This window comes from Haemaphysalis longicornis, unplaced genomic scaffold, assembly GCF_048455015.1.
Source record: "Haemaphysalis longicornis isolate Haplotype H1 unplaced genomic scaffold, Haemaphysalis longicornis Haplotype H1 scaffold_10, whole genome shotgun sequence".
Taxonomy (NCBI): domain Eukaryota; kingdom Metazoa; phylum Arthropoda; class Arachnida; order Ixodida; family Ixodidae; genus Haemaphysalis; species Haemaphysalis longicornis.
The window spans coordinates 45,369,477-45,441,565 of record NW_027526204.1 but is presented as its reverse complement, the minus strand read 5'-3'; the positions used below and the strand labels follow the sequence as shown (position 1 = coordinate 45,441,565).

Below are 72,089 nucleotides of genomic sequence, written 5' to 3'. Positions count from 1 at the left end.
TCCACCGCTGGCGGGGATGCGGAGCTCCGAAACTGAGCTTATTCTAGTAACGTTCGTTGGGCCCCAGGGCCTTAATAAACGCTTCTATTAAACGCACCCAGCCCCTTGAAACTATGCTTACTGCCAAGAGCCATACTCATTGTAGAAAAAATATTTTGGCTTTTAAAGCTCTGGGGGCTTGAAATAGTACTTCCATAACTCTAATGTATCGCCGCTGAACGGAGTAGGGAGTACCTTTTATATCGGCTTTATTACTTATTAAAATACATTGCTGGGGAACATTTTCACGCAAATATTACATATATCTAATGAGAATATAAAGGCCATAGTGTCTTTTGCTTATCGGGCAAAGGTGTGACGCTAGGAACAATAAAGACGGACGCGCGGGCCTCTTTGTTGAGTCCACATTGAAAGGTTGAAGCACTTGATTTGAGAGTGGTGTTCAGAGAACGGGCCCTTCTGGTTACGGCAAACGGAGCGTTAAATTTGGGCCTTAATAAGTACATTAGAAATTTCTAAATCCTTACTTGTTATTGAAAGAAGAATGCTACGCATAACTACTTTTGATAACCATGAAAAACAGGAAGTAAGACACGCGCCGAAATTAAAAAAAAAACATTCCACGGACACCTGAGCACTTGGTTTGAGTTCTGAATGCGAAAGCAGTAGGGTTTAATTTAACACCACAGCACTACAGATAAGAACATTACAGTGCGCACTTGGTGACTGCTGCGCCGCGAGGCAAAAGGTGAACTACGCTACGTGCATCATCTGACGTCGAGGAGCGTTAGCAGCGCCAAGAGGGTAATAATGACAGGATTATGACAGTTGCGACGCGGAACCAGAGGAGCGCCTGCAGGGCGAAGCTCGGCGCATGAAGACCGGATCACATGGCACCGGCGTCACCGCCCTCAGCGCCTTTCGCAGGGCTCTTGGCAAGCGTTGCCTAGCGAAGCCCTCTCCACTTAAGGCCAGATCACAGAATGGCCCATTGATGGTAAAAAAACGGCGTCCTGTTTCTGTAACAGAAAAAGAGCGCTTTCAGAGGGGTTCCTTCCCAAGAGGCGGTCAATATCTCGAGACGTTCTACAGCGAGAGATAAACTCGGCAGCAGCGAGATGTGGTCGTCCCGTCCAGGATACCGTTGATGAACAGACAGGGAAAACAAGATGCGAAATTCGCCATCACGGTCAACTCTGTCAGTACACGGCAACATAAGCGACCGGTGGCCCAGTGCGTAGGAGACAGCTCGGTGCCTTTAGAAAGCTGCAACGTAATCGCAAAGCAAGGCCTCCCCAGTGGTAAGATTTCAAAACCCTTCGACAACGCCAGTGAAACAAGACGTCTCAGCCGTTCTGGCGGACACTCGTGCTTCTGCCTTTACAGAGGTAACAAGTGCCTAGGTGTCCTGGAATTTCTCTTTGAGTTTAATTTGCGAGGCACTAGGTATGCAACGGGTCTCGGCCAATGGGGCTACAAGTGCGCGTTTCCGCCCCACAAACGACGAATAGCTTAGTGTCATGACAATGAAATCGGTACTGATGACTTTCCTCCGCAGTCGCAGTGTTCGACTGCCGCACCCGCGCCGTCTGTGACGAAATACACCCTGCTCCAGTCTGGCATTCCACTCAGAACTAGGTGAGCATGGGAAATTTAGAACCCTGTATAATTACCTGCGTCGCAATTGTGCAGAAACATTTTTGCCGCTCTATTTCATTAGGGTCTCAGTACGGATATAACGTTGTCGGCTATGTCACTCGTATCTTTTCTTCGCTTTAATTTTTTTATACAAGTCCTTAGGCTATTCGAACAAATTACTGAGAAGCTGCGAAACCGTCGTGGGGTCAATTCGTGATACTAAAGTGACACCCCACATGATGCAGCGGTGATGTTCCGCATAAGAAGAACTAACATTTTTGCGCTCAAATGATGTTAGCAGACGAAACAGTCCTTCGAAACCCGTGGTTTGTGTGTCGTATAGTGGTGAAGGTACTTGCCTGTCGCATGCGTCCCCTCGTAAGATTGGCGTTACTCCCACAGTTGTTCGTCCGCTCACAAAGCCGTACTTTTTCCCCTAATGCGTTCATTATGATACATTACAAGTACACAACATGGGTATATTACTCAAAATTTTAAAATGGGAAAAATATCGCCGTCAGACTTACGAATTTCCCTTTTTAAGGAAAGGGCTGCGATTACAAGCAGCCTGCGCTAGCGAAGAACAAGAATAACAGAATTCAGTATTTTCGAATACAAAAGCTTCCACTTTTTTCCCAACTAATTTGGACGCACTCTTTCAGTCTCACAGTATATTATTGGAAGGTTATGCTTCTTGTGGCATTAGTACGATATTTTTCTGGAAGGAATGTCTCCATTGGATAATAATACCCAGGGGAAATTATTTCCGCGTCGATAATTTGCGCTCAAAAGCATCATCGCAATAGGAATCGGTGAATAGGCTACCAGGCTCTTAAATCCTCTATCATCATCACTGCTCAATGCTTTGAAAAAAAAAATAGTGGGCATAGATTTCGATATCACAGTTAACTATATATGTTTGAACTGACAGTGAGCCTCTGGCAGGCGCTGTTATCGCGATTAGCCAATCCTCTTCAGTGGGTATATATCATGTCCTAACACACCATCCGGAAATCGGTGCTAAATCGTTGAATCTGTATTAAGGTAGATTTCACTGCAGCTTGATTGAAAAGCCATGTAGCAGTGTTTCGAGGGAAATCCGAGGTGCTTCCACATGAAAAGCCCACAGGAAAACAAATGCTCACTTTTTATATGCTATTTATATTGAGGCACAAGTTCAGAGTTTTATTGAGGTCGCTAGGGCGTCGCCATGCATCACTGGATTCAAATGTTCTCCCTCCCGCGGTTGTCCTAAAGGGACACTGAATGGATTTGTAAGCAGTGTAGTATTACTTGCGCAAATTGTAGTCTGTAGCCCCTAGTCCCTAATTCAACCACTCTTCGTGCGTTTACGCCACTTTATTTACTATGAAAATCAATTGAAAAGTGCTGTCTTCCTCTATGCATCATCCTTGCCGATTTCATATGACGTTCCGCATGACGCTCACGGGAGATGGCTTAGCTTGACTGCGCTACTGCGTGACTCGCCGCCCCTCTGATAGAGTCAGTGGGCCGTCGCTCGGCGGTTCTTCGCAATCAGTCCGCTCACTTTAAACTGAACCTCGACACGATTTGTGCCGGGAAGAGTATGCCCTTACTTTTCTAGTTTGTCGACTGCATCAAGCTTAGTGAAGTATATAAAGTGAAAGTAGCTCCACACACGAGCACATGCGACGCTTCTCTGTCTGTTACGCTAGAAGAACATTTATGGTCAATAAAATTCGGGAGCAGAGTCAGGGAAGTTAATATAGGTACTAAGTAATTGAAAAAAGTTGAAACGTTTATTGTAAAGAGTGAAAACAAGGTACGGGAAGCACATTTCGTGCTGGGCGAACTAGCGCAGCGGTCAGCAGCCCGACCACACAGTGGCGATCACTTTTCCGTCTAAGGAATGCAGTCGGTAGACATGATATATTGTGAGAACTTGAGGACGCTTGAGGGCGCTATTCGCTGGAATGACACACCTTTCCGTCTAACCACGGCGATGGTTGAACGCGAAGTTTTCTTGTGAGGGACTCATCTGTTTCTTCGAAAACCTAAAGCAGGCTCCACCTCTGAAACGGTGTATATGAGGAAGAGTACGCTTTACAAGTGGAAGACGTCTTTCCGGCAGTGGGTTTGGAGGTGTACATACTGCAGATGCCATCAGTGACACATAGAAAGCTTTACTTTACGATTCGACCGTGTCGAAATGGCGCATCGGATAAACGTCGGATCCATAAAGCGAGGGACCCAGGTTCGATTCCGACCACAGGAGTCGTTTTTTCTTCTTTAACTTCACCCACCATCATCATCATATTCTGAGAAAGTTGGCTTTCCTGCAATGGGTTTTGACGTCGACGCAGACGCCGTCAGTGAAACATAGCGTCGCTTTGATAGCCATCAGAGGTGATGCCAATGCGGCAACTAAAAAAATAAAAAGGCTATACGATACATACTTCTTTATTTCCGTTTCCGACAGCGTTGTGGGTATGGCCGATTAGTATGAATCACAGGGCGCATTGTTGGGAAATTAGTAAATTCAAATCCACGAGAGGCATTTTTGGAGTTGATTTTTGGATTGAGGTAATGTTATCTATTCTAAATTCAGCATTGCGTTTTTCAACCTTCATTGCTCCACGAGCCAGTTGGCAGTACGCGTGTAGTCCTACACTGACGTGCTGGCAAGTTCTCGTTGGCGTAGGGTTGACATAAGGAGCGATTGCTTGCGGGCAGCGACTGCTTTCAAACAGCTTTTATAGACCGAAAAAAGGGCACCGGGCCATCAGGAGAACAAGCGAGGGTGGAATAATTGTTTTGTGCAATCATATGCACAGTCGAATAAAGAGGCAGGCGCGCACGGCCCAAAAACTCACAGTACTCCTCCGAGACCGTTCCTAATATCTGTTCGGCGTACTTTTCTAGCAGTTGATAAACACAAAGCCTCGTAGGAGTTTCCCGGAGGGTAAGGGAAGGGGGGGGGGGTGGGATATGAAATGCACGACGCACTGTAAAAAAGTCCCTGTGCCGTACCGTGCAACCATTCGGCTGCTTTTTGTTACCATTATAATTGTTTAGAACTGATCGGAATAGCGTAATAGAACACTACAACTGCCTGTATACGCGCGCGCATGGCGTCACGACAACACGACGAAGCTCGACAATGGAGCTAACGAGCGGCGAATTAAACAATATACATTTTAAGCCTTCGTCAGTTCGGTACACAAGTACGTGCTCACTTCGAGGCGAATCTTTGAGGCGATATTTTGAGGCAATTCTTTAGTCATCCACTCACATATTTTACACTCCCATTAGAACGAAGACATGTCGCCGCGAAAGCGCGGTGACAGAGTCGTTCTCTTTTCGTGTGATCATTGGGCGCGAGGTGAAATTGTAACAACACCTTCCGTCAGCTTTTCCGGCCGTGAGCGGGGTGCAGGATTCATAACAATAATGATGAAAAAGCTGTACAAACGGCAGCAGAAAGTCATAGGGCCGGGCATCAAACCTGCGGCGCAGACTATCGTAGTAGCAGACGAAATCAACCGGATGTGTTAGCAGTCGTCAACGAGAACTGAGGCATCATGGGCAGTCACGCTCGCGCGGTTCGAGGAGGTGGCCGACAAGGGGGGGATTCGCGGCGCCGGCGAAAGGACGGTGTTTTGATTTGCAATATCTGCGGTAATACTCATCGCTTTATTAAAATTCCCGATGGAGATGATTAGTTGGACCTTGATTTACCTGAAAATGTGAACCACCGATGTGTCGGGAAAACCTCTTTCAGGGGCCCTTAAGTTGGCCGATCACCTTGAGTAAATGTGTGCCTATGAGGAAATCCACTAAATGTTTGTCCTGAGAATCGACGACACTGTATATTCAAGCAATTTTAATATGACCCGTGCCTGCTTCGGCTAGTTTGAAACCATCCACTGCTCGCCGCTCCGGGTTTTCCCTTGTGTGGAGCATATAATGTTCGTCCCCACTATAATTTAAAACACCTACCTTGGCGTTGGCTTCAGAACAGTGATTTTCCTAGAGAGTAACAAACGAACCAGCAAACTCTGCTCCCGCATAATGGAGACAGACGGTTAAGAAGGGGCTTCACAACAGGTGTTTACCTAAAAACGTTGCTCTTAACCAGTCGTGACTTCGGTGTAATACCGCAACGATCATTTTTTTTCAATTTTTTCGGCACAAGCGCACCTACAATCCAGTGAAAATATAGTGAGAATATTGCCGTCGGAAATATTGGTGTTCACGTGATACTAAATCTATGTTGGGAAAGTACACTACAAATTTTATCGCTGTAACTATTTCCTTCCATTATTCTGTGCCGGTAGCCCCTTAATTTTTGTATACCAGTTCTCATTTTTTATGAACGCTTGAACTGAGCTGCCAATGTATCTTGCACACTGTTAAAGTTCCCAATAAATTAACCGCGTGAGTCAGCGATGATAACCATTTGGAAAAGGAAAGTTTGACATCCACCTGAATGCAGCCGTACGGCTACAAAGGAAAGCTATACAGCTTCCTCAGAAACTTCGCATTTGAAGAAAAATTCGTCCTCGTCCAGGATTCGAACCCGTGACCACCGCGTAACCGGAGCAGTCGCTCTACCAGCTGAGCTAACCAGGAGGCTAGTCGTTTGTAGCGCGAGAGCCAATTGATCAACAACTCTAAGCGAAGGACAGGTGTTATTCGACCAGATTTAGGGGAAATCACCAAGGTGGAGGAAGTTTCGGCAAAGGAAAGTTTGACATCCACCTGAATGCAGCCGTATGGCTACAAAGGAACTTACTCCACCTTGGGGATTTCCCCTAAATCTGGTCGAATAAACAATTGGCATCTCACATGTCTCTTGGCGCAAATTACAATGAGTGCTGCTTAACAATTTTATGTTCAACACCTTTGAGCATATCAAACAGGAGTTTCTGTGGTTATTTTCGTTTCAATCACTTCCAGGATGACCAAGTCTGTGTCGACAATGCCGGAATTCGCTGCAGCCTTTGGGTGCTCTGCTGCGGACCCCATGGGCGAAGCTACTAAGTTTAAGTGCATCATATATGAGGACAAACAGAAGGCATCACCTATAGGAATACTCTTTCGATAAATGCTCTTTTTACCTTGAATAAATCGATTTCGGTGCTGTTATGATACCCACTGAATCTTGCCAGAACTATATTGCTTCGCCTTGTCCTGTGTTCAGTTTTCATAGCGGCATGGTCATTTTGCGCAATTAACCAGTTTTTATAGAAAACACGGAGCTAGCATGGTTTCTTTTGTCTGCTTCGTGTTTGTGGAACCGAAGCTTTCCAACCGTAAACGAGAAACTGAGTGCGAAGTTGAAATTTTAAAATAAAGATTTTTGAAAAGCGAAGTGGAACCGAAGCTTTCCAACCGTAAAGGAGAAAGTGAGTGCGAAGTTGAAACTCTAAAATAAAGATTTTTGAAAAGCGAAGTGACAACAATTAAAAACTGACGCCGACCATGAATGTTTATAACTACCAAGAAAGACGTTTCGGCCCACTTACGGGAGCTTTGTTCAGAATGAAAAGAGGGGGCGAGAGTGATACGGTTATGTTGCCTTTCAGATGTGACGTAGGCAACGTGTGTACACATGTGCTGGGTTTTTGTCACTGCTATTATTTGTACGCTCCGTGGTCTGGATGGTCAGGGATTTAAAGTAAATCCCTGAGGGTCAATTCTTCTCCTTGTGGAACATTTTTTCACTGGCCCAGTCTATTTCATGGCGAGTTGCTTCTGCGTGTTCGGCGAGAGCGCGAAGAGGGACGTTTCTTTTTTTATGTTGTACATGTGCTGTTTGAGTCTGTGCTGATAATGGCCGGTCTCGCCGAGATTGCTTCGATCGCGGAATGCGCCGGGGTTGCTGTAGATAATGCTTGGAAATTTTTCTTTATTTACCTTGTCCTTTACGTTCGCCAGGGAGTGCCATAACTTATGTGTTGGCTCATGCGCTTTTTGAACGCATTAGGGGTTCAGAACACGCACGAAGTGCTCGCTAATTCCAGGTACATACGGTATTGGAGCAGGATGCTTGGGACGCGTGTTGCCGGACAGTGCTTGACGTTCTAGCTGACGTTCCAAAGAGCGCACAAATGAGTCAGGGTCGCAATTTGCAGAGAGGTGTGGAGGCACGTGCTATATGTCGGCAGCGACATGTTCCGTCTTTTGCAAACTTTCTTCGTATGGAGTAAAGCATTGACTCTGGTATGGCTGACAAGCAAGGCGACTACAGATCGTTTATGGGAGGCAGGGTTGGCAGACCTAAAGTTAAAGGGATAAACAACCGATTTTTGTCGAGTCTATTCCCTTTCTGCCAAATGAAAGGGCATCACTTCGAACACCCTAGTCCGAAACGGGTTTGCTGATAGCGCCTTAGAACTTTCAAAATCGTAATTTTCACGTCTACCAGCCATACGTTTCGCGTCGGAAAGAATTCTGGTGATCTATTGCACCTAGCCATGCGGCAACATTCTTTTTACTGCGCGTGAAGTTAAAAGAGGAGTTTAAAAAACTTTTTCCCGGCTAAAACAATAGTTATGTGCAACCTTTCATATCCTTCATGCGCTTTTTGAATCACGCGTTGAAATCAACGTTTACACGCCACATGACGCCACCTTTTATACCAGAAATGTTAGTGCAAAATTACAATGACTTATGCCTGTTTTACCTGTAGTTACCCAAGTATATAAAATGCTCACTTTCATACGAGCTAGGCGACAAGCGCTCTACAAGAAACGATTGTATGCTGCATTAAAAGTTATCCGTACTGGGAGTCTAGACAATTCTAAAAAAAATTTCGCGCTGGGAGTGCGGATAAGGACAGCCCACCAAAACAACAAGCGGAGGCAGCGCCGCTTTAAAAATTTCAAAAGAATGTTAAAAAATACATACACAGTTATAACTCTCGTGCTAAACGGTTTACAATAAGTGAATAAGGTTTCACCAGTTTTAGTAGATGCAAGGTTTGCAGGTCACGTGACCGCGACACATTGTACTGTCAAGTTTGTACACGAAGAAACGCCACCCTTGAGATTTTAAAAAGTTAACTGCCAAATTTAATTATTTCGGCCGATTCGTTTATAAATTGCTTGTGGTTATCCCACTAAATAAAACGCAGTCTTTTGTGTGAGCTATAGAAGATACACTGGAGGAAAATCGGTTGTCTGTCCCTTTAAGCTTTCGACACGTATAGGTGCTCTTTCATATTGTACACGCCTCTGAAGCCTTAACTCTGATTGCACTTAATAGTACAGTTAGTTTGCGTGCAGTACTGGGTAGCAAATAAAAACGTAGCAAATATGAACAACTGTTTAGAACACCACTATAACGCAGAGCGCACGAACGTGGCCGATTTACGCTGTCGGTCTAAAAAACTCTTTACACAAAAAACTGCGACATGTTTTGTACACGAGCTCTTCGAATAAATTGTCTTGCCCGTACGAGGGTGTTGCTGAAGTGTTCGCAGAATAAAGTTGAGGGCTTGCGGGGTGGCGTAGATGCTAGTTAAACCAAACTCTTTGATAAAAGAGTTCTCTTTTGGGAGGAAAAAAGATAAAAGTTACCTCTCCAACCAAAAGGAAAGCTACATAATTCATTCAGGGCAATCAGAATCTCGAAGACGGATGATAGTCACATCAACAGGGTTGCACTCGGAATTAGAAGATAAAAAAGCGAGGAGGAGGCAATAATCGCTTGGAAAATTGGTGAATAGGGCTTTATTCTTCTCAGACAATTTATACTGCTGCCCATTGTGCCGCGAAAGCCCGTATCAGGTAAAAATTAATTAATGCGATATTTGGGCACAGCATCACTGCGTTGAGGCAGCACGCACTCGTGGGTTCTCTCGACGGCAGGTATGATGAAGCGACCACGAACTGCGCCTGAGGAAGCGAACGCACGTCATCGTCACGCGCAGCCCCCATCACGCATTCCCCGAGCGTCGCGCCGTCGAGCGCCTCGTGCGGGCACAGCATACTGCCCCCTTCTTTTCCCTACCGCATACTGTTCGGAGAGCGCAGGCTCGCGCCGTTGCGGCGAACCGCCCTCCCCTCCCATTATCAAGACACTCTCCTCTTTGGTTCCTTCGTGGTTTCCTTTTTCTTTCACTCGTCGGTCTCGCCATCGTTTACTCGGTAACGACGACGGCAACGCGGCTCAGCCCAGATACGGGCGACAAAGAGCTGAGTCCTAAAATCGAGATCGCACTCAGGCTGTTCCTTCAGGTTTTGCGTTGCACGTAACGATACCGTGACTTTCGCTATCTATCATTCAGCTGTTTAGCAACTCGGTATAGGTTCGAAGGGAAAGATTGAAAGTGTGTCCTTTTAGCGCCTTGAAATGTTTGCGGAGCGTTGCGGTCCCCAAAAGCTACCGTACACCCGTCGACTCGTTTGTAGTAATACGGCTAACGCGTTCCTGTAGATACAGCGGCGAATCATTTATTACGGACTTTTTTGATACCCATGTCAATGTCGAAATCGCACCAAACAAAACATTTCAGCAGAAGTCTTTATACACGCAGCTTCTGCTTGCTGCGATTGGTCATATTTTAATGGTTCAGAAGATAAGAAATGCACAGAAGATAACTGAGTGATCAACTGTTGCCAGAATTGCCTTAACCAGGTTTATGAATGCGTTATTAAACTTAAGAGGGTGAATTCGACCATGCAGTAACTTGACTTTTAAGCGCAACTGTAAAATATTACTTAAACAGATAATTTTTAACGTTCCTTACAGCAACGATTTTAACCGGGAGTCATCATTTAAGAATACACAAAACCAGCAGCCCGGCAAGCTCGGTCCTCCTCTTTTCCAGAATATTCAAACATTGGCACGGACTAGAGGTCCTAAATTTCCACCGCCCCCAGCCGTTCGCACAAGAGTGACTGGATGTATATGTACTATGCACTGTTTGATGTTTGTGTTTTGTATTGGAAGGAGTAAAATTTTAAAATAATAGATGCGACACTTTCGTGCATAAGCGCGTGCTTCATCCGGAACTGCGAAATTGTGGGTAATGCGGTAAAGTAAGGCCAAGATTGGTTTATTGTTTTATGTGGGCCTACGAAAGGACAACATTGCTGGTGACAAATGCGGGCCCCCGTGAAAAACTACCACCTCCCCTCGCGGGAACCCCTGTGTAGATGCGACGCATAGGGAGCGGCGCAGGCACCGCGTTTTATAGCGCACCTAACGGTGAGGGGACGTGCCGGCGCCAGTGCGTCTGCCACGGCTATCACGCAACACAATCCAACACAATCCACTTTAATCCAATTCAATCCAAATCCAATCCAATCCAATCCAAGCCAAGCCAATCCAAGCCAAGCCAATCCAATCGAATCCAATCCAATGCACCTCGCGAGAGAGTGTTCGCTATCGGAGAGGAGAGGGGGTCAGCGGCGGAGAGCGCAGCTGGCACGGCGAGGAGAATGGGGGAGGGGCGGACGCCGACGACGCCGGATGCAGAGACAAGGCGTGTGAATGAGATGCGGTCACATCTAATAGGAATCTTTGCGCAAACATTACACAGTACATTGATAAACTGGCCAATGTAAACGCTCGCGTGTTACCGAATAAGTTGTCCTCAGTGCGGACATGTAATATAATTTTCTAGTATTTGCTGAAGCTTCAAAAACATACCGTTAATTTACTAGTAATAGTATTGAGTTTCCTTTATTTTTAATTGGCAGAATTCTAAAGGTAGGGGTAATAGTGTTTCTTCGGTCATACCAGAGCGGGGAGTCAGTTTCAGGCGAATCCTTTCAACATGCTGAACACAGGAACCGTTACGGGGTGTGCTTGTCTGCGTGTGCGTGTGTGCGTCTGTGTGCGTGCATGTGTGCGTGCGTGTGTGTGTGTGTGTGTGTGTGTGCGTATGTGTGTGCGTGTTAGGGCTACCCATGAAACCCCACCACCCGGCTGTCCCACCGTTCCCTCCATAATTTGCGAAACTGTCGCGTTCCAAACGTTGTTACGGGCCCGATGTCGGGTGCCGCAGGATCTTCCGGCCGCTGAACGGCACTATTATTATTAACTCTTACGACAGATTTGACCGATGTTTTCGTTGGACTATTATGCACGGTATAAGAAGAGTTCTTGCATGCCGAAGGCACACTCTCACCTTTGATTGCATATATCTGCACAACAAGTAGGATGGGTATGGTAACGGTGATGTGTCAGGTAATTTCAGCACCTTTGACATTCCGATACCTTAATATTGATGGCTCATGGTTGTAAACAAAACCTGTTTACCCCTAAACACATGCATTTAAAACTATTTTAAACGCAATTTAGCCTTCTTAGAAAGGAACACTAAAGGCAACGAGCAAGTCGGTTCCAAACTAACGTATGACGTTCCCTTAGCCATTTGAGCGGTAATTCGGCGGCTAAGGATTCCTTAATTGCCGAGACATCGCTAATCAAACGGTGTTCAAATGTGACGCAAACAGCGATTGCAGTACCCGTTTTCTTCACTATAAACCGGAAGCAAGCCAGGCAGCGGTATGTATACCAGTATAGAAGCAACCAAATACAGCGCTACTACGTACGGAGCGCTTTGGTCAGTTTGGTCAAATCAGTCCGGCTTTCTCTAACTCCCACTTCCTCTGCAGCTGCGGACCACTAAGAAAAACGTCCCTTCATGGGAGCCGTGTTGATAGGCCTACTGATGCTTTGTTGAAGGTAAACATGTGGTTGTATTCAGGCCGCGCAAACGTTGGCATCGAAAGAACCACTCGTGCGTAGCTCGCACGCTTCCTCGAAAAGCGATACCGCCGCCCCAAGCATGGAGAAGTGGCCCCATTCAGAGGCAGCCAGGAAGGACATTGCTCACGCCAGGCGATTTAACATCTTCCAGCGCAGGTTGCGCGGTATAGCCAGTGGCAGCGGCACCTGTATTAAAGTTTCTGCTATTTTACACCTTATTAAAAAACAACGCGTAAGAGTGGTATACTCGTGATATCCGTGAGGCAATCTATTGAAACAATCCGTATTTTAGATCAGTGTTCAGAAATGTAAGGAATAAAGGCTCTGCCGTACCTATAGTACCATGCTTGTCATATAAAAACTTCTTGCTACTACCGCGCAAACATCTACAGCTAGTTATTTAAAAGGACCTGTCAAGCGTTTATTTTCCATACCCTTCAATACAGGATGGGACGATCTACGGGAGGATCTCAGCTTTTGGTGAATGGGACACTCCGAAAATTTTGGCGAAGTTGTGAGGGGTCACGTTTTAAATCTTTCCCATCCAGAGGCTACACTGGTTCAAGTGGCTTTGTGTACACATTAGAAAGGCTACAAGTATAATTAACATCCGCTGGGCGGATGTTGTTTATAAAGGCAGGACGGAGCCTACACTAATAGAACGCGCTATATCGACCCATTGGCCCCGTTAGTGCTGGCCGTGAAGCCCCACTACCCGGTTATCCCACCGCGCTGTGTGTGTGTGCGTGCGTGTATGTATGTATGTATGTATGTATGTATGTATGTATGTATGTATGTATGTATGTATGTATGTATGTATGTATGTATGTATGTATGTATGTATGTATGTATGTATGTATGTATGTATGTATGTATGTATGTATGTATGTATGTATGTATGTATGTATGTATGTATGTATGTATGCATGTATGTATGTGTGTTTGTATGTGTGTTTGTGTGTGTGTTTGTGTGTGTATGTGCGTGTGTGCGTGCGTGTGGGAGTGGTGTGTGTGCCTGCGTGCGAGTCCATGGAAATTCGCTCCTGCATCATGTGGTCTGGGTGGCTGGCTAGCAGACGCACCAGCGTACGGGCCACAGCCTTTGTCTAGCCTGGCGTGCCATCCAGAGCCAACTCTTTCGCGAATATTGAGTATTATATTATTACAAATTATTGTTTTACAAATCCCAAACGTACCGTAATTGCCTCAACATGAGCTCTATTGTACAAGCGTACTGGGGTTTTCCTGTCCCGTTTTTAGAGAAATGGGATACTTGTTTCAGGAAGATGAAACGATGTTTTCAACGCGTAGGGTTTCAACCACTCATAACTTCTATTTGGGTTTCGGTCTCATAATCCGCAAAAGAAGCCCGAAAATCTATCCTTCTCGGTCAAAATTCTTAACTGCATTAGGAAATGTGTGGCTGGGTTCCCATTTCAAAAGGACGTTTTTATGGCAGGCTTAATATGGCTAGGCGAAAGGAAAATACGGCGGTCTCATGGAAGCAAAAAATGTCCCCGGTGCAACGCCATGTGAATGCGCACAAAAGCCAGGTTGGAAAGGAGTTGGAAAGAACTAAGGGGAGAGAGATTGGCAGGGTTTAACTCAGCAGAGAACGCGCACAGCCAGCTACTGCTTGATGTACAGCAACAGCGGGCAGGGGTGGTGGCGGTGCGGGCGAAGGAGCGCCAACGTGGCAATGGCACACACCAGACGCACGTAACCTTGAAATGGGTGGGCCAAGCTTCATAGATAAAACACTGGCCCCAAGTTATAGCTTCGCTGTTTAGCCATCTGTAGGGAGTGCATAGGCTCACTAGTTTGAGTATCATCAGAAGAACACGTGGATGAATGGCTTACCATTCTGACGCTGCTGCGTGACTCGGGAAAGTAGGGTTCTACTTGATCGAGACAATGTTGATGTGGTTTGAAAGCAACTAGGAAACGCTGACCAATTGGAACCGGGAATCGATGCGTTGAGGAAATCGGGAAGTGCTTTGGCGATTCCGTATGGGAGAGCCGAGCAGACTCTACTTTAGAGAGCGCAAGTGCCCGGCATAACTTGCACAACCTACACAGAGGAGATACTAAAGTAGTGCCGTGTTGTCGACGTCAGAATGCCAGAATACGGCAAAGCTGGGCGTTCATTTAGGGACATTACAGAAGGCGGTTACAATTTCCTCATCAGTAAGGACAACGTGGACATCATTTCAGACGTAATCTAGCACTGTAGCACGTTTGAAGCACTGAATATGCGTCGGATAACGCCCAAGTTCGGTCCACTAGCCAATGTCACAACGGTGGGCACCGTGTAAGTCAGCCCGTCCGTCGACCTCGCATCGATCGTATGACAAGGCGTACGCAAGGAGCTGCTTCGAATCAGTGACATTACTCGTCCCTGGCAGCCACCACGCGGTAGCTACCGTACTTACCCCATTTTAACGCGTCCCCGATTCTAACGCGCACCCGATTTTCCTGGCAAAAAAACCGAAAAAACTTGCACCTCCGATTGTAACGCGCACGGAACTTTGTGACCCAGAGAAACGAATGCGAGAGAAATAGGCGATTTATTTCCCGAAGTAATCTCACTCATTTCACTCCTCGTCGCTTTCCGCTGACCACAACATCAGGTCCTCGGGGCCGTCAAGAGTGTTCGCGATGCCACACTTCTGAACGAACCAACTTCTTAACGATCATGGCCCACGCCTCGCACGCCCATCCCGCGAGCTTCTTCAGAGGCGCACGCTTCAGCCGACCGCTCGTTTTGAACGCGTGAGGGCCGCTGCTGCCATTGCTGTTATCAAGCGCGCAAGTGGAACGATTTGACGATTTGTGTGAACGCCGATAGAAAAGCCTAGGCGCCTATGCTTCCTGTGTTCAAAAAATTGCTGCTAAAGGCTTTGGCGCCATCTTGAGATGGCGATAGCGATGGGTGGGACGAAATTTCTGCTGTTTCGGCAGTTTCGTTTTCGTATCCGATTCTAACGCGCATGTGATTTTTCGGCCTATTTTTCCGGGAAAAAGGTGCTCGGTAGAATCGGGTAATTACCGTACTCACTGCAAAATGCACCTCCGAATTGCTATTACTGCGAAGCAGTATATGTCTAACCCGCCCTCCCCCCCTAACCCCGCCAGTTTTAGTTTCGTGAAGCCGATTTACTCTGCGCTGCTCCGGGGCCCCTCCTCGCCACCGCCGAGCCCTCCTTCACAACTTTTAACCCACTCGCCCCCACCCATACCTCTCATGATTTCCGCAATCGGCTGCCAACGCCAGTAGCGCCGTTATCGGATAATTGCGGAAAATCGAACGAAGTGCGAATGGCCGTAAAAACCACGGAAAGCCGCCGCGGCTGTCGCCGCCGATGCAACCTCAAATTTCACCTCGCCGAATACAATCAAACCTGGATGTAACGAACCCTTATGTAACGAATTCCTGGACGTGACGATGTTTTTGACTTCCCCATTGCCACCTTCATTGAAGTCCTTGTATTCGCAACCTCTACGTAATGAAACGTTGCGGCGATTAAGCTTGATGTAACGAAGTCAGTAAGTGAAATAGTCATTGTTTTGGCACTTTTGCTGAAAAATCGGCCGGGGAAATGGGAAATGTAGCGAATACTATCACTACTGTAAGCAGCCAGCTGCAACAAAATGTCTAGAATCGCCTAAAAGCTAAGTTTGTCATAATGAGGACGATGAATGGAGCAGCTAGCGCTATCCCGGTGTTAACGTACCATTCACTTCTGGGTTTGCTTGTGTAGCGTGACACCCCACCACGTAGCAAGAGTAAACACATTTTTTTTTTCGCCCGCATGGCAGATAACCGCGCGTTTCTGTTCCGCGTACGAGTGCGGTTTCAGTTTAAAATTTCAGTTTTTGGTGCTAGGCCGTCCTGCCGCCGGGTAGTCGCGCCTCTCCACTGCTCGTAGGCGATGAGTTTTGCGGCGAGAAAACGAAAAATTTTGTGTTTTCACGACAAGCTCACAATTTTAAATCACACCTCTGCCGGCGAGAATGAAGAATGTTACCTCCGTGTACAATATCCCATCTCAGCTAGCACCCTCTGAAGAATTATGAGTGCGGTAGAGAGCATCAAGTTCCTAAAAACGCACCCTTTCAGCCCATGTTTGATTCTTAAACGCGCTACCGCACCGCAAAGTGTAAAAAGGCAAAAGTGATACTTCAGTTAGGTTTGTTAATACGGGGGTAAGCGATTGCTTTTTTGGAGCGCCGTGCAGTGCAAAGTTTGAGCAAAAGCAGCAGGCGCAACTCACGCAATTTTTCACCGTGAAATAAATCCATGAAGGGTGAGTTCACCTTCATTGATTTTGGCTTTGTTTCTGGTTCCTTCAGACGAGCCTTAATTTGAAACCTGCTTGTAACGACAACCTGCATGTAACAAAAAATCTCGAGCTGTTGTCAACTTATCTAGGTATAACTGCTGCGCATCCTACCCAGTGAAAGAGCAACTTTCCCAGTTGGAACGCCAGCGTGAGCCCATAATTATCTTCAGCTTCGAATGTCTTCCCAAAGATATTTTCACTGGTGCATTTCACGCCTAAGCATGCGCCCATGGCCGGTTGCCAGTTTATGCGTGCACGGGTTGGGGGTGGAAGGAGGGGGCGTGCACTCACAGATGGGCTTCATGCCGCTACCGATGATATGCCCCTTGTTTCCAGTGGGAGATTTAAACGTGGAAGTCTCATGGCTCAATGTGCCCTGTTGACGAAGAAGTGTTGACCAATCGAAATCGATGCGTTGAGGAAATCAGGAAGTGCTTCGACGATTCCGTAGCGAAAAAAGGGAGAGCCGAGCAGACTCTACTTCAGAGACCGCAAGTGCCCGGGATAACTTGCGTGATTACGGAGGACATCTTTGCTCCGTAATCAAGTGGTTTGGCCCTGGGTTGGTGTGTTACACAGACGGTAATATGTTTACGACGAGGGAGGTAAGCGGAAAGCCATATTTTGATCCGCTAGAACAAAGGTCGAGGCCTTCCAAATGATAACTCTCTATTGGACGGAATCGTGTCGTTCGCTCGGAGGAAAAATAGCTAGAATTGAAGTATTCTGGGGCCGAACAAAAGCGCGAGCCGTCGCGAAAACAATGAAAAGCCTCTGCCACCGCTGCTACCGCGTGAAGTGCCAGGCCGTCGAGTAGCTGTGAATCCCTCTCAGATGAAGTGCACCTTGCCCGTTTGGAACACCGATGTGAGCCAATGTAATTTCTTCAGCTTTTTTCAGAGCGACATTAAAGATGGTGTCTTTCACTTCTGAGCACGCGCCCATAACCGCTTGCCGGTGGTTGGGAGTGTAGGTGAGAGGGCTTGCATGCTCACTTATAGGAGCCGTGCCCAAATCGATGACATGGTCGTTGTGCTGGCAGGAGGTTTAAACGTGGACATCAAACCGCCCTATGTGACATTTCCGGTGTCCTCAGTGGTCTAGATGATTTGGTTGGTGTGTTACACATTGAAGATTGTAAAACGCATATGGCCCAGAGTGAAACAGAGAGCTCCATGTTTGTCCGATAGAATAAAGCTCGGGTCCTTCGAAGTATCAGTCAGCTAATTCGCTAGGAAGCAGGCTTAATCGCAATTTAGAAACACACTGAATGGGAGCCTTAGCGCAAAAGAGACGAGGACGGTGGCAGACGATACAGCCGCTACTAACAACTGTTGTTAGTAGGGCTTGTCTCGTCTGCCACCAACCTAGGCTTTTTTTGCGCGAAGCCTCCCACTGAGTATGTACCCACTAGCCCAACAGCACGTTTTAGAAACACACGTGCTTGGTTTCGTGCCCTCTGTAGACGGCTTCTATAGCTTCGCAAACCATCCTTCTCCGCAGAGTGGAAGGGCGCTCTTGTTTTGGCGCTCTTTGCCCTAGTTGGCCAACCATCATCATCCAACCATCATCATCATCAGAGTGGAAGGGCACTAATTTTTTTCTACGACCCATATCGAACCATTCCGGCCATCCCTCAACGTTGATGACTTCGTTAAGAACCCGCGAGGTCACGTGTACACTAGCCAGTCACGAGATCGGTACTACCCATCACGAGGTCGTTTGAGCCGTCCGCAGGACGCATACTACCAGGACAGTGGGGGGAACTTTTATGGGTTCTCAACTGCTCAGCGGCTAGTACTGCTTTGCCACGTGGAATGAAACTAGGGGTGTTTGAAAAAGATGTGGGAGTGTTCCTGGACGCAGCGATTTAGGAGGATTGTGATTCTAGCGCCAGCGGTGCTGCGCACTACGGAAAATTCTTAAAATGATAAGCAAGGGTATTTCTTCAAGCGATCTTGCGGCTTTGGTCATGTCCTCGCTAAACATGCATCGGAGTTTGGCTTCGCAAAGCGACAGAAATATTGTAACTCCGGCTTGCGGCGCGCGTCACACCATCAATACTATAACCGCCAGCGCTAGAAACCGTGTCGGGTCTCTCCTAGCGAGAGACGCGTTATAGCGGACCAGGTCAGCGAAATGCTGCAAAAGGGTGTTGTGTCGAAATCATCCACTTTGCGCGTAGCATCGGTAATTGTGTATTGATTACAGGTTCCTGAATGCAATCACCAAGAAAGACGTTTAATCGCTTCCGCGAATAGACAGCGTCATCGACTGCCTGCACTCTGCTTCATACTTTTTGTCAGTTGACCTGAGATCTGGTTACTGGCAAATTCCGACGGATCCATCCCACAAAGACAAGAAGGCTTTAATTACGCGCGACGGACTCTTCGAATTCAACGTCATGTGGATCGGCCTCTGTAATGGTCCAGCTACACTGAGAAGTTCATAGACACGATCTTGCGCAGCCTTAAAGGGAAGATTTGCCCATCAAGTAGACCACTCCATCAACAGCGCCACAACAATGCTGAAGTCGTCCGGCCGCTTAACAGTATTATTCCCTGAGCACGAGGTCGCGGGTTTGATTCCCGGCCGCGGCGGCCGCTTTTCTGATGGAGGCGAAAAGCAAAAACGCCCGTGTGTACGAGATTTCGGCGCACGATAAAGATCCCCAGGTGGTCAAAATTAATCCGGAGCCCTCCACTACGGCGCGCCTCATCGCCTGCGTTGCGTCGGCGCGTTAAACCCTACAATCAATCAATCAACAGTATTATTCCCTTCAAAAAGTAGCCATTTATTAGAGAAGTCGCGCTTTCAATTTAGTCTTTGCGGCTGCGTAAAGGCGCTAATTATTTTGCGCACAGTCAGTGAATACTGGCTTACACGACGAAGAGGAATTGTCCAAAGGGCATCGTTTCAAAACCACTGGCAGATGACGTTTGCGTACAGCGCATTCCAGATGTGCAGCTGGCTTCTATTGGCAACCTACGTGCATTCTAACTTGTGTACTGGTGTTCGCCCAAAAGACAGCCAGTCGTTTTAAAGCTATTTATTTGAAAAGTGTAAACTACTCCGCGAAAACGTGCGAAGCTTGTGAGTCTGTTCACTTTTATTCTTTCCCGGTAGGGGTACGCAAGATTCTGCTAGAACGTACCGTAATTATTAAAATATTCGAACGTGTAAATCCCTATTTGCGTCTGAAACGCACTTTTTAGAACGTATAAGACTGAGCGATGTAGTCGTACACTGGCTACGGATACTTCAAGGTGACGAGGTTTGCCTCCTTCATGTTGGGTTGCACAGTGAAAAACACAAAACAGTAAGGTCGATGTGCCCTACAATGTCATTGCTACGTCGGTTCAGAAGTGGAAGCGAATTATTTGGACCACGGCGGAAGGGTCCTCCAATTACAGACGCAATCGTACCACAAGAGCAGTTTGAAGTTAATTCTGGTCGTTCAGTTTTTTTTTTGTCATAGGCTAAAAGCCTAGTTGTATTTCAACAATACACGCCACATCGTTGTGTTGAAATACATAAAACCTTTCTCTAAAAGAATTTGTCGTTGTTCTGGCATTTCCAATTAACCTGTTTCGCCTGCAACGTAATTGAAAACCGGTGTGGCACACCTATTTCAAAGTAGAACTAAAAAGGAAGGAAACAAATTGCCTTGTTGCAAGCCTTGTTGCGATATGTCGCTATGTCAAGTTGAGGATAAAACAACATGAGCTCATCTTTGTTACTAGCTATAGCAGTATAAAAGTACGTCATTGCTCTAGGCTTTTTACCAACAACTGTCTTGATACGCTTTGAGGCTTCTTGAAGGTTTTTTTGGTAAGTGACAACTTCTTTACTGGATAACGTGTATAGATATTTATTCCAAGAAATACGAAAAGGAAATGCCCATCACAAGGATAGTCCCCAGCAGTTGCGTTAGTCTGACCAATTAAAACAGTGATTCCGGAAATTTAGGGTAACTATGAGAAGTGGTGTGTTATCAAGGTATATACTTGCTCGCTCATATATAACGTCGTGCTCGCTGTTAAAATGCCCCAACAAGCATGTGAGAGCATATTAAACAATCACATCCTTCTAGCAACACACAACCCTTTCAACACGTCAAAAAGACGAAGGGATTAACTGTGTGCCATATCATACCCTGCTGCAGGGTACATAAGGGCCGACCAGCTTGCCTGTGAAACTGCGTTCTGTGCTCCATGCAACCGTAGCCATCCCTAGGAACACAAATCCCCGAAATCCAGATCTATCGAAACCCGAAGAAGTACTAAAAGACAGCGCTAAATGAATACTTTCTTAACCCCTGCCAAGGTGGCCCGCTACAACGGGGTGCCAGACCACCCCCTCCTCCCTAAAATGCTCCAAGGCCTATAGCCGGGACCAGATCTTCAATGTAAGCAACCCGTTTCCCGAAGGAAGAGCAGCACTCCAGTCACCGTTACTAAATTTCTGGCGCCGGCTATCACATTTTTTCGTAAAAATTGTTAGGGATGCCGTGGAACTCAGAGTAATTGAGTTATTGATTCTGGGGTTTAACGCGCCGACGCTACTCAGCCGATGATGCGCCCCGTTGTGGTAGGCTGCAGAATAATTTTTACCACCTGGGGTCTTTAACGGGTGCTGAAATCTCATACACACGGGCGTTTTTGCTTTTCGCCCTTACCAGCAAAGCGGCCGATAAACGAAGGCGCGTCCTTCGGCTCAGCACAACCCTTTAGCCACTAAGCCACCGCGGCGGCTGTGAACTAGAGTACCTAACCCGGGTAGTAGTTTCTTCAATGCAGATTGATTCATACATTCATGTATACCTTGCGAATGCTTGATTAATACTCACATCTATTCATAACCATCAACGCAATCTCGACTTTGCTAACTTACCCGTTGTTTTTTGTCACGTCTATGCAGAAAAATGAAATTTCTTTTTTGCAAGAGAACTTCCTATGACTTAAGAGTTATCAGATATAAAACGTTATAACTGTTTCGCGCAGAAATGCGAGAATAGACCACGACTGGACTCCATATTCACCACTGTAAATGTGGGCATTGAATTAAAACCAGGTCTTCGCTTAATGCGTAAAACAAGCCTTATGACGTATCATTCCATAATGGGAATTTGAGCGTTATTTATGACATAAGTGGTTGCGTTCCCGTTTCCAGATGGCATTTTTATTTTTATTCCCCTCAAGATGCGGGCGTTTTATGAAATGTTATGAATGTATGAATTGCAGGGTTTCACTTAAAGGCGCCAAATTGTTTTGCGCGAAGCGACTGCATGCGTCCCTACGCCTAAAAATTCCCGTAGCCAAAATGCTTGAGTGGAATAACTGCGCCAATTGCAAACATTCCCGGGAAAGCACGGAGCGCCAAACCAACAAAAATGAAAACAAAATGCACATGACGACACGAATGCGCACATAACTTTTTGACTCGAATTTATTGAGAGTTTTGTTTCTTGCATTTCATTGCGTGCCATTCTTTTTCTCGACTTATTCATCTATAATTGTTGTCTTCGCAATCTCTCACATCCACTTCTCTATATTGTAATCATCCCCATCTGGTGTAGCAAGCACTGCCGCTTGCAGAGCTGACCTTTCCAGCTCCATCTTTCTCTCCGCAGATTGAGTTGCCGTGCAGTGAATTCCACATTTAGTGCTTCCATGGACAACGTACGCGTATTCGGCCTAGCGGTGGTGGTTTCCTGGACAGGCGCTCGTCTGAACGCGAGTTTTGTTTTAAAGAAATGTGGGTTTTAGCTACTGCTTTGGTATTCGCGGGCGGCCAGCACATGCAGCGTAGATAATTCAGGCTAATGCATAAGAGTATGCAGGTGCTTGCAAAAAGTAGTTCTCTGAAAAAGAATTTTTCAGCTCCCGTGCACTGTCTCTATCAGACATGCAAATTTAACAGCGCATACTGTTTGATAGTTCAGCGGTCCCCCTATGTACATCTTGTTGTTGGCGGGATATTTTTACTTAATGTTCCGACTGCACAGGGCAAAACACAAAGTGATAAGTTTGATATGACGGGCGATATAACTTCTGTGGGTTCACAACTGAGGCAGAGATATTAGGAAAGAAGCAGAAGGATCATTCAATTATAGAACCAAACATCATACCAAGCGGGTTTGAAGCAATTCGGCATAGATGAAAACATGGTTGTATTTCTACTCAACAACAGACATCACATGTCGGCGTAAAATGTTCCTGAAATCAATTTTATAAAGTGCTGGCATTTTCAATTAAACTAGTTCGCTTCCAATGTAATTGAAAACAGCCGTGGCATTCCATTTTCTGTAGAATGAAATGGGAAAGTCTAATTGCCTTGTTGCAAGCCTCTCAGTAGATTGGTCTCATTGAAAAAAAAAACAAGAACAAAATACCGACATTTGTTCAAGTCATATAAACGCAGCGCATTGCGCTAGGCTTACTGGCAACCAACGTCTAGATAAACTCCGAGCCCTCTTTTTGAAGTTCTTTGGGTAAGAGATGACTAACTGGCTACCATATTTTCTACAAACATAATTCCTCCTTCCTTCTAATTCACATCTATCAATTGTAGCTTGCGTAATCTAATACCTTTTTATATTGGGATTAGGCAACTTCAATTGTACGCCGTTAGGATAGCCTGTAAAAGTTGCGTTTTATACCGAACCTTTTTTTCTCTCTTGTTTTGAAAATTGATGGTTACTTCGAGGCGTTGTTTGATATAAAGTTGTATGCTTGCTAGTGCACACAAAGAGCCGTGCTATATAATTAAATAGCCCACTTTACTCTGTAAAGTTTGGAAATATAATTAAAAATTGCACTCCTGTCTATGAACGTGGCGGCTGAAACGTTAGCCCGCGGTCAATCCGAATCCGTATCAAAAGAGTGTTTCATTCGTTCATTAATGTTATTCACATAGTTGACAATACAGTAGGAGGCCCGAGACCCAAGTGCTGAAAGGGGGTCTCGTGACAGAAATAGCCTTTCGGGAATCTCAAATGTGTCCGACAGTTACAACAAGTGCCAACTTTTTCTTGCAGGTGCGCTCCATAGATTATTACTTTGTTTATTACTTTGTTTAAGGCTTCATGATTTCTTCAGACTCTGAATTTTTACAAGTAGTATTGGCGCATGCAAATTATTTAAATCACGAAGATTTCGTCATATACAATTAATGAAAACCATGTTTTTATTTCAGCCAAAAATTTTGCAATGTTCCCAATTTCTGGGCTCCAGCTTCTTATTGTGGCTGCGGTCATCCTAGGTAATTATCCAGTTTTTTTACTTAGTCTTGTATCGCTGTTCATCACAGAGCCTTTTCGGGTTTGGCAGCATTCGTCTGGTTTTTGTTGATAAAATATATCAGAGAGCAAAGGAGGATTTAATTTTGTGATTTGTGAAATTATTATTAGACGCAGAAACATTAGCTATGCATGAGGAGGGAGAGAAATGTCCATTGTTTTTAGGTCAACACTCGGCTCAAAAAAAAAAAAAATACAGGCCAAAGTGCGTCGCTGGGTACTGTAGGTCGATGCATTTTTACCAGTTTATGGAGGTGTAGCCAGTAATCTCAGCGATACATGATCAGTATCACTATAGACAAGTAGAGCCTCCCTTTCTTGAGCTACCCACTATTCGGGGTAGTTCTTAATGAAACAACTACCAGAAGAACTAGGATTATCTACCACCAAAAACAGAGACATGGCTCAATGAACATTCGCTTAAAAATCGAAGCATTAGGCATTGGGTACTTGCAAAAGGGAAATTGGGGTAGGATTATTTTAACACGTCCTTTTAAAGTCACTCAGGGGTCAGCAAAGGTTTTTATTCGTTGCAAGGCAGGACTAAGCAAGTTAAACAGCCACTGCGCTTCGCACCTACTGGCCTGGTCAATGAAGCAATCACTTCGCGCTACACTAAGGAACTCGTCGTCTTTCTGAGACATACGAATACACTAAGGTATCTCAGAGGACGATCTTAAGCTGTCCAAACCCGTGCTCAAATTCTGACATGAAGTTTTTTAAGTAAAGGAATATCAGTAGGCCAAAGTCGGCTGCAGTGTAAGGCGTCCTGCATTTAAGAAATGTCGCGTGGATCTCGACACCAATTTGGGGAGGAGGAAACTGGAGTGGAGCAAATGGGGTGTGTTCTCAACCTTAGAAACTGACTAGTAGTTACACAGGAATTCATTGGATATACACCCCACTGCATCTCCACTGTTACTTGTAGCGTGCCAGTGTGTTCAATTTGAAATGACAGTGCGAACTAGCTGATATTTTAAACCAGAGAAGGCGCTGGTGCTTGTGCGATGGACTACAAGGCGGCTACCTCAATACCGGCAGTGAAACAACTGGGATCGTACAGGGAAGCCCAAACAGATGGGGCGCAAGCAGACGCACATACATGGCTAATAAAGCAGCGTGCCACGACGTCAAACACTATACAGCTAGGCGGGGCACGCAAAACCCACGTATCCGGTTGACAATGAACGCTAAATGCTTTCGCAGTCACCAAATCGTGAGGAATACTTTGGTGCCATAGAATATTTGATATTATTCAAGGGAAGACCTTTATGCCTGAATGATGACGTTCGATGTTGCCACAAAATGTACGGGGGAAAGCCAACTTTACACAATAAGTTTCACGCTATGTTGATGGTGACAAGCGACGGCACATCAAGCGCCTCCAGAAAAAAAGGGCGCCATTCCGCCCTGTGAAAGTGGACGTCCAGCGCAGCTACTGTAAACCGCTACACATGCTGACGGGGAGGGTATTAAATGTTTCTCGTTGTCTTGGCGGGCTTGGCGCTTGCACTCGGAGAACTGCTGGGTCTTGCCTGACGCATGCGCTAGCCCTCGAATAACGTACGTCAACCCCCCTCCGCTTTCGAGAGCAGCTGCAAACCTTATTTTTACAAGAAAAGATAATAATAATAATAATATAATAATAATAATTATATTCAATCAATTCATCAATCAATAAATAAATAAATAAATAAATAAATAAATAAATAAATAAATAAATAAATAAATAAATAAATCAACCTTTACTTTCGGTGCCCAGGACCTAAGGTCTTGGTGCTGCCACACCATATACAACACATTATTAAAAGAAACGTAAGACAGCACGGCACAACACTCAAAATCACCGATATGACAGAAAAGCAAAAAGAAAAAAAAAACAGCGTTGCAAGCTATGGCACTCGGCCAGCGAAACTTTCAAGGCACTTGAGAAAAGGAAATATACAACAAAATACACAGTGCACATGATAGAGACCGAGTGTACATATAAAACGAGAGTTTTGATTTTTGAAAAGTTACACTGCAACAAAGTATTACCGTAAAACGAGCGATGCCTTTGCGATGTCCCATCTTGTCGGGACACACAACGAACATAGCAACAAGTTTGACAGAACAATAGCGAAAAAACAATGGCAGGAGTATAGGCATAAATGATCACACCAACAAATCGCAGAAATAATAATGATGAATGAAACACCCAATTAATTGTTTATTAGTGTGTCCAGGAACGATGTGCTGGTGCGGAAAGAACAGTGCATATCTCAGAAAAATATAGAATAAGCGTTGTATAGTCTGAACGCGAATGAGACACTTTGAGATGCACACACGTCGACACACGCACATGACCCGAGCACATATGCCAAAAAGGCATTGCAATCACTGCATAGTAATAAGACACTGCTGACTGCTATGGAGACTACAAGTGGAATACAACAAGGCATGATTAAAACTCTGTACACTGAAACATGTAAACCGGAAAAAGATATTAGCTTAAGATCACGCCACAATCACGGCATAAAACGTAGATAAACAAGGGAATATCGAAACAATTAGCATACATACATAGTTAACCAAACCCGGCAGCATACGTGTGTGAGTTGAAGTTACATACTAGGGCAAGCAAACTACTCCTGGTTTGTCAAGCCACGCAGTTTCTTACAAAAAGCTGGAAAGGGACGATGGAATACGTCCAAACTTTCTGCGTGCATATTGTATAGGTGCCGAATGCGTCCCACGGGACTCTTGACACGGGCGGAGACATGAAACGGTCTAGGTGCCCTGTAGTTGCCTGTCGGGGTTGGTCAGCGTGCAGTACTTGTGGGGAGCTTGTATTTTACCTAATACGACATACTGTCGGCGGTTACAAATGTAATTTTCTAATAGCAACAGGAAAGGCACATGGAAACCATATTGGTGCAGTTTGTCAAGCATTACATCGTGGTTTACAGAATAAAATGCTTTTGATACATCAAAAAACACTGAACACGCAAATTCATTGTGATCAATGGCATTGTTGAGTCATCCAATGCTTTTGTGTACCCCAGCAGCGGTGAAATCAATTGGTTGGACGAAAGTATGTCGTGTTTTTCGATAAAGGAAGTCATTGTACAAACCAAAGTTTTTCTAGTACGAGGTCAGTTGTTGGTAAAATTGATATACCTCGGTAGCTATTGACACAATCTTTTACGCCTTTCTTGTAAAGACGTCTAACGAGAGGTCTTTTTAAACCTTGTGGCACGATTTGCGTTGCAATAATTTTGTCGATGATGGCAAGAATTACACATTTAAATTCATCAAAGTCTTACAAAGTAATTCAACGGATACACGATCCAAACCTTACGTTTTCCGCTCGTGAAATCCAGATAAAATACACCTTAAACCTTCCTCGGTACATAGGGAAAGAAACGCAGGATCTTTGACGGAACTAATAGTTCGAATCTTCGGATTACTACTAATGGCTTGACCAGCAGAGGAAAAGAAACAGTTGAACTCATTAGCGAGGGTAAGTGATACCGCGCCAAAGTTTTGGGCAATTATATCAGAGGCATCTTTAGCTGTTTTGCTCCGTAACCGATTAGTGGTAGACCATGTTTGGCCGGTCTATTTCGGGAATCGCTGAATACGCTGTGAAAATATTTTCTTTTTTCAGAGCGAAGCACAGCATTTGCTTTGTTACAGGCTGATTTAAATTGGGCTACAACGGGCCCAGGCCCATTCTCTTTCTGCTATTGCTGCAAGCACCGAAGAATTGATCCAAGGACAATCAATTATCTTCTGCTTTAATTAAAATCGCTGTTCTTTTTGTAGCCTCCAAGATAGTAGTTAACTGGGATACAAAGCAGTCATAAAGGTAGCTCGGAGGAGTAGAAGCAAGCAAAAGGTTCCAGTCAAAATTTGCTACTGTCAAGTCTACTTGCCGTTTATCGGTAATTACTACGGAGTGGGATTTCTGCGCATTCGATACGGCATTGTTAGAATCCCTGAATACCCAACACCCGACGAAAAAGTGATCGGACGTTTTCTGTTCAATAATGAAAGAAACCAATTTCTTATGTTCGAAGCGGACATTCACATCATCAATGCATGATGACATTATCTTGTCACCTCGAAGCTCGACGCCGGTTGGACTATTTATCGCGGCTTCAATTCCTTTATCTGCAAGAGTGTTTAAATAATCAACAACCAATGATTGCTTCTTTTTTATTGTGTTGATGTTTACGTCCCACCATGCTAAAGTAACCGGAGGGAATGCGTATGTCATTTATTTCTTCGATAAAGCCTCGAGGGTTTACGTTAGGGGGCCGATAGATTGTAAGCAACCTGATATCTGATGGGGAGGAGTTTCCATTGTTCACTGACGCCTTATCATTCATCATGTGGTTTCTATGCTTGTTTTGTGTTTTCTTTATTTTAGACGAGCTTTAAGCCTTATCAGCCTGACGCATGCGCTTGGCGTCTTGGGCGAGAACTGCTGAGTCCTGCCTGGGTTTTTGTTTACAATCCGATCTACGAGAGGCTAAAAGCTTCGCTGTAATATGCTTCACGCTGTCGGAGTTGAACCTAAGTACCTCGCGTAATGCCTGTGCTACACGGCGACTATCAATTGAGAATTGAACGCTCGCCTACAGGTGCACCCTATGCATTTACAATGAAACATTCCATAGACAATTGGTTCAACGGCCTTCGGAAGGCCTTTGAAACAGCCGTGTAGCACAGGTATAAGAAACCGACGTCTGTCCGATTGCATCATTCTTACACGGTCGGCGCAGCTCCACGTTTTAACCATTTTTCACTTATTAATGGGGCTTTGATTTTGTTTTCAACGAAGCGGAGCTAGTAAAATATAGGCATCTAAATAACACACCAAAAAATATATTTACATACAGACACGTTATTTTTACAGTGGTAACACAACATATATGTGATATCCCTTATCTAAACTGGAAACAGCAAATGTGTTTCTCACAATTCATATAACAATGCACCTCATTCCTAAAAAACATGTTTCAATTCCACCGGAAATTTGCCACTCGAATTCCTACATTTGAGGATGGTGTGCAGACACAGCTACCCGACAACATATTGTAACAATCGTGAAGACTGCGGACTGATTAGGGATTAGCTACAAGGTGTCGCGACGTCGTCATCCCACCGCTGAAAACCCGTTGCTACATACGGGAAGGCATACCCGAGTCGAGCTCCGTCGCCTCCGACATGCGTGTGGGAGCATGGGTGAAGCGGGCGGCAAGCCAATGTTGCTGCCTCGAAAAAGACCAGAAGCCGAAGGCAAACGTTATTTGTTTACTGCATGGCGAGAGATGAGCCGAAGCCAAAGAACAATGCCCCGACGGGCGAGCTTACAGTACAGGACTCGAGCAGAGTGACAGCATTGATTCACTGCTCAAACAGGAATGAGCAATCTTCTCCCTCGTCACCTTGGTTGGTTGGTTGGAGCCATAACAAGAATGGCACGTACCCACTCTGGGGGATTGGCCATGTCTGATTGTGGTTTCACTGTTGAAGAAGTGGGGGGTCTTATTTATATTCAAAGCGCTAATAGTCAAACAAACGTTCCCTCTAGATTTTGCACACGACACGGACGGCACAGACACACACAACACTCTTTCCAGAGTTCGCGAGCGGTCGGTAGTAGCGGCGCACGCTGAGTCCGAAAGAGGGGAGAGAGGAGGTCTCCGCACCGGCTTCAATGCCCTTCGGACAAGTTGAAGCACGCCTCGTCTGCCGCCACCGAAGTTTGAATCACGCTGATAGTGAGGCGCCAGCAATCCAGACATGTAGCGACGTGTTTAGCCCTGTCGGCTGACGTGTTTAGCCCCGTCACCGACAGGGAGGCCTGCTTGAAAGGCGCACTTGAGGAGGCTTCGCCACAGAGCCGAGGAGTGTTGCACAAAGCACAAGGGCGGGCTGATTCCTATCAAAGGCAAACGTGTGCCACAGAGAGGATGTGCTACTTGCGGATAATCTGCAATCTCTGCGCCGGACCCAAGTCTTCTCCCTCGTCACCTTGGTTGGTTGGTTGGAGCCATAACAAGAATGGCACGTACCCATTCTGGGGGATTGCCCATGTCTGATTGTGGTTTCACTGTTGAAGAAGCTTATGAATCAGTTTCAAATAAGCGAAAATCGATTACAGTGACGCTAACTATTTTGGAACCGCACAAAAAATTTAATGCTGCTGTAACAACAGGTATTTCAATACATGATTAAAAATAGCTGGATGTGATTGATTAACAAGGCAAGCTACCGGATTCGGCCATAAAAAAGTGAAGAGCGCGACAAACATCCCTGTTGCACCAATCAAGCCCGACTGCCCCAAATGACAATAAATTAGGCACCGAAAACGCGAGAACCAGGCGCCAGAGGGGAACCATCGAGGTAACGATTTCGGAGAAAGGAGAACCGCCGGCAAGACAACACGAAGTGGTCAATTGTTTCCTCCTCTTGACAGAAGACGCACATGCCCGATGGCGCTATGCATGTGTGGTGTAGATAAAAAATCAAATTAGGTGTTCGGCAGCGAAAGCAAGTCAGTGTGACCTAGACAGTCGAGACTTCGCAAAGTTACACTTCCAAGAGTACCGGAGATGCTCAATGTCAGCGCAGCCAGTGATACTGTCTGGTGGGAAGCTGTCCAGCAAACTGTACCTTCGAAACCTAGTTGCAACAACGTAGGCTATCGGGGGCACAGTATCAACCAGGGGACGATTCAGTGCTACTTCGGCTAGACAGTCAGCGGTGTCGTTAAGTTCAACACCTCTGTATTCTGGGACCCAGGCCAGACGGATTTTCTGTACCGCTTCTGCAGCGTCTTCTTCCTTGCCTATCGGCCTTCCTTGCATTTGATGCCTTATCAGCCGTCCTAGGCTTAATTACATTCCCGCAATCCGTTGTTGTGTTATGAGCTTTGGGAGGGAGCTCTGGCCAGCAGCGACTTCCATGATCAGCGCCTGCTGGTGCTGAGTGCTGTTGAGGCTGGTAAAAAGGTTAAGGGGTCTTAGACTGAGGAGTCCTGCCAGTTGAGTTTCGGAATAAAGAATGTTTACAATCTCCCTCTCTCCATCTCGGTCTGTCTCTCTCTCTCTCTCTCTCTCTCTCTGTCTATCTCTCTGCTTTGATTGTTTTTGGTTCAACGCAACAGTATGATATGGGCATATCCACAGGAACCTCACCCACCTAATGGATCATTAGGCATCAGCAGTCAAGAGCAATGAGAGGCCGCCTCGCTCAGCTCTCGCCCCTACTCACAGCAACGACTGGTACAAGTGGCGGAAGACGCCGCTAGGGCCCAAGGGTTATTTGGCCGCCATCTAACGGAAATGTCAGCTGACTTCCTCACCCCGCCCCCTTCAGTCTACAATATGGGCTTCAATAAAGTTTCTTCTCTCTTTGTCTTTCTTTCACAAAAAAAAACATATTTAATAAGTGTAGTTTGAGTAAGACTTTCCGTGACACTTGTTTTCGCAAACTGTGCGTTATTAACACATATTTACTCGTCCTTTCACCGTTTTTCTTCGAAGGCTTGCTTGCGACGCCTGGAGCAGCCATTGGACGTGGGATTGGAGGCAGCGCAATAATTCGCTTCAACAACGATAACGGCACGACAACCACCGTAATCTCGTCAGGCCGTATCTAGAAGACGATTTGTATCAGTAGCATGTCACCAACACCGGTGAATTAAGGAAACAGAAACATGGCAGAGAGAATGTGAACGTCAATAAATTCTGCTCGGGGTTTATAACCAGCCCGTTTTTGTCTATTTATTTCTAGGTTGTTTAGTACACACTGAAGAGCAGTCTTGTGTTCTCGGCGGAACAGTCATTTGATTATTACGCAGCCGATAAAACCAGGAAAGGGGGCAAAACGTGAACACCGGGAAGTGCATTTAAATCAACAATGGCAAGCCACAAATAAGAAAATACACAGGGTTATACAAAATGTAATGTGCATGGCTCAGGAAGGGAATCCCACTCCGACACGGTACGAAGAATAAATGAAAACTTGCACGTGTCAGTCTATGGAGGTTAAGGTGTTAGCGAACTTGGGTGGTGATGCCGCGCGTGTCTTGGTGACAGAGGGGAAAAAACAGCAAGTGATTGATGACAAATTCATGGTTAAAAAGTGAGCAGAGAAAATCAAGCTGAAGTTTCTCTAGCTGAAACTTGGGAATGGTATTGGAGAGACAGAGAGAGAGAGAGAGAGAGAGAGAGAAAGCCTTAATGGATACTGAAGAGGTTATCCCGAGAAACGGCGCGGCTTGCTACTGCAGATGGAATGAACATAGTGAGGCAAAAAAAAAGGAAAAATGGGAGGACGTACGCAGAAACAACGAATAAGATGGAGGGGAAAATGAAATCATTTCGGAGCGAAGAAAAATATACAGAACTTGGAGAAAAATCTGAGGTACTCATGATTAAAGAACCTCGGTTGTTTAAAGACGCTTTGTCCCTCGTGCCGCGTCATCGTGATTTAGCCTCGGAACAAGAAAGTGACGCAGTTCTAAACATTTTACGTGTAACAGTCGCACAAGAGTTCTTTTCGCTGTTTCTCGATGAGTTGTATGCTGCCGGCAGTAACACAAGACACGCCGTATATCTTCTCTCACAAAGCACACAGAGCAGAATGGCGAGTCCGCCCAGCCTATTTAAAAAAAAAAACTACCAGTGAAGGCAAAGTTCAGGATTAGTCGGTGAAGGACACCTTCTGCTTGCTTTCGTAGGCCTCGAGGAAATTCTAAATTGCACTGACGGTCAATGGCATGCAGAGGCAAGGGTATCCTAAGAGGGTCCTGCCAAGCTGACAGCTGCAGTTTTCATCCCAGTGCAGAGACGGCCGTACTTCCGTGTTTTTGACGGGAATTCGGGATTCCAATAGATACCAGCAGACTGTGCGCCTATTTCGCTGCTGTATGAGAGACGACGTTCCCCTGAATGCCGAAATGACCTGGCAGCCATTGAAAAGAGATGCGGTGGCTGTCTCGTAGCCCATGTGTCGGCAATGCGTTTAGCTGACACACAAGTTGCTGCAGCGGTATGATGGCTTCATCACTGCTTGCAAGGCACTGCCGCTTCCAAATGTGCGAATAAAAATTGTGATACACCCGATCAAATGCTTCCGCAAGGTCTGTTTGGATATGGGCCTCCTGTTCAGCCGTATCGTACACGCGTTCAAATATAGAACGGGCAATGTGCTCATAAATGTAGCCGTCTAAACCTGAACCAAGCGAAAGGGGTGTGGCCTTCCTCCGACTTTGAGACGTGGTTGAGACAAGTAATCAGCCATCATCATCATCGTCATCATCATTATTATCATCAACAACCGCTTCTTCTTCTTCTGAACAACCACCACCACCCTGGGTGTGTCCACTGCAGACCGATGGCCTCTCCGGAAGATCTCCAGCCGCGTCTATCGGTTGTAGCTGAGTCCACCCTTTCCTTCCCCATTTTCGTAGCTCCTCCCTCCATCCCGTCCTTAGCCGGCCTCTATTGCGTTTACGTCCTATTGGCAGCCGCTCCGTTGAACGGATGATCCCCATGTCCTTCAAGCGGATGACGTGACCAGCCCGAATCCATTTTCTTCGCTTAATTTGGCCCAGAATGTCTTCCACAGAAGTATCTTCTCGAATTCACGCAGCTGTTTTCTTATCCCTAATCGTGACCCCTAGCATTCTTCTTTCCATAGCCCTTTGCTGGCCCAATCTAAGCCTAGTTTCAAGTCATTTAGTGAGACCCCAATTTCCTGCCCGTACGCCATTACGCGAAGAATGCATTGGTTATAAATTAGCTTTCTGAGTGACAGCGGATGCCTACCATTCAGGATATCAGAATGACTACCAAAAGCAGCCCACCCTACGCTTATTGTGCGGGTAATTTTCTTTAAATTATTCAGATAAACGCTTAGGACTTTCTCTAGATGGACCTGATCGCGTACCGTTTACAAGATTTCGTTGCCTACCTTGAAATAACTTTTCTTGTCATGCTTATTGAGCAGAACCTTTCATTTTTGTTTGTTTACTTTTAATCCTGCAACCGAACTGTCCGAGAAATATTGACAAAGCGTGGTCTAAACTTTTCTACTTCTTTGACAGAACAAGAAGATATCTACTGCAAACATAAAGTTGCTCAGATATTCCAAATTTATTGGCACCCCGGCCAATGCTACCTTCCGGCGCCGTGGATACTGCTGAATAACGGGAAGAGGCGAACGAATGACAACAATGAAAACCACTATTTATAGTGCTCCCACCCCGCGATGTGAGATGCGATGTACTCTGTACGACAAATGAATTGAGCATAGAGAATCACGCAAGTAGCGATTAGGGGAGTAGCACAATGCGCTCTCAGCTATAGCGTGTATGTAGGGCTTAAAGGGTGGTTGGCCGAGCCTATGAGTCGCCATAACCAAAAAGCGAAGAGAACGAGAGTGACGGTCGTAATGAGAGGACAACTGCGAACGACTCGACACGACTGGACGAGCGTGGTTCGTCATTACCTCCTGCGGAAGGAAAACGAATAGACCAACGTTTGCCACACACAAGAAAACTGTAGTCCTTCCAAATATCATTAATCTAATTAACTAGGAGGTATGCTGAACCTCAAATTACGAACTAACGTGTTTGGTTCGTGCATTGATGCGTTGATTAAGGTGGAACCAACCAAAGCATTGCTGCTCATCCTCCATCACACCGTGGAAGCGATGAAGATTTTTTTAGCGGAGGAGCTGTTTGAAGTGGAGTTTTGTCGCCTGTCCGCCGGTGCCACGTAGGGAAGGTTTTGAAAAGCACCGCCAGAGGTTGGGCCAGTCTCACGGGGATGGAAGTGGACCGATTAGAGCGTGTGAACGAGAGTGTGAAGCTGGACTAGTCGGTAGGAATCCATTAATAAAAACAGCGCAAGGGACGCGAGTCGAGTGAAAACAGACAGGGACGTCAGACAAGACAGGGACAGGGCCGTCTTGCGTCAACATGCCATCAATCGCTGTACATGCTAAAGAGATTAACTATTTAGATGGTGTGAGTGCCGTGGGTGATACCACGGAACAGGAACCTTAGTTTTTCATGATGTTGTCATTCTTGTTTTCCACATGATTTGTATTTTCTTTTCTATGTCTCTGTTTCTTTCATTAAACTTCAGTCGTCAGTCAGCGCCCGTCCCTGACTGTGTTCACTCGTGTCCCGTTCTTCCCGCTGTGTTTATTAATAGAGCGTGTGCGAGGGGAAGAGAGGGTATTTCGTCGATGCGTGTCCTTTTTCCCCATGCACCCGGCACTGCGCGAGCCGCAGCGGGAGTTCCTACTACGTGTTTTTTTTGCGTTCTTCTTTGTCTTAGTACAGCGCTGTTGTTTATTCTTCATCACCTAATATAGGGGCACTGAGTTTTTTATTTGTGTTCAAACTGGCTCTGCTAAAGAGTATTTATCTAATTGTCCTTCTGCGCTTAGCAGCATATTTTGGCGATGGAAGAGAGTCAAGTCACATTTTCTCTACGGTTCCACTTTGGCGCCACAGGCAATGGACACGCGTGCTTACAATCAGCCACGTCCAGCTTCTCTACTCCTTGTCTCGACTGGCGGAAAGAGAAGCACATAATAATGTGCTCGCCCGTCTCGGTCTATGTTTTGCCCGTGTGTATCTATTCCCGCCCGCGGCCCTCTATATCGTTCAACGCGATGACCTCGCGTAAGCGGACTCTTACACAGCGCAAACGCGCTCTCAGGGGACGTGGGCTTGTCTGCCAAGCAGAGAGGGTGCCGCAGCCGGCGTATCTGCCGCTTCAAAGGTTCGCAGCGATGTCTCGGGAACACTGGTGGCTGGCGTTATTTAAGCCGGGTGAGTTGCTAATTTTTGCTCTGCATTTTTCACGCGGCCGGAATCATGTACGCCGGTCAGTGCTACGACGATACCGTAGCGCGAGAAAAGTGCAAGCACCTTTCACAGCGAGTCGAAGGTGTTGATGTCGGTGAGAAAAACCTACCGCTACTGACCGTTCCTACAACGCCATTTTTCACTATACTCATTCTGTTTTAATATTACAACGAAGCTATTTATGGCTATGATTCAGTGCATTTTTTTTCAACCGGCAACAAAACTGCCTCAACGAAAACACTTGCCTCTGTTTTTCAACGTTGTCATAATGAAAATGAATCATTTCTTCCCATTACCCTGATGTTGCGTATTCGTCCACGCTGCCGCACAATACCGAGGCTAACGTGTATTTGAGCCGCGAGGCGTTCGTATGCGCACGTTTGTTTGCGTGGTTGTTTTTTCCTGGTTGTTCTTGCGGAAGAAGAAGCCCGCCGGAGCAGAGGCTCTGCCGCCCGAACACGCGACGATGCTGGCGCGCCTTTGGCGTTGTCGTTCTGCTATAAATAACCTAATTGCACTGAAGTCACTGCAGTGATGTCCCGTACGGGTAGTTTCTTCTTTTTCTGGAAATTTTCGGATGTAGTTTTCGTCAAAAGGGAAGAAGGGAATCTGTAACAAATGTACGAAATTTTATTAGTCGTGGAGAAAAAGAAAAGTAATGTCAGCAATCCGAACCTGGCATATTTTAATTTTTTTTTTTTTTTGAAAAATTGCGTCAACACTTCGTCGGATTTATGTTCGAATATCCCTAGTCGCGTTAACGCAAGCCACAAGCACCAAAGACCGCTTCCAATCTAATTCATAAGCAAGAAGGAGCATAGACGAAAGAATACTTCCTGATAAAGAGGTAGTGAAGAGCGAAGCGTCGGTGGCTGAACGGGCTGAGCCTGTTTGCATGTATTCCTGTGCAGTATACAAAACAGTATTTAGCATGCGCGTTGTCTGTGTGGTGTCAAAAAAAGATGGCGCTGAGCTAAAATTACTTCAAATAACCAAGAATGTCTCGTTCGTTTTTATACGGGAAGTTTTAACTTCAAGCTTTAGCATGCAACGTAAGCATGCTGTGTGGTAGAAAACGTGAATTGCAAAGACTAATTCTGCTGGGAGGCAGATGTAATGGAATTTATTTCCCATTTAAACTATGATTCTCTGAATGGCCTCAGCGTCCAGGAGGCTATGTAAAGTACACTTAGGTGGGGCTGGCTAACAGGCATCCATGTAAATCGTCATCACCTGAAAAAGGGAATGCTGGAAAATTTTAGAGAATTCTTAAGAAACCTGAGGGGGAAAATTCTAAAAGATATTGAATTCCTGAACCTAGAAATGAAAATTTTTCTCTCAAGTACGGTACATCACTGAGTCACTCTGACTTCCAAGTTGGTGCGCTCTTGTGAGATGGAAGGCTCTGAACACGGAGCAAAATGGCTCTGAACCTATCCGCCCCTCTTGCCTCGAACAGTACCGAGAAATCGATGAGCTGTGCACCCAAAAGGACGATGTGGACCTCATGCCGACGCCACCTATTGTTCATAGCAGTACGGCCCCGGGCTACGGCAAGGCCCGGGGTCATTCCACGATTGCGGCTCCAGTAGCACAAAAAAAAGGCCGCGTATCTGCGTGGTCCGCTGTATATTTTAAAACGAAGGTTTCTAGGCCTCACTGATGGCGTCTATGTTGCAACGAAAAGGCACTGCAGGAAAGTCAACTTTCTTTGACGATGGTTATGATCGTCAGCGACGTGAAGAAAAACATTCACGCCATATCCACGGAATGAATGATGATAAGTGGGGCGAAGCTCGAGAGGGGGAGATCATCGGTAACCGTAACTCTCCCGTGAAAGTTCGCCAATTACATCATTAAGAAAGACGTAAGACTGTGTGCGTACATTGTACAAATGAACTTTTATTTTCGGAGTCAATGCTCCCATGCCCAGACCTGGTGAAAGACCCCGCGCCATCGAGGACTACCCCGCACCTCCACCACAATTGGTCACGTAGGATGGGACACAACGGTAAAGAAAGAACTTTTATTTAGGGCGAACTTGTGCCCGAACAACACGAGAGGAAACGAGCAAAGGTCCTTGCGTCTCGTTGGATCTCCGAGAACGACTGCCTGCGTTCGTGGCGTGATCACTTGCGTGATCTCCCCTTCGCAGTGCACGTGCGCTCGCGCCTCCGTTGGCGAACACAGACAAGCTCGCGCTCCCGGTGCCGAGTTTGCGCTGCCGGTTGCAGCCGGTTCTTGCGCGTGCAACGCGGCCCACTTGGCGACATCTCCGAAAGCATCCGGCGGTCACGTACCACGAGACACAAGGGGTGGACAGACCCATGGCTTTAGGAGCTTCGCCCCTAAAATTAAAACGTTTCCCTTGGCCGGAATCGTACCTGGTCCCTCGCGTTCAGCATCCGACATTTATTCGATTGTGCCGTTTAAATACTTTTTTTCCTTTACTGCATGGAAAACTGCAATTATTACAGACTACAAGCGTTATCAGTCATCCAAAAGATGCACATCACTGCAGTTAAAGTAAGTCGTCCGTCAAATCTCCGGCAAGCAGACACAGGCGTTCAGCAGATACAGCATACAGCAATTACAGTGGGCCACTTTGCGCCGCATAAATACTCCGCACCAACGCAGCCAGCTCCCGAAAAATGGACTTCGTTGTACCAGGGGGTTCCGCATGCCGGTGAGTGATGCGGCACTTCCACGTGTGTGTCTACTTCTCCACCTTTGTATTCGTGTGCAATCTGCGCTGTAGTCCCCTATCATGTTCAACCATCAAGCCCAAATAGCCACTTTAGATCATTTCATTTCTATACAATCCAATCACAACAAATATATCACAGGGCACTCCAGTAGCATCTCGAAAAGGCACGAGCCTCATTGTACAAGGGGTTATGTTTGTGTCCTTTTTAACAGTTCGTTGATAAACATTCTAGAAAAACACCGCATCCCGGCACAAAACAAAGCAATTCTGTCTTCATGATCCCTTCAACCAAGCCTTATGCGGACTCGGCCATGTGTGTGCTTCTTTTAGCCAGTGACAGCGAGAACGAGGGTATGAGGGCTGTATATGATTACTCGAGATGTGTGATCGAAATTCTCCTGAGCGAGCAGGATTAGTTGAAAATGGTTTATTCTTGACACTTCGTGCCACAGAAACGGGGACAGAAAAATTAACTCTTTTAACAGCGGATATGTTTTAGCTTGAGCTTGCTCAGGTGGGGCGAGAACGAAAAATACAAAGAAAAAAACCCTGCGCTGCCTGTAAACGATGCACCACCCCAGATAAGATATTTAACAGTAAAGCCACCTTTTCGCCTCCTCGAGTATCGGCATAAGGGGCATATGCGTATGCCAACCTTTTACCATACCACTTTCAAGGTGCACTCCTTCGTCGGCTAAAAAACGCAAAAATGCCGGAGCTTGCGCTAGGGGTGCTAGGCTGGGGAAACAGTGAAGCTGCTGGTCGACCTTACTTCTTCCCCCGTGTTATCCGCTCCGAGTGCGGGAAACCGACCGGAACGGCCTTAAACTTGGTCTCACCCCTCACCACTTAGCCTTGCATAGTGAGAACATCGCAAAATTTCACAAAAGTTAGCAAAGCCTTACAAAGCCCAGCCAAACTTCGCGAAGTCGAAAGAAGGTAGGCTGACCCCCAGCTCTGCTGTTTCGCGAGCCTTGCACCCCTACTGCAAGCCGACCCAATTTTTTTCTTTCTTGTCCCCATTTGTGTGCGCTAAGTGTCAAACACGATATTCTGGTTTATCCAATGTTGACTTTTGTTCTGCGCAGATACAAAGAGAGTGGTGGTGCCGGAACTGCTTTTGCTGTTTGGTGTAACGGCCGCCATTGCGGCCTCTGCCCCAACCATTGTACGGGACCTACCTGACGACCTTTTCTTCCACGTGCCCTCTACACGAGACGGCGTCAACAGGCGTGTTGTACTCGGGTGTGAAGCAGAGGGTGACCCCGAGCCCAAGTACAAGTGGACTAAGAACAAAGATGAGTTCGACTACGCCTCGGTGGACGGCCGGATCTTGCGCCAGCCAGGACATGGCACTCTTGTCATCACCGCACCAGACGACGCAGATGAGGGACTGTACCAGTGCCACGCCACCAACAAGCACGGTTTATTTGTCACGAGGGCTGTCAACATGCGCAAGGCTGAGTTGAAGAGTTTCCCTCTTGAAGACAGCAAAGATTTTTTCGTGAAGCACGGTGAGCCGATGTCTAGTCACTTTCATAGATTTCATAAAATACTAGAATGTAGAGAGTATATGGCCGTGCCAACCACGGAACGTAGTGAGAAAGCAGCAGACGTGTGTGCTTGAGAAGCGGTGTCGAGCACGTCACCACAACCATGTGCACTCTGCTGGTATGTAAAACTGTGGTAGGCTTTACACTGCTCTCTTTGTTTTTTTAATCATGAATGATGCTAACCATAAATGGAAGAGGTTGTAGCACAGTGGTTTTTACGTTGTGTACATGTGTACCAATTACGACCAGTAACTCGAGAGTATATATTATCTGAAGATTGGAACAACAGTGCAGTTTTTAGGCAACACAAGTACAATGAATAAAAACGAATCATTTCAATGTTTGAGAAATGTATGTGCGTGTAATCATCGATACAAGCAATGAGGCGAGCAATGGCTGTGGTTTAACAGGACCCTGAAGTGGTTTGCAAACGTTGCGGGATTACTAACGCACATTCTACTCTGGAGTCTCTATGCCATGTTTCGACCATTCTCGCTATGTTTACACGACTTTATTCAGCAGAAAAATCAATTCGAAATACTGTCCTCTTCTCTCTATCCTCCTTGTCGATTTCCTATGACGTTTTGTATGACGTCATAACGAGATGGCTTGGCTTGACTGCACTACTGCACGGCTAGCCGAGCCTCGGATAGAATCAGTCGGCCCAGCGGATAGTCGGCCGGTGACTCGCTCGTCGTCACACTTCATCCGCTCAGTTGAAACTAAGCCACGGCACGTTTGTGCCAGGGAGAATGTGCCTTTAGTTTGTTAGTTTGTACACTGTATCAGAATTCAGGATCGCGCTGCAGAACCGATATTCCGCCCTTAACGAGGAAGCCGAGCTTACGACACAGGAAGCCAGCGACAACCTTACACGCATTATCACGGAGTGTGCAGTAGAAGTCGGGGGCACTATGGCTAGACAGGATACTGGTAAACTTTCACAGGAGACGAAAGATCTACTCAGAAAACGGCAAACCATGAGAATCTCTACCGCAGCTGACAGAATAGAACCAGCCGAGCTCTCGAAGTTAATCAATAAGCATAAGACAGCAGACATACGGAAGTATAATATGGAGAGGATCGAATTCGCTGTGAAGAACGGAGGTAGCCTGAAAGCAGTGAAGAGACGTCTTGGCGTGGGGAAAAATCAGATGTATGCACTTAAGGATAAACAAGGAAATGTCATCACAAATAGGGATAAAAAAGTCACAGTGGCCGAGGAGTTCTATAGGGATCTGTACAGTAGCCGGGACATACAGGATAATGCCGAACGAGACAGTAGTTCAGAGGAGATAGACATCCCACCAGTAACGACCGAAGAAGTAAGGAAGGCTTTGAAAGAAATGAACGGGGGCAAAGCACCTGGTGAGGATCAGATAACAGCAGACCTCTTGAAGGATGGCCGTGAAATTGTACTTGAAAAACTGGCAAACCTGTATACGCAATGCCTAATGACCGCAAGGGTACCGGAATCCTGGAAGAACGCGAACATCATCCTAATCCATAAGAAAGGCGACATGAAGGACTTGAAAAATTACAGGCCGATCAGCTTACTGTCAGTCGTCTACAAGGTATTTACCAAGGTAATCGCTAACCGAATTTCTGCACCCTTAGATTTCAGTCAACCTAAAGAACAAGCAGGGTTTCGTAAAGGTTATTCAACAATGAACCATATTCACACGATCAATCAGGTGATAGAGAAGTGCGGTGAGTATACTGAACCCCTATGTATAGCCTTCATAGATTATGAGAAAGCATTTGACTCAGTCGAAACCCTAGCAGTCATTCAGGCATTACGGAACCAGGGGGTAGATGAGCATTATGTAAGAATACTAGAGGATATCTACAATGGGTCTACAGCTACCATCATCCTCCATAGGGAGAGCAGTAAAATACCTATAAGGAAGGGTGTCAGACAAGGAGACACAATCTCTCCAATGTTATTCACAGCATGCTTACAAGAAGTATTCAGAAGGTTGGATTGGGAACATGTGGGAGTAAGGGTTAATGGAGAATACCTCAGTAACCTCAGATTCGCTGATGACGTTGCCTTGCTAAGTAACTCGGGGGACGAATTGCAAAGCATGCTTTCCGCACTGGGCAAACAGAGTAGAACCGTGGGCCTGAAAATTAATATGCAGAAAACAAAAGTAATGATCACTAACCTCGGGACAGCACAGCAGTTTGAGATAGGTGGCGAGGCAGTGGAAGTGGTAAGCGAATATATCTACTTAGGCCAAGTTGTGACCCCAGATCCCAACCATGAGGCAGAGACAATTAGAAGGATCAGAATGGGGTGGGGTGCATATGGCAGACATTCTCATATAATGAATAGCATCCTACCATTGTCGCTGAAGAAGAAAGTGTATGACAGCTGCATCTTACCGGTACTCATCTACGGGGCAGAAACTTGGAAGCTCACTAAGACGGTTCAACTTAAATTGAGAACGACTCAGGGGGCAATGGAGCGGAAAATGATAGGTGTAACATTAAGGGACAAGAAGAGAGCGGAGTGGGTCAGGGAGCAAACTGGTGTTAAAGACATATTAGTAGACATTAAGAAAAAGAAATGGACGTGGGCAGGGCATGTAATGCGAAGGCAAGATAACCGCTGGTCATTAAGGGTAACAGAGTGGATCCCTAGAGAAGGCAAGCGTTGCAGGTGGTGGCAGAAAGTTAGATGGGCAGATGAGATCAAGAAGTTTGCGGGGATAAATTGGTCACAGTTGGCGCAGGACCGAGGTAATTGGAGAATAATGGGAGAGGCCTTTGCCCTGCAGTGGGCGTAGATAGGCTGGTGATGATGATGATGATGATGATGATGATGACACTGTATCAAGTTCGAAGTTCAAGTCGCTCCACACAAGAGAACATGCTACGCTTCGCTGACTGGTACGTTAGTAGAAACCTCTAAGGCAAAATGAAGGCGGGAGAAGAGACAGCGAAGTTATTATAGGTACTAAGAAATTGAAATCATCCGAAACATTTATAGTACAGCGTACACCCGATGTTGCAGTAGGATGACGTAAAGCCTAATCCCAGTAAAGCGCTCACATTCATTGGGGTAGATACCGTAGAGGCAGACGACGAAGCTAAAGAAGGGGGCCACATGCGGAGATTTTAGGGGCCCAGCTTGCCGTCGTAGCTCGTCCGTGGTAGAACCGCAGTCACTCTGCGTCAAGCACCTGAACAGAGACTTCGAAAAGATACCCGCTTGTCCATCGGTTGAGCCTTCCGAACCAGAGTTAAGAGAATACTTGAACAAGACAACTCCTGGAACGGCTGGCACTGGGTCCCCTTGTTTACCACAAAAAAAACTGCACATACAATCAGGGCAAAAGAATTGTACCTAACCGGCACTGCCAGCGTCCTTTTAGTTGAGAATGCTCTTTGGGTTGGTTTGTGCTATAATAAGCAATAGAAAGTTGAAGGCTTTACCATGTCGCAGAAGGTCTCTGGCGCGTGTGGTATGAAAGCAAGCTCAAGAACAGAACTCAAGCTCGTGCGTTCGAGGCAGAACAACAAACAAAATTTAAAGCAAAGGGTGCGACCTCTCTTAGGAGAAGGCCCCCGAGCACTGCGAAGGCGGGAAACTGGAATTGCATTGATGAAATCTCTGTGCAGTTCATCAGCAGAGGAGACGGACAGGGAGGCGATGAGCGTGAGGGGTGGTGGGAAAGAGTGGATAATGGCGCCAAAGCCCCTCTTGCGAATTAGTGCTCCTGACTTGACAGCTTTCACGCTGGGTGTAACTGCTTTAACGTTTTTAAAGACTGCCCGACTAAGTTATTACTCTTTGCGCCTTTGATACAATGGGTCAATAGGCGGAGAAAACACCGCCAGTTCTATCATACCCAGCTTTCTCGCTCAAAATTCCGACCTCTCAGGAACCTAGGAAAACCACTTCAGGAAAGTGATATTTGGCCTAATGCAAGAACTCAACCTGAAGATGAAAACACATGTTTCCAGGATTCTGAATACTTTTTGTGTAGCTCGCTGTCAAATCTTACTCCCCATGCATTTCTATGGGATAGTTTCCATGGCTCGGGAACTTAGTCGCGCAACGTGCGAGGCTTGGAACTGTGCACAAAGGAAGTTTTCACGCCCAGTATTAGCTGCGCATACAAATTTTACATTTCGCTATATAACTGCAGAGTAATCACTGTTGAAACGACTGCCATGATCGGGAAAGCTGCACATGTGCAAGGCGAAATCGGCAGCAACAAAAAACTCATGCGGGCTTGCATACATACATACATACATATAGACATACATAAATACATACATACAAACATACATACATACATGCATGCATACAAACAAAGAGTATGCTGAGCAATCTATTGACTTAGGCTGGTAAAACTACTCTTTCCGGACACATTTATTGTACGTGTTGCTTCAGGTTGCCTGCGCTTGCTATGCGTACGTTAGCGTGTGCTTAACTGCAGGTTATGCGCCAACCATCACCGAGGGACCCCATAACGTGACAGCGGCTGTGGTGAGGTCCAACGTCACGCTTCGCTGCCGTGCACTCGGGGTGCCACGGCCTGACGTTCTGTGGGACAAAGACGGCCAGTCTCTGAGGGAAGCCCGCTACCACGTCATGGACTCGGGAGACCTGCGGATTTCCGACGCACAGTTCGCAGACGAAGGCGAGTACGTATGCCGCGCCACCAACCTGTTCGGTCTGGCTTCGGCGTCCAGCTCTCTTCAGGTGCAGCGAAGAACGCGGATCACCCATCGGCCATCACCGGATTACGAGGTGACTGGGAATCTTTATTTAACGCCGCACACCTCTCTTCCGTGCTGCCTTTACCCTAAGATTTAATGCTTTTATTTAACGTGTTTTTATGTTTTTAACAAAGATCAATATTTATACTGCTTTTTATAATGCATGGTAATCCTGGTCCTATACATCAGCCATGTTCACTTCCGTTTGTTTCGTTTCGCTTTTTTTACTTGGGTAGGTTAATATTTACATTTACATCAACTGTCATCAAATAATGTTTTCTTTGGTGCCATTTGCCCTAGCTGGCATTGTGCCATAAAACACCAACAATCATAACCATTTCGTCACCTATATCGAGCCTTCATATTGCCCGTTTGTGCCTCCTTCATGGGGCGTGCTATCGTCCGAAATCAAGGCACGAACTATTAAAACCATCCTACCGCACGTCAGCGCGCCTAAATCACGCCCACCACATACCACACATACCCACCAAATAGCATTCTCAAGTTCACTCTTTTCAAATGCATTAAGCCTTTGGAATTCTCTACCCGACAATATAGTATTATGCTCTCACCGCGCATCTTTTCGAAAAAAAATTGGACGACCGTTATCACAAATACGGATATATATGCTGATTCGTACGCCTTATTTGCTTGAACCTGTGCAATCGCTCTTGCTTGTCTTTTCTTTTTTGTGTTTTTTTATTCTTGTAACTGAGCCTGTGTATTCGGTATTATCTTTCTCTTACGTGCATTTTTTTGTTAGTTGTGCTGACTGATGCATGTCAGTCACTGTTATTTTGTTGATGCCCAGTTATATTTATCTTATACTTATTCATTGTCTTCCCTATATGTATTTGCGCCCCCCCCTCATTTAATGTAGTCGGGCTCTTAAACGAATAATAGATGAAATGAAATGGAGCACACATCATGTGTGACTTCCCGACTGGTACAGTAGCTCCGCTAGTGTTTTAGCCAGTGAATGAAGCGCACAGCCAAATTACAGTGGAGATTTTCATTGTTATGAATACTGAACATGGGCCAGTTGCGTTGCTGGTGGACGAAGAGCTCACACAATAAAAACCTAAATATCAAAAGGAAAAGGCACATGTGACATAGCTTGTAAGCATAGAAAGCGGATCTGAGGGTTCACACTGAATATACACCTGTGGCATGCTCAAAGGCAACTCCAGTGCTATTTCGGCCCTTTCAAAATCCCAATTTTGTACTGACACTTCTGAAAATGGTCTAGAGGCGTGAATAACCAGGACAAAAGAGAACTCAAAGACGAAAAACGACGATGTGCAGGGATGAGCAAAGGCAGCCTCTTGGAAGGAATGCTTGCCGGGCACCACGCGCATGACATCAAGGCATGGCGCGAGGCGCGGGGCGGGAGAGCTTTATCCTCTTTGCAGTGCAGTACACGTGCGAGTGCAGGAGAGTGTCCCACATACTCCTGCAGCCGCAGGAGTGTGTGGGACAGCCGGCGGCGGCATTGGCTAAGGTCGCCGCTGCGTTCACATGGTCAGTCTGCTTGGGAGAAGTCTGTTTTAGGTCACCAAGTGTAATCTTCGGAAACGTTCATCGCGATTTTGACTTACTGCGTATATTCAGCAGTGCATATACGAACAGTGTCGCCATACCCGGTAACCATTGTTTTTTGTTTAAGCGTGGGAGGCCCCAACCGGGAAAATGTGTTTGTATAGTGATGGCCCAAACCGCCCGAGGGCGAATTCCCGGTGAGGCCACGCGCACGTCAGTGGCGGATCGCCTGCGCACGGGCTCGGGAACCTCGGAGAAGAAACAACCCACGTGCAAAAGCGTGTCGCCACGTGGTCAAAAAAGCATGAAATGAAGCACGCCGGGTTCGATCCTGGCAGAAGTACTGGTTGGATTTCAGTTCGACACGTATCTTTAAACGCAGCGGAACTGCTGCCAAACGTCCAGAAGTAAATCTGCAACGCAGTCTAGATAGTTTTAAATGGCATATTTACAGGCTAGTGAATAGTACAATGGATTGTATTGCCATTGATTCTTCTGATGTTAAATAATCTTCGAGGCCTGCTTTACTTGGCAGGGTGGTGTTGTTTTTAACCAATTCAGTGGTCAATGCGGTGGTTAGCTATAATGACCAATAGGAAGCACGTACCTATGTAAATATCATGGACTTGTGTGAGGGCTGCTTAGAGCAGTTTCCCACATACAGCTTGAATTATGTAGAATGGCAGGATGGAGTTACAAGTGAAAAGACAGCCAGAAGCATGGCAACAAAAGATGCAGACATTTTATTCAAAGTTTCAACCCATACAGGCACTGGATGTGTGAGTTTGACGCAACGTACAGTCGCACCAGAGCCAAGCAGCATTGTGGCTTCTGCACGTGCTGACGTGATCCGAATTATTCTTTCAGCAAGCATATGAACTGGAAAGAATAAATGAGCCAGGAGTGCATGACGTCAGCGACACTTTTACATGCTGTCAGGCGACCATAGCGCGTGTCAGCATTGACGTACCGAGCACCTGAAGTCCAAGATCTGAATCTGCTCCTTCCAGTCTCGTTCCAAGAGATTACCCTTCACTATAGGGTGCACGAAAAAACACACGCCGCAGAGAACAAAAAAACTTTCGAAGGGCCCTGCGAAAATATCGCGCGCCCTACAAACTAACACTTACCCGGCCCCAAAAGACGCCTTTATATTGCCCTGCATGCCCCTGGGCGCCGTGTTTGTGGGGAAGCCGGGACACTTTTGGCATGGCTGTCGCCTGCACACAAAGCCTATTTGACTGACCAAATGCCTTCCGCTGAACCCCGTACAGACGGAGTCCTGTTCTGGCGGCGTTGGCGCGGTTTTCCTTTAGCACATGGTGTTCTTCCAAATTCCATTTCGCATTAAAGGGCGAGCCTCATGGGCCTGGACAGCATAACAGATTTGGGCAGCACCTTCGTGCTTATGTTTGCGCTTCTCGAAATCAGCCTGGGTGGGCATTTTCATGAAGTCGTGCAATTTGGCGCGAATAAGATGTGCTGCAGATTTTACATCAACTGAAATAACCTTGGCTTCTTTCTCTTTGCCCTCACCAAACTGCATCCTTCCCTCTCACTCTTAAACCTTCGCTCTCTTCACTTCCTCCCACCACAGCCGCATCCTTGTTTTGAATGCCCAATTTCTTGTACCTTTTCAACCCCGTTTTCCCGCCCTTCTAGTTCATGCCGCCACCACTTCACTTCGTCAACATTTTTCGTTTAGAAAGTCAGACTTCGAGCCTTGATGGCCCTTTGAGTGCTTTACGAATCGATTATCAGTTCTTGTATTGTGGAAACGTCGTCAAGAATGAGTGCCACTATAGAAGCTTGACGGAAAACATGTTTCACACCTGTGGCTTGTTGTGGTATGTCGGAAACCATGTTTGTACCTCTCACTTACACCGCCGTAATTCTCTTGCAGGCCGAAGTGGGCAAGAGAGTGACGTTCAGGTGCGGTGCCGAGACGGACCCTCGCCGGAACCTGACTATTGAGTGGCTGTTCAACGGAAAGCCCCTTGACCTCCATGGTGTTCCGCGCATCGTGGTGCTGACGGATAACTCCCTCGCCATCACACGCACTGTCCCGTTGGACGCCGGCAAGTACACGTGTCTAGCGCACACACGGCTCGACAACGACTTCGCTGACACCACTCTCATCGTGCAAGGTTCGTCATGCGCGCTGCTTCGTACATGAGCTTCGTATGCTTACTAAGGCCATGCATGGTGTTAGTGCAGTGCTGGTAAGAATGTGCAGTGTAACTGGTAATTCTGAAATGGAGTGTTGGCGAGATGCGGCTGACGGGTGCGCGTTCCACAGGTTGCTGCTACCAACCTTTTAGAAACAGACCTTCGGATTGGCTGTGACTTTACGCTAAAAATATAACATAATTGCTGCTCTGTTTTTGGGAGGCAAAAACTGGCACCCTTTTTACAATATGTCTGTTGTCGACCATGGTCTGAAAATTCCCCGCATTTCCCCGAGGGGAAGAATGTGAAAGTGCGAATGCAGGAGTTGAATTTGCGCGGTTCGGTAATGTTCGCGAAAGAGAGATCACACACACACACACAACTACAAAGAAAGAAAGATGCATTTATTCACAGACACCTATTTGTGTTGTCGTTGTACTTGATTGCTAGAGCGGATCTCAGCTTTGAAATTTCGTGTCAGTACTCCTTTAAGCGGGTGCATTAGCCCTTCTCACGCCCTATTCCTGGCCAATCCCCCACGTGGGTATGTGCCATGTCAGCGGCCAGGCAGCGCGCGCCCATCTCCCCCCGTTGCCAAGGAAGACGAGGAGATTCCTGGCCAATCTCCCACGTGGGTATGTGCCATCTCCCCCCGTTGCCAAGGAAGAAGAGGAGCGCGTGCACCCGCAGCTGTTGCTATGTGGACGGACAGCGGTCAACGGAATTCAGGGTCGCTTATAAAGTGCATTCGCACTTAATAGAATATATCCTTGAGAGCACGTGAGGAGGTAAGACAAAGGGGGGTGTGACAAGAGAAGCGATTACACCTGTTTACTTCTTCCGTGGCCACATGACGCTACGTAGCCACACTGCGGGGCTCTAAACGACATTTTTAGTAAAATCTCTTTACGAGAAAACTATAGCCAGACGCAGTCGCGCTCGGGCGCGTGCCCGTGCGCTCATAAGTGAAGCCAAAATTGAACCGCGAAAAACACTGCATTGTGATGGCGAAATAAAATTGACTTTCGGCTTTCGTCATCTACTTTTTTCATTACAGGAGTGCCGAGTCCACCCACGCTGTGGCGTGTGGACTGCAACAGTCTTGTCGCCATTGTGAAATGGAAGCCTACATTGGAATGGGGGACGCCTGTCCTCTCGTATTCGACCCAGTATAATACCGGATTGAATGGGGAAAACTGGGAAGATGCAGCTGTGAATATCCCGGCAACCGAAACAAATTCGTACGTGCCGCTGAGTCCCGGGGCAAACTACACGTTCCGCGTGTTGGCGCGCAACAAGAACGGGTACTCGCCTCCCTCAGAAGCATCTTCAAAATGCAGCACACCTGAGGACGTGCCGCACAAGAACCCCTACGGCGTCATGGGGCGTGGGGAACGCCCCGACAACCTGGTCATCAGTTGGACTCGCATGCCTCCTGTCGAACACAACGCACCGGGCTTCTTTTACAAGGTGCTCTGGAAGCACGATGACATCCCAGGTGCGGTGTGGGAGTCCCGGAACATCGAGGACTGGAGGCAAGACCGCTACGTCGTGGACGACCAGCCAATGTTCAAACGGTACCGTATCAAGGTTGAAGCGCACAACCGTAGAGGCCAGGCGAACACGGCTGCGAAAGAAGTAGAAGGCTACTCGGGTGAAGATGTGCCGCTCACAGCCCCAGCGGACTTCAGATTGGTACGGGTGCTAGATGGCCGCTCAGCCGAGTTCGCATGGAGTCCTGTGGAGCCGGAGACAGTGCGCGGACACTTTCGTGGCTACAAGATCCAGACGTGCACTTCGGAAGAGTGCGGGGGCACAGAAAGCGAATCAGCTCTGCCAGCCGACGCGACCACTGCGATAGTGTCTATCTTCCGTCCCTATTCGCTAAATAGTGTCCGCTTGCGAGTCTTCAACGATCAGCACGACGGCCCGGCCACAGAAATTGTCGAATTCACTACGCCCGAAGGTACCCCTGGTCCTGTTGCATCCCTTGAAGCAATCCCTTTGGGTTCAACCGCTTTCTATGTAGTGTGGAAGCCGCCCACGGAGGCCAATGGCGTGATTACGGGCTACCGCATCTTCTACCAGGAGGTGCGTGGTACGGACTTGGGATTCAGAATGGAGAGGATGCCGGCCGTGAATGACCCACTTGTCGTGCACGCCAAACTTGCTGGCCTGAAACCTCGCACCAGTTACCGTGTCATTATCCGTGCCACTACAGCGGAAGGCCCAGGTGAGCCCTACTTCGTGGAGGCCAGGACAGGTGACCCATTGGATCGATTGCCTGACGTACCAGATTTTACCTGGGTGCTCTTGCCGGGCGGCAAAGACAAGGAAGAAGTTCAGGTATGTGGCCGACGCAATGGCTGCTATCTAAACGTCGCTTAAGGGCAAATTAATATGGAACCGAGAAGATAAATCGGTTTACCTTGTGGCTATTCACTACGCTTCAGTATTCTGCCCACATGCGTACAGTAATACGCCTCGTAGCATACTTATTACGTTTTGGGGATTGGTTACAAGACACCAGTTATATTTATATTTACATCTATTCCGGTTATATTTACGCGTTGATCTGTTTGTTGTTTGAGAATAAGTGTCATCTTTGGACTGGATACTTCGGGGCACGTAAAAAACCTAGGTTCCCATCATTACTTCCTAACCCTCTATAACTGGGTGCCGGATAACTCCCGTGTCTCGTAGCTGCGCGGAACGGCGGTAACCACTGTTCGAGGGAGTAGAAACCGGCGATCACGAGTGTGCCTGCAACTTCGTGAATGAACAGCAACGTTATTAGTGTTTACAGCTTTCCTTAGAGCCTCACAAAAGAGACTTGCCTGGAGGAATTTTGATGCCTTTAACCATGTAACATAGTCGTAGTGCGCCTTTGGTTTTGTACTATTGTATTTGCAAGAACATTTGTTTGTATGACGTAAGGCAACGGGTAATGCATCCTGTGGACTGTGTTGCTACTTGGGGTGTTCAGTCACTGTTCGCGTTTATCATTTTCTTCACTGCATCTGATTTTCGTGCTAATGCCTTTGTCTACGCTCCCCGACGATTGGTATCCCCCCCATCGCCTTAGTACTATAAGAAGGACCACGTTTCCCTAACGAAAAACGCAAACGGTAAACAGGCATAGAAAGACGCAGACCGGAGTAGGGATCCTGCCAGTAGCCTGTTTTAGTTCAGACATCTGGCGTTCAGAATGATAGTAACTTTATTGCCCTCACAATAAGTGCTCACGTGGTAACTATAGTCCCCACATTTCTCTGTCTCATAGTTGTGCTATCCCCCTGTAAAAACGGCATAGGTTGTTTAGTCATTTATAGACTAGGTGGGTAACGGGTTTCTTCTAGACATTCGCATACTTGTCTAGAACAACGGTTGCACAGGCCAGGTATGGTGAGTTGATATAGACCGTTTTAAGCATTGATTTCGAGTGGATTGCCTTGCATAGTCTCAAAAAGAAGGCAACACTGGTCTCCAAAGAGCGAACGGTGCATTCGGTCATACAGACAAAGATGTCCACAGGTAAAGGGAACACAGAAGTGCGTTGCTTGCGCTGTTCGGAACGCCTTGGAAAAGTAAGTCGCTGGGGCGAAATATCTGTACAACTTCCTAGAGCATTTCTAGTACGGTAGGATTGGGAGCGCTTCATGCGCTTCGAGAAATTACTTATTAGGGCTTGTAGAAGACATTTGTAGAGCTTCAAAGACAGGTTCCTGCGTTCGCTGTACAAGCAGGCCTCAACATGCGAAAAGCTGTTTTAAATCATTGTGTTGTACTGCTTCTTTATACAAAAACAGCATTCCGGAAAGCTGCGGTCGAACCGGGAGACGACGTTCGTGCCTTAAACAAGTGAATTGTTTTGGTTAAAGTGAGAGATAGGTTTGAAATGGGAGGTTCTTATGTTTTGCAATTCCTTAGGGAAATCTTGTACTAGTACCGAATCATCTGTGACTAATCTATTAGGGCTTTAAGTAGAGACGCAGACGGCCTTAAAACTATTTCTGATGCAATACAACAACGACAGCAGAGTTCCTATCCTTGTATTTTATGCTGCCCAGGCATAGGTTCCATCCGCTGTAATCTTCCTCTGCAAATTGTGCTATAAGTGCCTTCCTGGGATTCTTCGTGTACGGTGTGACGCAGGTGACGTGGTTGCCGGCAATGAAGGGGTACCCGGGCAGTCATTTCTACGTCCAGTACCGCCGGAAGGGTGGCGAGACTTGGGAGACCTCAATGTCGGAAGAATACGAAGACAAAATCACAATACATGGCCTGGAGAAGGGCGCCGTGTACGAGATTCGGGTTGTTGCTGTTGACGGCAAGCATGAACGGTCCTCAATGATTAAGGAGGTCGACACTGGAGTTACAGGTGAGCACTGACATCTTATGACATCAAGAAAACGCATGGCGCTTCAGCCAAGCATGGCCCACCGGTGGTTTTCGTGTGAGCGCCGCTACTTAAGGCATCGCTCGCTTGAGCATTTGTGTAGAGTCGACAGTGAAGGTAGCTTCTACGGCGGAGCTATTCTAGCTGAAGCCTTTTTGTAAGTCTAGTGCAGGTCACGCGACATGCAGGGGTTCAAGCAGGTTACCAGGTCCACAGATAGAAGGCGCCGTGGTCCCGCAGCGCGGGTTGCTCTCCCTCTCGTTAGGGTAAGGAGATGGGAAGGAGCCTCACGCCACTGACGTTTGCAGCCGATTTCTTTGCGCGGACACTACAATTTTCACGGCGTTGGCGCTGCCGTTCACCGACGAGTTGCACTTGAAGCTCGAGGCGACACAATAGAACCACAGATCAGTTATTCCAGCAGATGTCACACCAAATGGAAGTAATTTAATTTTATGGCGCAGCCCTCCGCCAGCCGTTACGTGGGCTTCGCAGCGCAGGCGTCATCGTGACCGAGTGGCCGAACGCTGCAGCGAAAAGGCAGAAAGAAAACCGAGAGGAGCTTCTAGCGTAGGGTGAAAAAGAGGGCGGTGCGCGCGGCTATGGCGGCATTTTTCTCGCTGCCTACCCCTCACTCTGGTTTCACGCGTCGCCGCATAAGGAGCACCTTTCTGGCCATGGAGGAAGTTTTTGGCCCTCCCCCTTCTCAAAAGCTGTTTTGTTCGCCGTTAACCCAAACCACGTGACATTTGCGCGGGAGCTTCAAACCCGATTTGCAACAACATGCTCTCTGCATCCCTTCCTGGCTAATCCGGAGCACGTGAAATTTGCCACGGATGTTCAAACATGTTTTGGCAACAATAAGCGGGACGGCTGGGACCCGCGCATTGCGAGGTAACACCAGCGTAACGTGCGCCGCTGTGCGTTCGCTGATCACGCGATCCCTTCGTCATACGCAGCAGATATGCGCCGTGACCGAAAAGACAGCAGTTCGCGGTGCGCCTAAATTTCACATTAGGTAGTACAGTAATCTTCAGTGACTTTTTGCTGGGAACGTTATTTTGTGTATCGAATGGCTTTATCGTTGCCGTAAATTGGCTGGAAGCCTTCAGTAGGGGAATAATTGAAATTCAATCGGATTCGATACAGACAGTAGTTAATGGGTGCAAAATAATTTAACGATCTCGAGATATTTAACAGACGCCGAAATATCGAAAACGCAGAAATGACGGCACGTCGCCCGCCTTTGAACCAGAAGGCGTTTAAAATAAATAAATATAAAAACATATTGTTATGCATAAACGTATAATAATAAACATAAACGCATAAATTCCGTACAAACGTACCACCAACCTGCATTTCTTTCGAGGTAACCGTTACATACGTTTGTTCTGTAATGGATGTAGAAGGCTGATAAACCGGTGTCATGACTGGCCTCGCTAAGCAGCAAGTGCTGGGGAGGACAGCTTTCATTCCTTTGTTCCACATTACCGCCTTCCCTAGCGTACGGATACACTCGGAAGTGGAATGCAACCGTATGGGAGCTGACGATAGTAGATCACCCGTTGAGTTTATACTGCGCCATATACTGCATTGGCGGATGACGAGCTGACCCTAATCATTTCCTTCTTAAGCGGGGATCTATCGCCCAATATTTTGTACTATATACGCCAGCTCCCAAACCGTAGTGGTCACGTACTGTGTAATGCACCCAGTGCGTGAAAGAGTTTAAAAGCATAATGCAGGCAGCTTCAAGTACACGCGCCTTTATGTATTTTATACCGAGTGCAAAGTATCTACCACAAGCAGATATAACCATCACTGAAGGTACGGCAAGCTTCATCGGGTATTTTATTAGCCTATTTGTCAATTATGGCACCACCATAGGTTACCCTGTTCAGAAAAATCAATGAAGCGGTCTTTTAAGTTGACGCTCGCTGGTAGATGTACAGTTTATGCCACTTCCTAAGGTGATTACACTTCTTTAAATAGACCGTTAGTCTACTTAACATTGCGAGCAAATGCTTCACTTGAGTAAAAAAAGGGGATATTTGGTTCACAGGTCCGCGAAGACGTAGTTTATTGCATAGTTTTAATTAGACGCTAACACTGTGACAATTGATTTTTTGCATGTTATCTTCCCATCTCAAGGAAAACACGCAGTTAGAACAGCGTCCAGCTTTTCCACGTTCAAGACAATTGAGCAGAAGGATCCGTTGGAGGTCGACGCCAGTGGGAATGTACAAGGCATTGACAAAATCCAACCGGTAAGGAACTGCGAGAGCTTGCACTACACATTTGTGTTTCCCTACGGCTCTTAGCCCTCTTTCCTTCGTCCTTTCTTTCGGTGTAATGATGTCCTTATTCTTATTTCTGTAGTTCTCTTTTTCTACACTTACTTATAAGGCGAAAGCTTTAAATATCCACTACCGATAAACTGATATCGGACATTGGCGTTCAAAAGATTATACTAAAAATAGCCGACATGGCAACTTAAATAAAATAAAAAAACAAACCTTGGTTGTATTTGTTCCGAAACTGAGGTAATCGAAATTGCGAGGATAACCCGCAATCTCTTCACCGCTTCCGATATTTTTTTGTTTTAAATGCAGAGCATTTCTTTAACTAACGATGTCACCCGGAACCCGCCGCGGTGGCTCAGTGGCTAAGGCGTTGCGCTGCTGAGCACGAGGTCGCGGGTTCGATTCCCGGCCGCAGCGGCCGCTTTTCTGATGGAGGCGAAAAGCAAAAACGCCCGTGTGTGCGAGATTTCGGCGCACGTTAAAGATCCCCAGGTGGTCAAAATTAATCCGGAGCCCTCCACTACGGCGCGCCTCATCGCCTGCGTTGCGTCGGCGCGTTAAACCCCACAATCAATCAATCAACGATGTCACCCATTCTAGGCGTCCGTAGTAGTCCGCATCGCTCGCTTCGACATGCCCGGCTCAGACGTTTCGCTATCGGCGAGATCAACATTCGATAGCGCACCCAGGCACGTTTCAAGGACACCATCTCCCCTCTCTCGGACTCAGGGTGCGTTCCAATTTACCGTTTAGACAGCTTCGTTGCCGTCTTCGCGGACAGTACGCCATGTTAAGCCCCGTTCCAATTCGAACGAAGCAGTCAACGAAGACTGCTGCGAGGAGACAGCATCGAAGTCAGCAACGATGCAGACTACCTTCCTGTCTATTCTGAAAAACGACGCCAGCGCCACCTTTTTGCGTATGAATGTTAAAACAAAAGCACCTGTTCCTTTATTTAAACGTTTAGTATAATTTACTAGTGATGACAATGACTTTGTTTAATTTTTTATTACGTAATGTTTGTAATTACAACGGTAATATTAGTTACGAAACTTGCGGCTTGCGCACCTCAACATGTCTGGTACGACGCTGTCGTCTGCGCGGGTGTTGCGCTTTCGACCGCGGCGCCGTTCCAATTTTATTCCTTTAGACGTCTAGTTAGACTGCTTCGTAGGCTGTCTACCAAGCTGTCCGCGAATTGGAACGCAGCCTCAACCTGCGCCGAGGCTGCCAATTTTACTGCTCACGAGCGCTCTCTCGTCAGCAGTTGCCACAAGTGCAACAACATTAACGTAACGCAAACTACTTAACGTCGTGCGCCCCCGGAAATGCTCTGCATTTGATCGTGCCCCTCGCGAGGGGGATGTTTCACTGCGTCGCCATGCGAACTATGCGAACAGTTTGCCACGCTTTAGTTTCAGTTCCGTATCTCCCCGCCGCGGCCGTGGAGAGAAGGCGGCCGGCCGCGACTCTCGCCACCGCGGCGCTGCGGTTGCGAGTTGCGTTAGGAAAGCGAGCGTCGTCTGCTAGCGGGGACGGAACGCGTTCCGCTCGGTATCTCCGGTCTTCGCCACTTCTGGCTGCGCACTGCAAAAGAAATTTTTTTAAGTGCGATGCACTTTATAAGCGACCCCAAACCATCCACCGCCGGCGGCGGCGGCGTCCGCAGCCCTGCTCTCCCTAGCAACGGCGCAGAGCGGAGAGGAGCGTCGGTAGCAACGGCGCAGTGACGTCACTCACCACGTGACGCCACGCCCTCACCGCTCCCTCGCGGCGCGGCGGTGTGCGCCGCGCGCATCCCTCTCCTCACCCGCGCCGTGACGTCACGCACCACCTCCTCTCCCGGCAGCTGCCGTGCGCCGCTGCGCGCGTCCCCCTCCCCCTTCGCTCGCTCCTCCTCTCTCCTCGCTGGCTGCAGCTGCGCGCGCACCCCTCTCTCTCGCGCGCCCGCCTCCTCTCTCAGCCACCTGGCTCGGCGCGCTCAGCGCGGCGTACCCCCCTTTATATGCAGCGATAAACCACCAGACCTCCGTGGGTCGGCTCGCGCGCGCTCTCTCGCTACAGTCTCCTGCTCGCTCTGCTCCAGTTTAGACCGTTCGCTGGCTGGGCGCTTCTCAAGGCGATGTCAGAATTACTACGCCGTGTACTCTCGGCGCAAGAAATGCATTCGCACTTCCTCACGATTCCCTTCGGGGAGGTGGGGGCAATTTTTTATTACATGGAGTTGATACATCTCCCTCCAAAGAACGCATGCTTATAGCTACGGATATAAAAAAATTGGCCCCATTGGCGTACCGTAAACCGGGGATTAAAGTTGCACCGACAGGCGTTCTTTAAATGAGGCGCTTATAATTACGTGAAGACCACCCCTACAGTGAAATTATGCGCCCAGGGAAACGCATAATGAGGTGGTGATTGTGGATGTCGGTGGCGGGGTTAACTGAAATTGAATAATTAACTTTTCAGTGGCTGTACTAAGCAGGCATATTTTCATTAAAAAGTTAAACGCAATTAGTTTTCTACGTAGTTTAATTTCGCAGAATACTTCTACCGCATCCGTACTACACGGTATCAAACTACGATGTTTAATTCCCGTCCCCATGATTCCCGTCCCCCAAAATTCCCGTCCCCCAAAAGGAAGCAAAGCGCTTCCTTTTTAGATGCAACGCATCTCATTCATCCGCCTTGTCCCTGCATCCGGTGTTGTCGTCGTCGGCGTCCGCCCCTCCCCCAATCTCCTCGCCGCAGCAGCTGCGCTCTCCGTCGCTCACCCCCTCTCCTCTCCGATAGCGAACACTCTCTCGCGAGGGGCATTGGATTGAATTTATTGGATTGGCTTGGTTTGGCTTGGCTTGGTTTGGATTGGATTGGATTGGATTAAAGTGGATTGTGTTGCATCATAGCCGCGGCAGACGCACTGGCGCCGGCGCGTTCCCTCACCGTTATGCGCGCTATAAAACGCGGTGCCTGCGCCGCTCCGCTCCATCGTTCCAGCGCCGTTCCTCCGCTGTCCAACGCTGTAACGTGAACCCCCTATGCGTCGCATCTACACAGGGGTTCCCGCGAGGGGAGGTGGGAGTTTTTGTGATGTGCCTGCTTTTTACGGTGTTTAGTTTACCAATGGGGTGGAGGCATAAACAAAAGTGATACCTGGCAGCCTTTCGGTCTTGGCTAGCGTTATCGCAATCTGCAGTACTCGAAGCCGCTATCAAAACACACAACAAAAGGGAGGAGTTTTGCGCCGGTCTTCACTATCTAGCATGCGTAATCATGCGAACGGCAATTAACCTTCGCAGTCCGATATCGCGGAGTTCGAATGCGCTAGAAGAATTCTGACAACTGAAACTGCGTAGAAACCTGATTGCGTCTAACTTTCAAATACAAACATGCCCGCTCACGGCAGCCACTGAAAACATAATTATTCAATTTCAGTTGATAAACCACCGACATGAATAATTACCACCTGATGATATGTCTCCCTGGGTGCATAACCTGACTCTAAAGTAGTCGTCACGTAAATCTAACCGGCTAATTTTAAAAAGACCTACCGACATAATTTCGATCACCCGGTATATATTAGCGCTATGTAGGCAAAAAGTAACCCGCTGTGTATGCAACAGAACTTATATATACAATGCGGAAAATTATGTGAGATCTCTCTAGAGAAGTCGTATGACGCGAGGAGTCACTGCAACGTTTCCACCCTGTTTGCAGGCTAGCGCGCCACCCTGCTTGGCAGTCTGCGTGCAGCACTACTATACAAACTTGCAATAGACATGCTTCGCAGGTATATTTGGCCATATTTGCACTGCACCACTTCCGAGCGTGAAGTGCAGCTGGCACCCACAGGACCTAGCTATTGTGTTGTGGACTTCTATACAGAAACATATGTAGTGAGGCAAGTACTTACCGCAATACGAATATTCCGTGCATGCTAATTGCACAAAGAACACTTTTTCCCTAATAGCGTATGTGTAGGGCGAACAAGGGCAATTGACAATGCTTCCCGATTATTTACCAGGGCGAAAAAGAAACCGACATAAAAATGAAAATAGTAAGGGTGATGATAGAAAGAGAACACAATACATTCATTGGTTCTCTTTCCACTACCATTCCGGTCTCGGCTCCAAGTCATGATGGCATGCAGTGAAAGCACTTTCAAGGTTGCACTGATTAAAATATGAAGTAATGTTTTCTAATGAAGCACGTTAACAGGTTCGGTGTCTCTTTGCATTGCTTATTGCTACTTTATTGCGTTTTCCGCCAAATATCAAAGATTCTCAAAACAAAAAAGCTGCTAGGGTGGGTTGAAGTGCCTTCGGACACCGCTTACGTAATGGCGGTGGTTTGTCATACGATAATGGACTTAATTGGCATAAATACTGTAATCTCTCGTTAATTCGCAGTCGTACAATGTGCTGAAAATTTCGACATAAGCGCAGTTTAAATTTTAGGTAAATGCCGTAAATTCGCGGCAAGGTAATTGTTATATGAGCTAGTGCTGGTAATAAAAGCCCACTGCACAGGCGAGCTTTTGTAACAAAGGCAAACTAATTCACAGGGAAAACAGTTTTTTTTTTCAATTGCGGTGGAGAGAACTGCCTAATGCTCGCCGGTTTCGTGTTTGTATTTCTTCCCATATAGGCGTCCTCGAGGTGGTCAATGCACCTCATAAATCTTAGGGCACCACCGCTACATTGCACCTCGTCGGGAAGCGGGTGCAGCATGTTTGCTGTTTCTGCCGTTGTAGGCACTTCGCGGGGCTCTTCGTCCCCCGCATGGTCAGCTGCGTCGCCAACGGCTATCTGGACGATGTAGGCGTCGGACATCATTCCGGTAACGGCGCATCAGCCACGTACACCGAGTCCGCCGAGTAAATTTGCTGTTCATTGGAGAGTTCGGCTAATAAGAGTTGGTCATTAAGGATGACAGAGTGGAACCCTAGAGAAGGAAAGCTTGGCAGAGGGCGGCAGAACGTTAGATAGGGAGATGAGATGAAAATGTTGGCGGGGGTAAATTGGTCGCAGTTACCACCGGACCGGAATAATTGGAGATCTATGGGAGAGGCCTTTGCCCTGCAGTGGGCGTAGACGGGCTGAATCAGATGATGACCGAGTTCGGCGCGTAGCGGGAGCTAGGCGCTCGAAAGGAAACAATAAAAGCTGCCTGCAGCGTACTTTTTCTTGTGTCTTCCCTGTCAACATATAGAAATATCCCTGGCCCACTTAAGGAACGTTGCGAGATGAAGGTAGGTAAATACATAGCACCCATGGGAGGTAAATGCACGGCGAGAAAAATGAGTTGTCCTTTTCTACTGTGTCCCTGTTTTTTTCTGCGCTTAAGATGAACGTTAAGGGTGAGAAAAAGTTTAAACGACCGATATTTTGAGATATGCGAGTTAGAATTAACGAAGGATTACTGTATTTTGTCTTCCGATTAAGGTTATCATGATGTCAACCGCCACTACTTCGTGTCAAGTTAAGGGGGCGATGCCATCTCATGGCCCCCAGCCGTGAACCGCACTCGGGTGGGTTGAGCTGTGTGCGGTTCACCCCAGCATTCACTGCTGGCATTCGGGTTGCTTATGCGTGTGTCGGCGAAGTCCATGGTGGCCCCCACAAAACAGTCACGTTCACTTGGCAGTCGGGAAGTTGTTCCTTTGCATAGTGCTTATCTGTGATCATACATCTTTTTTTCGTGGCTGATACTTCCAACCTATAACGCTATAGAAAACTTTCCAGATATTGTCATAAATCACGAAAATAAAACCCGCACAAAGACAGAACTTCGTGCTCAAGTAAGTCAATGTATTTATTTTTTTAATTGTCCATCCTGAAAGCTTTCAGACCCGGCTACCTTGAAAATGCAACGTATATTGCAGGAGGACATTCAAATAACGCCAAGATAACTTCATAGTGTATGACGGGTGCTGCAGCAATTCGCTACAAAACAGTGTCTCGCCGCAGGCAGATTATTACAAATTATTTCAGCACTGTTGGTCTAATACCTTTGTTTTTTCCAGCATATTTCTAGTCTACTCTCTGCCCTTGACCGGCAAGCCAAAGCTTTGGAAGAACTGAAGGTGGCTGTGCAGAGTGGGTTTGCCGAACTTCAGAGATCCCTGCGGCGCTCAGGGAAGCCTCCAGCGGAATGAAGTGCTGGACCAGCGACTTCGTTTAACACAATTTAACACGATTTATTGTGTGAAAGTTGTTTTGTGGGGGCATTGTGTCTCTAAAGAGATGCATTAGAGGGAATTTGTGCACCCTTTATGGTCTGAGCCTGCAAAATATTCTACCTTAGCGTGGATATTCAGTTGTGATCATTGCGGCAGAAGTACTTACCTTCCTAAATAGTAGCTGCCATGAGGCGGAGGTCCTCACGAGGCATACGTTCGGAGTTGCGCCATTTTAGGGTTAACGTACGTGGGATGTAAACAGAGAATTACTCAAGTGCAAAACAAATTTTTTGCACTGCCGAGGTACTTGGCTTAGTAACTGATATGCCGTCATTGTAAAGGAATAAAACTGATTTGTAGAAAAACTATGCCACACTATTATTTTGATACTTCGCTTACAAGATTGATGCGATGATGATGTTACACACCGCGTGCAACGGCTGCAGCAATTAAGATTATATCGCTATAAAAAAATTCAGCGATGCGTGCACCCAAGCGCAAGACCTGAATGGCGAAACTGTTGGTGAGCATTGCAGGATTTCCTTATACGTGAGCAGTGAAGGACACATTACTACGCAAATACAAAAGGTTGAAATTGCTTTTTTACATGCTCCGTCGTTGCTTTCACTGTGCTAGTAGTAGCCACCGTCATATGCATCGATATTGTCGTGTTTCTCATGCGAAGCATTACATGCGTGGTAGTGCTTGACGAGAGCGCTAGAGGTATTTTTTTTATTTCGCTAAAGCCACTGCGCGAGCCAGGGAGTCGGCGCTTGCCGCGAGGCACGCGCTCACGAGCGGTCGCAATTTTTTGCTCCTCAGAGTTTTTTCCAGCTTTTTCTGCTAAAGCCACCACGCTTGGCGGGGGCTCTCGGATGACGGAGTGAGGCACGGGTTCACGAGCGCTTGGCATTTCCTTGGTAATTTTTCCTGCAAGACCAAACTTTCGGCTTGTAAACCAGCTCCGCTGGTACGCCAGGTCAACATCTGATACAGAACATTGTGGGTTGCTTAGATGAAGCCGACATGAAGATTCTTTTCGACTGGATACCTAACAAGGGATCCTCTATGGGAGCGCTGTGATTAGGCAGTGCGTACAATTGAGCGGTCCGGCATTCGGCCTAGTTTGCCGCATAACCAAGAATAACCCGAAAACTCAGCCCTGATTTCTGTTTCCTGGCCACGCAAAAAAGCTGGCAGTTCTCGCATCGCCATGTGACACTTTTAATGGCTTTAATGTAGCAAACAGAGTTGTTTGGTAGAAAAAAAAAAGTAAGTGTACCGTTGCCCAAATTCACTTACAAAAAGCAACCTTTCTTTATGATTGGCCTCACGCTAATGAAACAAAAACACCACAGAAACCCGAGAAAAACGTTGAAAAGACGAAACCGTGTAATGCCGTGTATACGCACCAGAATGCACAAGGACAAAGTGGAGACATTAACTGTTAGAATAACATAAAAATGAATAATTGTGCAAGCAGCTAAAACAAAATTAGCACAACAAATTTATAAAAAATGTGAAATCCACTAACAAATCCATAGCTGTCGATGTTGCCGACCACATTCTGCGGTTACGGCGAAAAACTTGCAGAACAGAAATGCGGAAAAATTGTAAAGAATGCTTAGTTGTATAGCCTATTCTATCGTTACAAAAAATTGAAATTATCATTTATTTGTAATGCAGTGTACGAACTATATCTGTCCAAGAAAAATAAAAACAACAAAAGCTCTGGCTATTAGACAGCGCACAATCAAGACAATTTGTGTATGTCCTATGACGCCTTTTTAGAGCTGCTAAACACGCACTTGCGATCTACCGCAGTGTCACATCAAGGCCGTAACTATGTGCAACGAGCGGGGATATGCATAGGATCTCGCGTCGTCCCCTACCTGTCCAACATGTACCTGACGGAGGTGGACCGATGCATTCAGGGAAGCCTGGAAGGAAAGCCGATTGTGACCATTTTTCGTCATGTGGATGACTATTTGGTTTTGTGCGCGAATGACCTGGATAGTGACGAACGCCTGAAGGGTGAAATTATGGAGAGTTTTGAAGACAGCGCCCGAGGACTATCCTTCTCACATGAACTACCGGAGAACCCGCCGCGGTGGCTCAGTGGCTAAGGCGTTGCGCTGCTGAGCACGAGGTCGCGGGTTCGATTAACGGCCATGGCGGCCGTTTTTCTGATGGAGGCGAAAAGCAAAAACGCCCGTGTGTACGAGATTTCGGCGCACGATAAAGATCCCCAGGTGGTCAATACTAATCCGGAGCCCTCCACTACGGCGCGCCTCATCGCCTGCGTTGCGTCGGCGCGTTAAACCCCACAATCAATCAATCAATCAATCAATCAATGAACTAGCGGAGAATGGCCACCTGAGGTTTTTGTACCTTAGCCTGCAGTTCGACAAGGGGCATATTTGCTGGCGGTACGAGACACGGAGCAGTAAGGGCTTCTTACCCCACGACTCGGCACACTCCAAGAACGTGAAGCGAGCGATTGTAACCATGGCTTTGCGCTCCGCCATTGATAAGTCCTGCGCGCATCAGATGACATCGAGCTTTAACCGGCAGGTAACCAGGCTGCGTAACGCCGGCTACGCGGAAAGCCTCCTGGCGGCTGTGAGCGAAAGCCGACTACAGCGTGTGAAGGGAAGAAATAAGAGGAGACAGAACGTGCAGCGCACGAGAGGGAATACCGTGGTAGTGCCCTATGTACATGGCTTCGCCCACAACCTCAAAAAAAAAATTGCAGCCAGGCAAGGTGTGTTCGTTGTCTGCAGTGCCCCCAACAAGGCGTATCAAATGTGCCGACGCGTAAACAACGAAGCAAGAGGGGAGACATGCACCACCAATCATCGAACAAAATACGACGAATGCCAGAATGAAGTCGTATACAGCATCCCAATATCATGCAAAAAAGTCTACGTGGGACAAACCGGGAGGTGCATTAATGACAGGGCACGTGAACATGCCAGCTCACTCAAGACAACGTCATCCGGCCACTTAGCATCCCATTGCCGCACTTGCCCCAAATGCACGGCGCGCATCGACGAGATCAACGTGCTTCGAAAGACACGCAATCGCCTCGCACGTGAAGTCGTCGAAGCAGTAGCCATCAGCAAGAAAGGTGACAAGTGCGTCAGCACAGCTTCCGTGGCGCTGACAGAGAAATAACTGGAACTGCTTAGCGATTATCCCATTAATCTCGGAAAAAAGAGTGTCGCGCTGTGCCAATGTTGTGCAATGTTTCTTGTATATATGTTCCCACTTTTTTGTTAGTAAACTCACCTAGGCGGCACAGAAAGCGTGTTCCAAGACCGGCCCGTCTATGGCCGCTTTCTGGCATGTCCGGCCAGCATCCAGGTTCTGGCAGCCACTGATCATACGATGAACGGCCAACATTCGGCAACCAGCGCTTCTGTATTTTTCCGGGCGCCCTTGTTTAGAAGCACAACAGCAGCTACCCGGCTGCCAGATATTCAGTTCACTTTCGGCGGCCGATATTGAGAAAGAGAACGGCCGAAGTACGGCTTTAGGGCATCCATTTTTCCTTCGGGAAGTGTTGTTGAGCCGAAGCACGGCAAGCGACAGGCCACAGAATATCGGTATTCTTGTGACAGTTGGTGTTCGAAATGAGACCGGCCGGAGCGCGGCTGCCGCGTTTTCGCTCTTTCAACGGTGAACCGCGCGTCCGGCGGCAGAATATTCGTTTTCTCGGGCAACCGGTGTTAGAAAAGACACCGGCCGACGTACGGCCCCAGAATCTACGTTTTAGATGCAAAGCATCTCTTAGTCGACCTTCCGTCGTCCCTCGGCGTCCGGCGTCCACAGCTCTCCTTCCCGTCCCCCTTTCTACGCCAACTGTGATAATGCCGCTCTCCTCCTTGACGCTCGGCTCGTATCGTGCCGGCTCAGGAAGACACCGGCCACACTGTCGCTCCAGGAGCCCTAACCAGCTGTGATAACGCCGCTCTCCTCCTCGCCGCTCCTCCACGCCGCTCGGCTCATCTCGTGCCGGCTCAGGAAGACACCGGCAACACTGTCGCTCCAGGAGCTCTAACCAGCTGTGATAACGCCGCTCTCGTCCTCGCCGCTCGGCTTGGCCGCTCGGCACGGCCGCTCGGCTCGGCTCGTCTGGTGCCGGCTCAGGAAGACACCGGCAACACTGTCGCTCCAGGAGCCCTTAAAGGGGAAGCGTGCTCGTCTCGTGCCGGCCCAGGAAGACACCGGCGACACTGTCGCTCCAGGAGCCATCTCATGGTCGGGGCTATGTCCCCCCCTCGTTGTTGTGCCGTCCACACTCCCACTGTGCATGCGCGTCTCTCCTCCATTCTCCTCTCCTACAGCTGTATAAAAGCAGGTGCGCGCGCTGCGTGGCGTTCAGCATGCTCCGAGACACCGCCTGCGCCTGTTCTGCCCCGGTGTGGAACCTACATTGAACCGCCATGATTGGCATCAACACATAGTTCCCTTCGGGGAGATGGTGTAATTTTTTTATTCGGTTAGCGGTCCTTGGCCGAATTACACGAATCCAACTGCCCCAGAATGTTTGGCAAACGGTGTTCAAGAGGAGGCCAGCTATACGCAAGTTCTCAGGTTATACGTCATTCTTTGGGTAAGCGGCGTACAGCCGAATAACGGGCATGCGTCTGGGCGCCGAGAATTCATGCGCAGACGTGCTTGGAAGGAGACCCGCTGGTGTAGGATCGGTTTTTCCCTGGGTGAAGAAAGAGCCGTTAGGGAGCCACATAACGCAGATGCGTTTTTTATCCACTCGATGTTTCTACGGTTTAAATGAGCGAACTTCGTATGTCAAACATTAATGAGTGCTCTAGGTGAACGGTAAAGGAGCAAGGACTCACTAGGCATTACCAGGGAACCTTTTAGGGCATCGGAATGCCATTTATTGCTGCAAGAAGACTGTGCACACCGACGGGTGAGCTAAGCCTCGCCAGTCATAGCCGCTACCACGCCTCGCCCGCCAGCTTCGTCGACGCATCAGCTGGAGGCTATTCGCCCCCTCAAGAAATGGAGAGCATTGGAGACATCGACCCGGCGGAAATATCCCACCCGAGATGGCGGCGGTTCACCAAAATAAGTGGCCTTAAAGGGCGTCGAGCAGGCGGCCACCACGCAGGAGCTCAACCGGCGTCATGTCAAGGAATCCCCACCAAAGAAAGGCAAGGGCGCGAAAAAGCGCAAGTTTGAGGATACTATTCTTCTTGCAATAATACTTCGAAAAACAATGTTGCACTATCTTGTTGGTGATAAACGTAGAAGAGGCTAAGCTCGTGCATTGGTAGGCTCAACCTCGTGCCCTGCACTATGTTACTTCATGAGATTTTATAACTGCGTATTTAAAAACAAGTGTTATTTTAAGTTTGCCATAACAACAGAGCCTTGTGAATGACGAATCCTGCATGTTTAGTTGCTGTGTTTGAAGGTGAGCTTAGCTACACTTGGGATATGACTCATTTGGTTAAACATAATCGCCAGCGTCCTAGCAAACAATAATTTCGTCAGGTTTTTCTTGCTCAACGCAGCTTGTTGAGTTCACGCACGATTTTTCTCTAACAAAAGCCTATAGTAGTCGACTCTATTTTCTTGTACTTCAAGACAGCATTTGACGGTGTTCCATATGACCTTCTTGTTAGTACATTGCGGGCTCTAAACTGAATGAATCGGTTATCGCATGGCTAGCCAAGTGTATGTATATATATCTCTAAGCCAGCAGTCGGTTGCTCTCAATGGTTGTTCGTCCGGATATGTTCCCGTGACCTCAGGAATTCTCCAAGGCTCAGTTGCGGGCCCTCTTATGTTTCTGTTATATATAAATGTTATTACTATTGACCTCAAATGTTTGTTCAAAATGTTCGCGAATGACTGTGTAGTTTACAGGACTATAGCGAATGAACGTTATTCCGAATACCTGCAGCATGATTCGAATTTAATAACATCCTGGTGGGCTGATTCAGAAAAGTCGTTGAATGCTAGAAAGTGTGTTAACGTCACCTTTATAAGAAAACCTTCATTCCCATTGAATACGTATACCGTAAATTACGCTGCTTTAGAACAACCGGGGAATATAAGTAACTAGTAGTTTATTTAACGAGTGGTTAGAGGTTAAATAGGCACGTTCACAACATAAAAGTTATGGCTGCACGTGTTTTTGCTTTCTCAGAAAAAAATTCAGCGAACCACTAACTTAAAAGGACAATTTGATTGATTGTGGGGTTTAACGCGCCGACGCAACGCAGGCGATAAGGCGCGCCGTAGTGGAGGGCTCCGGATTAATTTTGACCACCTGGGGATCTTTAACGTGCGCCGAAATCTCGCACACACGGGCGTTTTTGCTTTTCGCCTCCATCAAAAAAGCGGCCGCCGCGGCCGAAAATCGAACCCGCGACCTCGTGCTCAGCAGCGCAACGCCTTAGCCACTGAGCCACCGCGGCGGGTCTTAAAAGGACAGCCGTATTTTACTCATGTGCGCTCAATTTTGGAGTACGCATGTGTTTTCTGGGATCCCTACACCAAAGAGCTGGTTGATACGCTCGAAAACATACGGAATAGGGCAGTGCGATTCGTATTAGGTAATTGGCACTGTGAAGTTATCATCAGGGAAAGTAAAAGAAAACTCAAACGGTAAATGAAAGATGACCGACGAAACCTCAGGTTGAAATTTTCTCGTAATATCTATCATTCGAAAACTGGAATAGAAGGGGAGAAGTATATCCAAGCGCCATTCTACATATCCCAAAGTGGGACCGATACCTTACAGAATTATTAACTTTTCTTTAAAGATGACGCCTTGCGCGATTCATTTTATCTTAGACAATACGAGAGTGTAATTATCTTCCACGCGTGATTGTATCGACTATTTAAAATGACACTTTTCACCGCTCTTCGTTGAATTATTTTGTTATTTGGTCTCAAATTTGATGCTTAGTGTTATTTCTCTCCCTGCTGTAATGCCTGCCAAGGCGAAACAGGTATAAATAAAAAATCAATCAATCAATCAATCAATAAAAATATTATTTTAGTGGTTTCAGTGTGCAAGAAATGCTGTATGAATACTACCATTGCTATGTTATTGGTGTTAAAGAAATTATGAAACTCTAGTGATGCGCTATTCCTTGCGTGAACACAGAGGGACAGAACTTCAGGCAACTGAAGGAGGGCGTCATTCGGAACGCGCCTAGAATTTTTTTAACGTAGTACGACATTCGAGGAAAATTAAGTTATTTCGTACTATGAAGTAGTTTCCACGTAACTGATGAAAACAACATAAAAAATATTTTAAAAATAAAAGTGCTTGTTCGATCTCTCCTAAAGTCAGCCCTGTGACAGCTCACCAGAAAAGTTGATCGAGTAGAATATTTCTTTGCAAGAAAAATGGGCAAAAACTGGACATACGTTTTGTGGGAAGGAAATTATATTGAATGTCCTTCAGTGTTTTGTGGAGTACCAAAACGGTTGAAAAAGGCATTCGCCCCGGTTTTATATACAACAAAACTAGTCAAGCAACTGTTGTAAAAATAGTGGATTTAGTCAGAGCATGAAAGTGTACAGGAAGATTGTACTAAAAGAAATTAGGTAAAAGCAGTACTTTTATCATTGTGAAATTCAACCCACTAAAGTATGCGTCTTCCGCACCCCCCACCCTCCCTCCATCCCGTTTATTACTGGTAAGCCGCCCCATAAAAGATATCAGGACCTGGACAAGACATCTATTCCAGCTCTGCAAAGAAATGAATATTTTCTGTATCCGACAGTAAAAGAGGCACAGAATTTAAACGAATGACCATTTGTGAGCATTGTTAATTAAATGAATTTCGCTGTCAACTGACGCTGATTATTAAGCAAGGCAGCGCTTAAGGCTGGATGGCTGGGGGTGGCGCGCGGGCTCACTTGAATGTGGGTGCAGTGGACCCGAAATGGTGGGTTTGTGCTGCTGCACAGCGCGACTGCTTGGGCTGCATGCGGTGGTCGTGCACCGGCCTCAGTACAGTTAACGTACAGTGGCTGATCTCCAATGCCCGTAGCATGGCCGAACTTCCGACAGCTTTAGTCCGACTGGAGTCCGACGAACGCATTTCGGCTGTCCTCTGGTGGCCGTACTTCGGCCGTGCACGGGTGGCTTTGGAATGGCCAGGGCCCTACGGCGGGAATGTGGCCGTACAAACGCAAGCCGGTCGACTGGCCGACGGACACTGGCCGTTGGACAGCCATGGGAGTACGGCCGTATACGGCCAAAAGGCCCACATTTGGACACGGGCCGAACACGCCTGCCGGAAAAAGGGCCGACAGAAACTCACCAGCAAAATACACCGGCTTGAGTTAGGCCGCACAGTTCTGTGCTGCCTGGGCAGTTGATAGTCAGCACTGTGTCCGTGTTTCCTTCCTAAGTCCTATCGTTTTTTTGTTCAAGCTGAAATTTCAAAACGAGAAAGTTGTGTAAGATGGCCTACAAACGGGTAGACTCTACTCAAAATTTCTGTAAATTTCTTCTTAATCAACCCTCGCACTCTGCACTCCTCACACTACACGTGAGACACGTGCGTGAAGTCAGAAAAGGATAAACATAACCGGCAAGGATACTGCGCACACGGGGCTGAAACCGACGAATTACGTTTCTCGTAGTACGTAAAGCGTTCGCACAACCCATCCGCAAAATGGCGTCGCCCTGCTACGAGACCCTCATTACACAAGAAAAGAAAAACATAAAAATCAGAGCCCTTCCAACCTGTGCACAGGGAACGACATTGAAGGTGGCGCCGTGGTGTTGTTTGCTAGTATGGGGTTTGGATTTATTGGGGATTTCGCACATGGTGGTGACGTCACAGACTAAGCGCCCACACCTATGGTGGGTAGAGACAATGACGTTCTTTAAAGGACAGCTACGCCAATAAAACCCATACCTTAGTACGCCACACAGATGGCCGCTGATGAGGAGCGCGTGGCATCGCGCAATACACGAAGAGCACACCGACCCCGCCCGTGAGAAGTACACGTGACTCGGAAAGGAGAGGAGTGTAAATGGGGGCTGTGCCCATTCCATCTCCGTACATTGCCATGGCTCAGTATGCCACACACCATGTGGGGAAGCTAGGGTATAAAGACCAATACTACGCTGATTTTCTTCAGTTCGGCCTCACCTTCAAACACAACTAATTTGTTGGAAAGGCATATTTACAGCGGCAGTATAAGCCGTCTCAAATGACAAAACGGAGGCCCGAGGACTCTTCACGCTGCCAAGTAACTTGCATTCAGCTCTAGGCCCTCGTATCCCGATCATATATGTCTTCGCTGTAAAAAATTGGCGCAGATGGCACTAGTGATGCAACGCCGGAAAAATAGCGGAATTGGGGGTTACCCTATCTTGTTCCGGTTTCTTGTTGCCGAGTGATGCCAAGTTTAACCGCATTTTACAATGCCCTTCCGGCGTCCCCCATCAGCGCCGACTGTCCAGAATTCGAGATGCTAGAGCACTTACTGTGCTCTTGCCGGCAACATCATACCGCGAGGGATGAACTCCGGACAGCACTACACGGACTCGGTGCACCGAGCCACAAGCTGGAAGACTTCCTGTTCCCCATGGGACCGGACGTCATCTGACGGGAGGTCTCCCGGCACTTCCTCAACTTCCTGGCCGTGACAGGACTAGTGCAGCGTTTGTAGCCGTCGAGCCTCGGACGAGACGAACGCGACATAGACTGTCCCCCACTCTGCTCCCTCTCTCCTGCTTCTTTTCTTAACTTGGTAGTTTTTAATCTGTGTTTGACGTTGTTCAGTATAAATAGCGTAATCTTTACGCTATTGGCTCAAATATTGGCCTAGATGTTTGGCCGATATTGGCCCAGAAATTGGCACAGATTTTGATACTTGCGTACCAGTCCTGCAAGCATACGCAGCTTATAGCTCTAGTGAAGCGACGTCAGCGAAGCGTCGCGCGTTCGCCTGCGTGCAGCTACTTTGACTTCACTCACTTTGCTCGGCATAACAATACAAAGACATATTCTTCCCGGAACCAATCTTGTCCTGGCTTAGTTTTACTATAAGCGAATGGATTGCGGCACCCCCACCGGCGCCCGGCCGGGTGACTCTGTCGGAGGGTCGACGAGCCGCCGAGTAGGCGCTTTCAAGCCAAGCTTGTAAGAGAAATCCTGGCGTTCTGAATTGCTCACCCGCTCGAACCTCCAGCCGAGGATATGCTTCAAAACGATTTGCGTATGCAAAAGCACTGGGTTGCCCTCCACTCAGCTGAGTCGAGCAAACATATGGAGCGGAGGAGAGACTCAGAAACGGCCATAAGCGCCACACGAAACGTCATAGAAAATCGGCAAGGAGGCTGCAGAGGGGAGGAGACCACTTTCGAATCCAGCAGCCCACGAGACGTCAGCTCTGGGGTTCCTCAGGGGAGTGTGCTCAGCGCATTCTTCTTCAACCTTGTCCTGGCTCCACTCCCGGACTACATCCCGGCTGGGCTTGCGTTTCCAGTGGGGATGGCAGTCCCTGCCGAAGTCATAGCCATCTGGGTATACGAACCAACGAGGCCACTCTCCAAGGTGAAGGCGTGCCTCCAGGGGGTGCTGTGGGCGGTCGCTGCCTTCTTAACAAGGCGTGACCTGCAGCTGT

At 47.2% G+C, this 72,089-nt stretch overlaps 1 protein-coding gene and 2 long non-coding RNA genes across 3 annotated transcripts in view; all 3 read left to right on the top strand.

Moving 5' to 3' along the window:
• Nucleotides 1-6,743, top strand: part of LOC144158437 (uncharacterized) — an 11,284-nt gene extending 4,541 nt beyond the window's left edge. Inside the window, exons 2-3 of the long non-coding RNA XR_013320063.1 lie at nucleotides 1,559-1,638; nucleotides 6,580-6,743. This is a non-coding gene — a long non-coding RNA (uncharacterized LOC144158437). The remainder of the gene's footprint in view (nucleotides 1-1,558; nucleotides 1,639-6,579) is intronic.
• Nucleotides 6,744-23,086: 16,343 nt separating this feature from the next.
• Nucleotides 23,087-31,747, top strand: LOC144158435 (uncharacterized). The gene is made up of 3 exons (XR_013320061.1): nucleotides 23,087-23,181; nucleotides 23,886-23,951; nucleotides 31,527-31,747. It is a non-coding gene; the product is annotated as an uncharacterized LOC144158435 (long non-coding RNA).
• A 4,046-nt stretch (nucleotides 31,748-35,793) lies between these two features.
• Nucleotides 35,794-61,816, top strand: LOC144159814 (neuroglian-like). Its single transcript, XM_077691494.1, has 8 exons — nucleotides 35,794-35,833; nucleotides 39,665-40,090; nucleotides 44,581-44,894; nucleotides 48,306-48,549; nucleotides 49,629-50,917; nucleotides 52,727-52,952; nucleotides 55,122-55,237; nucleotides 61,296-61,816. Exons 1-8 carry the CDS (start codon nucleotides 35,794-35,796, stop codon nucleotides 61,425-61,427), a joined length of 2,787 nt encoding a protein of 928 aa, XP_077547620.1. The 3' UTR covers nucleotides 61,428-61,816.
• The last annotated feature ends 10,273 nt before the right edge of the window (nucleotides 61,817-72,089 follow it).

What these genes read in the sequence shown, in the direction of transcription:
- LOC144159814 (XM_077691494.1), top strand. Translation starts at nt 35,794, where the DNA reads ATGTCTCGGGAACACTGGTGGCTGGCGTTATTTAAGCCGG. An exon ending in GCTGGCGTTATTTAAGCCGG is followed by an intron (nt 35,834 to 39,664) that starts GTGAGTTGCTAA and finishes TGTTCTGCGCAG; the next exon opens with ATACAAAGAGAGTGGTGGTG. An exon ending in GGCCATCACCGGATTACGAG is followed by an intron (nt 44,895 to 48,305) that starts GTGACTGGGAAT and finishes ATTCTCTTGCAG; the next exon opens with GCCGAAGTGGGCAAGAGAGT.